Here is a 72,089-nt window from a genome sequence, read left to right on the forward strand (position 1 = left end):
TCACATTGTAGACCTCAATGGGCCTGGCTTCATGTGACCTTTTGGCCACTCTTTGGGAAGCTTTGCCTGTGAGAGTTCTCCAGAGCTTTCATTGAAATGAGCTTCCTCAACATTTAATGGTTCCTGAATGAATTGAAACACACAGTGCCTTCAAATTCATCCTTGAAAAATGGCTAGATGAATACCATGAAACTATTGAAATTCCTATGACCAGGTGGCACTGGAGAACCTTTGGTTGTCCTATTGCTGATCATGAGTATACCAGACAGTGCCTTGATTGACTGGGTTTCATAAAAATGGTGTAGAACAGTGATGCCAGTACGTTGGCGCCTGCTGAGTAGTGGGCCTAGAGCAGTGGTGTGCAAGTGTGTGATAAAACATCAGTGGTAGGGCCTTTAGTATCTACTATTGGATTCCAAATGGCTTGTGACTGACATGGTGCAGCCAGCAGACCCTTATATGTAAAGGCATCTTGTTATATGGAGACGTTTAAGGGCAATGTTCAGAATCAGGTTGATATGGACAAGGGGGCAATGGGGCAAGCTATGAGCGATAGAAGCCTGGTTGGTGCATACTCCTGCAGACCTTGACCCATCATACATGACAGAACTCCCTCCAGCACTGTGTCTCAGTTGAGCTCCTTGTATTTATTGAAGCAAATACCAAACTCCCAGTGCAGCAGCAAAAAAACCACAAAAAGTGGAGGAGGACCAAATGGCTTCACAGTGCACACGGGGAGACACTTAGTCACTAGTGGTCACGATTTACCTACAAAGAGAGGATTAGGCCCTGCTGCCTCATGTTCATTGGAAAATAAGCAACCATGTCCTTCAGGTCACATAGATGCAGACCCAGGTTTGATGGTCTCACTACAAAGGAAGCCAAATCTCCTGACAACGACATATATTTCAAGTGCCCAACATCAGAGGCAGTTTCTCAAAAAGTTTTTAGGCTCTCAGAGCTCCATGTTTGTGGAGTGTTTACCCTGTCCCTTACTTTTGGAAATTCCTCTACCACCTCCAAGGTTGTGAAATCCTGAGGATTTTCCATTCCAGATATGTATTTACTGATTTTCTAACTCTTCTCCTCTAATAGTGTCTTACTCAGGGCGAAGGTAATGTCAAGGCATTGTTCTGGATAAGAGTGGGAGGATATTTGTGCAGCACACACTTGCATACACATTGGATTCATTTTCCAATTTTCATTTTGAAATACTTAGTCCCTGACACTAACCCATACCAACTAGACTCAGAATACTAATCCTAATATAATGGAGAAATATAACCCAAACAGAATAGAAATACAAGCAGTTCAGAAGAGGCATGTTGTATAGTTGGACTTGCCTTTTGCAATATATAAGGTAGGAGTTATAAATCTATCCAATTTTTAATTGAAATAGTTCTCCATGTGTTTTTAAAGTTAATATATATGTGAATTCTTGTTTCCCTTTCTCTGTAGCCTATTCACACATGTATATTTATATGCACATATAGAATCCTACCAGGTATCACATGTACATTTTTGAGAGGTGGCTGACTTGGCAGATACAAATTGTGAGAAGAGATCACACCTCCTAAACACTGTTTGAAATGAAAATTCAACCTATAGGGGAGCTTCCTAGTAGAACAACATTATACATAAACTCATGTTCATTAAAATAAATATTTTTGCATCAGTAGATCATATATTTTTCATGATGAATTTCGATTGGCATATATATTGCTACTATTTAATGTCTGTGTGTGTGTTTGTGTATATATATATATATATATATATATATATATATATATATATATATACCTTCCACATTTTTCAAAATATGAAATATATATGTTTTAGATGCACTGCCTAAATTCATTCATGTTCATGTATGTGGATTTATAATCAACTTTTCACAAGATTATTTTCAAAAATATTCATCCACCTGAAATACAAATTAGTTTCCTAGTACTGAAAACTAACTTCAGTTAATGGTGCTTACAAATCCTAATATTTCTACAGTAACTGACCCAGTTTAACACCAATGCAAGTTAATTCCTATAGGACATGATGTGTATTTTGACGTTCATTTTTTCAACACTGGTACATTACTATTTCTTCATATTATACACATAATAGTGTATATATTTCATGCACAAGTTCACAAATTTATAGGCATTTGTTTCAACTTTACTCACTTCCTGCTTCAGAAAAGGTGTATTGTCAGGTTTCTTGACTGGTCTTTTCATGAGGCTTCTTTCCAAACACATTATTTTCAATTTCCATAATCACTGATGAAGCAAATCTCACACACTCTTCATGATAAACCAAAACACTAATATTACAATTATAAGTAAAACTGGTTGGAATGAATGATTGTGTATCAATATCAGATTTCCTGTAATTTTTCAGATATCAGTTCAATCCATTATTTAAAGTTGTAACAAGTTATATTATTTATTCACAGTAGGGTCTATTCATGAATTATCTCTATATTCATAGACACAGGGTACACCTCTTTGTACCCCCAATACTAATTTTACATCTTCAAAATATTGCTCTCAGAAATGGTGGTAGAAATACTCATGTCACCTGATCTACATATAAATTTTATCACAGTAGTATTCTGGACAAAAAATGTAAAGGTCACACTTATGATTGTACCAAAGTCTAAGTGAAAAGTGAACATGGATTACTAAAAACAACCATGTCCAGATTGCCTAATGCTCTCAAATGTCAATCCTATTGGGGGCAACATATTTGTTTCTTCCTAAGATTATATATTCAAACTCAACCCTGTTGAAAATGTCTAATCCTATCACACACTATATACATTGCCTGATTTCGTAATGTCTCTATTGATATCTGCTTTTCTACATATTTTCCCCAGTTCATCATAGTGACTGACTCTTCATATGTGCTGACATTTACATTCACTGTCTAAGCGAAACCCTATTGCTAAAGAACTTTTGGCCCAAATCCTATACTCACTCTTCTTCCTAAACTTACCAACAATCTTCCTAATCGTACCAACTAGATGGTTTTGACTGGATGTTCTTTTCTACATTCAATCATCCCAGGTACAAGGACCTATGCCATTGTATATCGAATTATCTGAGACATCTTCAGAGAACATAATTCAAAGCTAAGTATCCAAATCAAGGGCCCAATGCCCTTCTGGGCTTCAAATCGTACCTAGATTTCTGTTTTCAAACTTATATTTCAACTCTATATTCTTGTAAATATCGCAGGTTCCCAATACCATTATTCATCACACAGAATGATTCCTAACCCAAATCGAACCTATTATTAACCCTAATCATACACTGTTCCCTCAATCTCATTTTACACAAGAGCAGGGACAGAGTTGTTCTTACAATACAGGAAAGTAGGGGACCTTCTACCTGCTGAGAACCTCAAAGGTCCATACAGAAATGATACCCAGAGAAGTTGTAGGCAGTTATGAAGGACCTGAGAGAGCAAAACTCATCTTTCATTGCAAACAACCTGGTCAGGATGAAGGGATATGTCTGAATCAGCCTCTCTCTTCTTATTGTAGAGAAGATGGACCAAACCCGGCCTGTGTGGAGAGCTGTCCCCGAGTACCTATGGATGATATACCATTCAAACTTGTGAAAGTTTCACAGGAAGTAGGGGCAGCCTCCATCTCATTGGACCTTTGGAAGCAACTGTTAGGACAAAGTGGTTGCCAAGGCAGTGGCCTCTTCACTTCCAAAGAAAGTGACATACCTCATTTCCTTGGTGATGGAACTCTCTGAACATGGTATCCAAGAAGCCAGGCACTGAGTGGCAGTCCCAATCCCAGTCCCAGTGGGCTCACTTGCTAGGATTTACCAATTACTGAGTCATTCTTTTTCGGTGCCTACTGATGTGAGGATGGCCAAATGCCAGGAGAGCTCTAAAGAGGGACTTATCCTGTGAAAGCAGGTAGTGGCTCACCACTTTTTCCTGACAACTTCACAGAGTTGGTCAAGGAAACCAGATCAGAGATAAGACAAGCTATTTTGGGAGAACATAGTACAGCCCAGCATTCAGAGGAAACTCTGGAGAGTCACAAACCTACTTGGGGGAAGGAGGTGCCTTTGTGAGTGTGGGTTGGTGGTTTTGTCTCGTGTTCTGAGAATAGGTAGGAATGGCAGTTCACTCCAATGGTTTGGAGTGAACTGTTTCTAGTAAGTCGTTTGACAATTTGAGTGTTTCTATGTCTGTGTATCCCACTGTTTCCGTGGTTGTAGACATGAGGAAAGAGAATGCAACAATGGATGTGTCCTATCTAGTAGAAAGCTTTCCAGCATTCTTCCTGCCAAATTTATGAATGGAGTGCGGCTTGCCTTATGGATGGGCAAAACCTACTACCTTCCTAAGTCCATGTTTTCTTCCTGAATTCTGGCCACTCTCCAGAATAGGCTCAGGGTATTGTGTCCAATATATGTTCCAACTCCAAGGTCTGTGACATGGCCATGTACAGGATAGCTGAAGGGAATGGCCAGCATCTCAAAAAACTATACCCTGCTTTGGGCCTTTTGCTTACCTATTGTTCTGTTGCCCTGAATGTCAGGATGGTCTTTGCCTCAGGCCACCCCTTTGTGGACCCTGAAGAAAACAGTTCTCAAATGGAAATGAATGGGCATCACCTGTGGCTCTTTGCTTAATTGCTTTGGAAAGGAATGTGTCTGAATGAGCCTCTTGGACGTGTGTGAGACTGTGGCTTAGAAACTCAGAACCTGATGAATCTAAAGAAAGATCCCATGTTTGCATCCATAACCAAAATGGCAAAAAGTTAAGTCATTGTGAATGAATTCTATTGCCTTCCTCTGTTAGGTTCCTGAAATCCATCAAGTGAGAATAGGGATCCTTTGGGTCAAATGAGTTATTCAAATCTCTGCAGAGGTAGTTGGTTTTCTCATGACTCCAATTCACATAAAGAATCTAAACCCCATAGTCAGAAGGCCTCAAATTGGAGAAGCAGAACAGTATTAATGGCAGGTTTATTTGATCACTCTTGGTTCTCACGATGTGTGTCCAGGCCTCCCTGAAGTTAGGCAATTGAGGTGCAAGGGAGCTCATTTTGGACACTGTCTTGGGCTGTGCCCCTCATGGAATACTCTAGCCAGAGGTTATAATGAGTGCCTATATGGAAGAAGATGAGGGTCATGTGGGAATGTTTTGGTTTTAATTGTTTTCATTTAAGTGGCGGTTGGAAGAGTTGACTTGGTCCACCTGGGCTTGAACTCTGGTGTGATTCCCCTTAGAGACTGAATTCTGGAACTGTCCTCAGAGAAGTATTGCCTTGAATTGTGTTCAGATTTTAGGTGGCCAGGCATGAGTGTTACCAGTGGAACCTGAGATCTAGGCCCAGGGTGGCTTTGCATAGAGCACTGGGTATCTCAGCCAGGATATCACATGTTATTTTTCTTTAAGACTTGGCAGCCATAATTGAGATTCAAAACACACATGGACCTCACATTGTAGACCTCAATGGGCCTGGCTTCATGTGAACTTTTGGCCACTCTTTGGGAAGCCTTGCCTGTGAAAATGTTCCAAATCTTTCTTTCAAATTATTTTCCTCACCATTTAATGGTTCCTGAATGAATTGAAACTCACAGTTCCTCCAACTTCATCCATGAAAAATTGCTAGATAATTACATTGAAATTTTTGAAACTCCCATGATCAGCTGGCACTGGAGAACCTTTGGATGTCCTGTTGCTTATCATGAGTATACCATACAGTATATTGACTGGGTTTCATGAAAATGGTGTAGAACGGAGATGCCAGTAAGTTGGAGCCTGGTGAGTAGTGGGCCTAGAGCAGTGTTATGAAAGTGTGTGAAAAACAACTGTGGTGGGGACATGTGGATCTTCCATTGGCTTCCAAATGGCTTGGGACTGACATGGTGCAGCCAGGAGACCCATATATGTAAAGGCATATTTTTATATGGAGCGCTTTCAGGGCAATGTTCAGAATCATGTTGCTATTGTCAAGGCGGCAAGCTATGTGGGATAGAACCCTGATTGGTGCATTCTCCTAAAGACTCTGCCCAACACACTTGACAAAAATCCCTCCAGCAGTGTGTCCCATTTGAACTTGTTGTAGTTGGTGAAGAAAATACCAAACTCCCAGTGCAGCAGCAAGAAACACCATGAAAACTGGAGGATGACCAAATCGCTTCACAGTCCACACGGGAAGACACTTAGGCCTCAGTAGTCACAGTTTACCTACAAAGAGAGAATTCAGCACTGCTGCCTCATTTTCATTGGAAAATAAGTAACCATGTCCACCCGGTCACATAGATGCAGACCCAGCTTTGATGGTCTCACTACTAAGGAAGTTAAAGCTCCTGATAACAACATATATTTCAAGTGCCCAACCTCAGAGAAGGATTCTCAAAAAGTCTTTAGGCCAGCAGAGGTCCATGTTTGTGGAGTGTTTATTCTGTCCCTTAGTTTTAGAAACTCCTCTACCACTTCCAAAGATGTGAAATCTGGAAGATTTTCCATTCCAGATAGGTATTCACAGATTTTATAACTCTTCTCCTCTAATTGTGTCTTACTTGAGGCGAAGGTAATGTTGAAGCATTGTTCTGGAAGAGAGTGGGAAGATTTTTGTGTAGCATATATTTGCATACACATTGGATTCCATTTCCTATTTTTCATTCGAAATACTGAATTACTGACAATAACCCATAACCTACCAGACTCTGACTACTAATCCTAATATGATGGAGAAAAATAACCAAAACAGAATAGAAATACAAGCAGTTCAGAGGAGGCATGGTGTATAGTTGGACTTGCCTTTTGCATGATACAGAGTAGGAGATAAATCTAGTCAATTATTTTTTGAAATAGTTCTCCATGTGTTTTTAAAGTTAACAAATATGTGAATCCTGTCTTCCTTTCTCTGTAGCCTATTCAGCACATGTATTTTTAGTTGCATAAATAGAATTCTACCTCGTACCACACGTACATTCTTGTGAGGTGGCTGACATGGCAGATACAAATTGTGAGAAGAGATCACTCCTACTAAACCATGTTGGAACTGAATATTCAACCTATGGGTGAGCTTCCTAGTTGAACAACATTACACATAAATCCATGTTTAGTAAAATGAATATGTTTGGATCTGTGGATGATATATATTTTATGAAGAATTTTGATTGACATGTTTATTGCTACTTTTTTTGTCTCTGTGTTTGTGTGTTTTGTGTCCCTCGACTGTTCTGTAAAACAACTTAAGAAAGAGAGGTTAAAGATTCATGCAAAACTCTGATGGAGGTTTATGAAATCTCAGTTTTGGTCTATTGCTGCTTCTAATTGGGTCACTTGTTGTGTCCCATGGAACAGTGCAGTGGTTCCTGTGCCCACCCCTGCAGCAACTCCTATTCCTAATAGGTTGTCTAAAGTGAGGGATATATGTTCCCAGTAGAAACGTGTTGTATGCCCCCTGTTTGATATTCATATGAGCCTTTATCATGATAGAGCACTCTGGAAAACATATGCACCAATACACAATTAATCCTATCTGTTGACTATTCCTTTAAAACATAAAAAATGTTTAATTATATGGAATTATGCTGTTGTAGGGACGGACAAGTCAAGGCACCTAAGATAGCACCGAAGACTGGGAAACCATCCTATTTGGTTGCAACCAGATTCAGAGGGCATTGCTTCTGTTGTAATCAATTAATCCCCTGAAACTCAAGTTTAGGTAGTTTCAGAATTTTGTACCCAACATGTAAGAAAAGTGGCTCAGAAGTTCACAGTCTGTAGAAGTTAAAAAAAAAAGCAGTTTTTGTTTCTGTTTTTTCTCTGTTGTGGGCAAGTTAATTTTTCAAGGACACCTTTGAGGGGGAGAGCTTTTTCTTCCATTTCTTATTTTCCCCCCACCAGCTGTTACCACGGAGCCCAGTTGGTAACTTCTTTATCTTAGAAATGTAACCAACTCTGTGAAGCCCCAGCTCATGGCCAGAGGCGTTGTTCACATATTTTGTGAAAAACAAGTAAGGGGGTGTATAGCTTAGGAGTGCTGATTTTTTTAGCCAGTGGCCAAGTAGAACAAGGCAACACGAAAAGAGGAAGTTTATCTACATTGAACTTTTATAGGGACTCTTTGGCTGAAAGTCCTAAAGTCAGCCATGGTGAAGACATCTGTAGAAAGTCAGTTAAGACTTTTCTGTGGGTCTGGTACAGAGAGGAAAGACGGGGAAGGTGGAGCTGAGAGCAGCAAAGAGGATCTGAGAATGAGGAAGGAGAGATGTAAAAGAATAATGGAAAAGGGGTTTGGGATTTTCCTAGCAGCAAAAACTTGAGCAGTAGAACAGGTAGCGCAGAGGGGAAGATGGGAGTGAGTATTCAAAATGCATGTGAGGGACTTTAAATTCATAGTCACCTGAATTTAGTGATGACAAAGCGACTTTAAAGGCCATTTTCATTATATCTTGGATAGGGGTGTGAGGGCTCTTCTCAGCTGGTTTGAGCTTTGGGTTAGCTGGTAAGAGGACCTGGTGGGACCCAGTGCGGGCACGGACAGGAGAAGAGAGGAGTGAGTGGGTAGAGGGGTACCACAGTATGCGCTAAAAGCAAGGGGGCAATGGTCTGAGAACCGGCGAAGTTTTGGATATTTGATCTAATAATTGGAGGAAAGAAATCAGATTGCTGAAGTCGGAGTGACAGCAGAGACTCTAGAACAGAAGGCTGAAGGTGAGGATCTATTGGATAAGCATAGTTCATGATGTGTGCGAAGGAGGGAAAAGGCCTCCACATAGGGGAATCTCCTTTCACCCTTTTGAGTACTTGCAGAAGTTAAAAAGATCATTCAGAATTGAGGATCTAGAGACCCCTCTGGGGGCCATCGGTTTTGGTTATCTAATTGGTAATATGGCCAATGCTGTGTACTGAATTTGATGTGGAGTTTGAGTTCCTTCAGGCAGCCCCTGTATGCTCACATCCCCATGACTTACAGAAGAAGTCAGCATTTTCTTCACACATCTGTGACTGTTTGTGGCTTTGATAGTCTGCCGGGAAAACATAGTAATCTAGGCTAGCCAACCTGCATCTGGCTCGCGTGTCCCTACATCCATAATGTTTGTTTCCATTATCTATGATACGGAAGGGATTTAATGGAATTTTAGTGGGAACCTTTTCATCAGGGATATCCCAATATGAAAGACATATAGCCAGCTAACAAATGTCTGGGTGGAGAGATTGCCACCAGGTCCCTAAGGGGGCTGTATGCGATATAGATTATACTTTTTTTCAAGTAGGATTTGTGATCAGCCATCGCTGCTGAACGGGATGATGAGGGTTAGGACTACTTGTGGCCAAGGGGCGAGTCTATAGACTTCTCCACGCAGCGAATACACAATTTGAAAGTGTTACCAGTATTTTACAGTTTCCAGCCAGAGTCTGGACAGGGTGCAGGCATGAGATGAGAGGCATGGATTCAGGAAGTGATTCCGTCTACCTTTACCACTGTAGGTGTTATAAGTAGCACCTGGTATGGTCCTTTCCAGCGGGGTTCCAGGGATGACACATGATGTCATCTTACGTAGATGAAGTCTCTTCCTTGATATCAATGTGGAGTCCCCTCGTCACCAGTTTGGTAGGCAGTGGCCAGCTGTTTTCATATTTATTGCTGAGTTCTTTCAAGGACTTTATGTCTGTTAAGAAGGGGGTGTGGAAGGGATCCTTAGGTCTTAGAGTTGGGGTTCAGTCCCTTACTCAAGGAGGTGCACCATAGAGAATTACACAGGGGGTATGGTTACTCAAAGAAACAGAGAGAGTATTTCTTGCATGAAACATTGCATAAGGCAGGAGCATAGTCCAATCTTTTATGCTGGTCTCTAAGCTTAATTTTGTTAAGGTCTCTTTAATGGTTCTATTCATTCTTTCTACCTCTCCTGAACTCTGGGGTCTGTAAGCACAATATAACTTCCAATTAATCCCCAGGTTCCTGTCTAACCCTTGACTTACCTGGGCCAAGAACGCCGGTGCAATATCAGACCCTATTACCTTAGGCAGGCCGTATCTTGGAAAAATATCTTCCAGGATCTTCTTAACCACGATTTGCACTGTATCTTTTCTCTTTTTTTGTGGGGAATGCTTCAATCCATCCAGAAAATATATCTACAAAGACAAGGAGATATTTATGTCCACACCTTTCTGGCTTAATTTCATTAAAGTCCACTTCCCAGAATTGTCCTTGTCTGGTTCCTCGTAGGTGCTTTCCTGCAGGAAGCTTGGAAGGGTAAGCATTAACCAATTGATTGACCCGGCAGGCTTTTTATACCCATTCAGTTATTTCCTTTTGCTATGAGTCTGTTAGTGGAAAACTCTGTTCTTGATACTTCAGAAGTACCTGCAGTTTCTTTGAACCAAGGTGAGTGAGTTGTTGTGCATTTTCTACTGACACAGTTAGAGCCGTGACTATCGGAGGTTTTACTAAAGGATTTAGAAATTCCACATGGGGGCCTTTAGGGTTAAAACTTATTTTTGCCCAGAGCTTGGTGAGCAGATCTTAGCCCATAAATGGGGCCAGGCATTCTGGGATTACTAGGAAGAAATGATGGATTTTTTCTTTCCCCAGGTCCATGGTACTCTTAGTTGTCCAAGCCCGATATTTACTGCCATTAGCCCCTTGAACAAGAGACCTTTTATTTGATAGAGGGCCTAATGTGGCCTTAAGGGCTGAGTATATTGCTCCTGTATCCAATTCAAAGTTTACTGGCGTCCAATCCACTTCAAAAGTTACCCTGAGCTCGGGGAGGGGATCTGAGCCCCGACTTTCTTAGTCATCCTCCAGAGTCAGAATGGCTGGCTGGCGTGGCTGTCTCTTTCTAGGGCACGCTTTGACCCAGTGTCCTTTTTCTTTACAGTTGGCACAATGATCTAAGGCCAGGGGTGGCCTCTGGCGTGGGCCCAGGTATCCCTTCCTGTCTCCATGTTTCTTAATTTCTGGCCCTTTTTTTGTTGTGACCAGGACCATTTTCAACCCCTTAGTCTGTCTTTTGTTTCGTTTATCCTCCCTTTGCTCCCTTCTCTTCTTCAGTTTCTCTCTTATAGTATACTTTCTCAGCTTCTCTGACTAAATCTCTTAAACTCGTATCTTGTAATCCATCTAAGCATTGTAACTTTCTTTAAATATCCAGGCCAGCTCGCCCAAAAAAGGCCATTTTGACTGATGCCTTTCGATCCTCTGCCTGAGGATTGAAAGGAGTATATCTCCTATATGCCTCCATAATTCTTTCTAGAATCATAGAGGGAGATTCATCAGGCCCTTTAATAATCTCTCTTACCTTGGCCAAATTAGTTGGTCACCTAGCGGCTGCTCGGATACCCACTATTAGAACCCCGTGATAAGTGGACAGATGCTTTTTACCTTCAAAAGTGTTGGGGTCCCAGTTGGGTTGGTTCAAGTGATAGCCGGCTTTGATTATGTTGGGAAGATGTGTCCGTCTCCCTTCTGGTCTGAGGATATTTATTTCTAGCTTCCAGGAGGATTCTCTTTTGTTCCTCTGTTATAAAGAGAGTCCCTAGGAGTTGTTGACAGTCATCCAAAGTAGGCGGGTGTGAAAACAGCAATGACTCAACCAGACCTGTAAGCTGGGTGGAATCCTCCGAAAAATGGGGATTGTTATTTTTCCATTTATATAGGTATGAATAGCAGAAAGGCCAATATTGGTAGGCTTGCATTTTCCCCCCATGGCCTTTGTCAATCATTGGCCCATAGGGAGATAGGGGGAGCATTACGGGAGTTCAAGGCTTTTCAATCATTCGCCGCCAGCGAGTTCCCTTAGCTGGGCCAGCTTCCTCCTGGGGAGGAGGGGCTGTGTGTGCTGCGGGGGAGTTATCTGGAGCGCGCTGGGCCAGCTTAGCTTCCTCCAAAGGCGGAGAGGCTGAGTCAGCTGTAGGGGAATCACTTGGAGGGTGTTGGGGGTTGGGGGATGAGGGCAGGGAATAAGGAGGGGAAGGAGAGTCCAGTAGTGTCAAACCTTGTGACTCAGGGAGAACAGAGGGTGGAGGAGGAGAAGGAGCAGAGGGTTTGAGAGATCGTGGGGGAAGAAGTAGGAGCAGGGGCAGGGGCAAGGAAAAACTTCAACCATGGAGGAGGAGATTTGCAGAGGTCCTGCAAAGTTAAGATATATGGCTGTTCATCCAGATGGCTATGTGTGCCTGGCTGAAAGACAATATCTCTCACTTTTTTAATTAGTGGGAAGTAGAAAATTCCTTCTAGGGGACATCCGACTCCAAAGGTGGGCCATTCTGAGGCACAGAGCGTCTGACAGGTCCGGCGTTTTACTGAAAAAGAAAGATTCTGAGCCTTTAAGCAAAATTTGGTCCAGTGATCAAGGATCAGGGACAGGGGCATTGAAGTGTTGTGTCCCATAATGAAAGATACACAAACAGTGAATGCAATGACACACGACAGAGACAAGAGAAGTCAATAAAGACAGGCAATGGACATCCAAAACTGAGACCAGGACTGAGTAGCCAACAAAACCCGTTGGGCTGGCAATACTGAATCCGAAACAAAATATCCTAAGTCGAGGAGACTATTGTTCCTCGATTTCCCGCGTCCTTTTGGGCGTACCCCAGGGACGTGGCCTGTGGCTCTGTGACACGTCTGTCAGCCACCGTCGAAGAGAGCTCACGCTCTTCATCGACAGCCATTTTGCCAAGCCCTAACCTTAAAACTGAAACTAGAAAGAGGCGCCTTACTTACCCAGAGAGAAGCCCCTTAGGGTCTCTTGTCCGCCGCTGCCGGAACTCGGTGAAACCTTCATATGTAAATGTCGGGCGAGCATCAAAGGAAGAGACCACCAAGAGACTGTCTCATGCAACAGCAAAGGGTTTATTGGGGGTCCAGAATGCTGGGGCTCGGAGCTCAATTGAATAGATCAGAGAGCCCTGAGAACAGTTTAAGCAGAGCTTGTATACTTTCCTTGGAGAGGGCAGGGAGGGAAGTTTACTGATGGGTAAGCGCGAGTGGGTGGTTTGCGTGCAACCGGGTGAGGGAGTACATTCTACACTTTGGCAGTTGGGGACAGCACATTCTGGGAACAAGATTAGCAAACAGTTCTCAAGATTTCAACAGTGATTTGTTAAGCATACCGAAAAACAAGAAGTGACAAGTACCTATTTTATTAACCTTTCATTACCGACTATCCTTTTTAACGGGATGTTCTCTTCTACATTCAATTATCCAAGGTACAAGGTCCTATGCCATTGTAAATCGATTTATTCAAAGTAAGTATCCCAATCAAGGACCCAATGTCCTTCTGGGCTTCAAATGTTACTTAGATTTCTGTTTTTATACATATATTTCACCAATATATTCTCATACATATCGCAGGTTCCCAATACCATAATTCATTCAGCAGAATGATCCCTAACCCAAATCAAACATGTTATTAACCCTAACCATACACTGTTACCTCAATCTAACTTTACAGAAGAGCAGGGACAGAGTTGGTCTTACAATACAGGAATGTAGGGAATTTTCCACCTGCTGAGAACCTCAAGGGTCCATGCAGAAATAATCCCTGGAGAAGATGTAGGCACCTCTGAAGAACCTGAGAGAGCAAAAGTCAGATTCCTTGGAAAACAACCTGGTCATGGTGAAGGGTTGTGTCTGAATCAGCCTCTCTATTCTTAATGTAGAGAAGATGGGCGAAATGAGACCTGTGTGGAGAGCTGTTCCCGGGTGCCTATGGTTGATATACCATTCTAACTTGTGAAAGTGTCACAGGATGCAGGGGCAGCCTCCATCTCATTGGAAACTTGGAAGCAACTCTTAGGACAAAGTGGTTGCCAAGGCAGTGAACTCATTCAGTTTCTGAAGGAAGTGACCTCACCTCACTTCTTTGGTGATGAAACTCTCTGAACTTGGGATCCAGGAAGCCAGTCAAACAGTGCCAGTGCCAGTCCCAGTCCCAGTCCCAGTGGTCTCACTTTTTGGATTTCCCTAGGACAGAGTCAGTGTTTCATGGTACCTACTGATTTTAGGATGGTAAAATGGCAGGAAAGCTCTGAAGATGGCCCTTTCCTGAGAAAGGAGGTAGTGGCTCACCACTGGCTCCTGACAACTTCAGTGAGTTGGCCAAGGACACAAGATCTTAGACAGGACAGGCCATTTCAGGGGAATCTAGAACTAGAATGGCCCACAGTTAGAGGACACTCCAGAGTGTCACAAACCTACTTGGTTAAAGGAGGTGCCTTTGTGGGTGTGAGTGTGGGTTTGTGCATTTGTCTCATGTTCTGAGAATAGGTAGAAAATGAGTTTTGTTTGGTTTGGAGTGAAATGTTTCTGGTAAGTCGTTTGACAATGCGAATGTTTCTGTGTCTGTGTATCCCATTGTGTCCGTCGTTGTAGATATTAGAAAAGAGAATGCATTGGAACTGAAAATTCAACCTATGGGTGAGCTTCCTAGCTGAACAACATTATACATAAATCCATGTTCAGTAAAATGAATATTTTTGATCTGTGAATGATATATATTTCCTAGTGAATTTCAATTGGCATATAGTGCTACTTTTTAATATCTGTGTGTGTTTGTGTATATATATATATATATATATATATATATATATATATATATATATATATACTCTGCAGATTGTTCAAAATATGAAATATATTTGTCTTATTACACATTTCCTATATTTATTCATATTCATATATGTGGATTTATAATCTTCTTTTCACAAGATTATTCTCAGAAATATTCATCCACCTGGAATACATATTTGTTTCCTACTACTGAAAACGAACTTCAGTGAATGGTGTATAAAATTCTAATATTTCTACAGTAACTGAAGCAGTTTAACATCAATGCAAGCTGACTCAAATGGGACATGATGTGTATTTTGAAGTTCATTTATTTCAACACTGGTACATTACTATTTTTTTGGTTTATGCACATCATTGGATATATATTTCATCCACAAGTTCACAAATTTATATTCATTTGTTTCACTTTCAATCAATTTCTACTTCAGAACACATATATTCCTCCATGTTTCTTGACTGGTCTTTTCATGAGAATTCTTTCCAAACACATTTTTTTTTTGATTTCCATAATTACTTTTGAAGAAAATCTCACACACCCTACATGATGAACCATAACCCTAATATTACCATTAGATATATAACTGGTTGGAATGAATGATTGTATATCAATATATGATTTCTTATATATTTTCAGATATCAATTCAATCCATTATTTAAAGTGGAAGCAATTATATTATTTATACACAGTATTTTCTATTAATGCATTATCTCTATATTCATAGACACAGGGTACACCTCTTTATACCCCCAATACTAATTTATACGTCTTCAAAATTTTTCTCCCAGAAATGGTGGAAAAAATAATCATGTTACCTGACCTACATATACATTTTATCCCAGTAATATTCTGGACACAAAAAGCAAAGTTCACACTTATGATTGTACCAATGTAAAGGTCAGGTAAGCGTTGGAGGAAGAGACCCCCAAAAGACTGTCTCATACAAGAGCAAAGTGTTTATTGGAGGTCCAGCATGCTGCGGCTCAGAGCTCACTTGAATTTAGCAGAGAGCCCTGAGAACAGCTTAAGCAGTGCTTAAAAAATTTTCTTTGGAGAGGGCAGGGAGGGAAGTTTATTGATGGGTCAGTGCGAGTGGGCGGTTTGCGTGCAAATGTGTGAGGTAGTACATTCTGCAGTTTGGCAGTTGGGGACATGACATTCTGGGAACAAGATTAACAAATAGTTCCCAAGATTTCAACAGTGTTTTGTTAAGCATACAGAAATCAGGAAGTGACAAGTACCTATTTTATTAACCTTTCATTCCCCACTTCTTGTTCTGGTTACTTTTAATCATAAAAGTGATCATTGGGGGGTGTCACATTTTATGTCTGCTAGTGGAGTATATTGTTGTCTGATTACCATAAGTTTAACTTGTCCAATTTGAGCTTGGAGAAAGGAAACTACACGGTTGAGCAAACAGGGCCCTACAGTTAGCAATGATATGAGGATTATTAATGGACCGGTCAAGGCTGATAAAAGTGTAGTTAACCACGGGGACTGTGTGAACCAGGACTCAAACCACCCTTTTTGGGCCTTTGTCTCTCGTTGACAATCTTCAAGGCATTTTCTTAATTTACTCATAGATTCTTTTACAACTCCAATATTGTTGGCATAAAAACAACATTCTTCTCTCAATGCAGCACAAAGGCCCCTTGTCTCATGAATAGGAGGTCCAACTGTCACCTGTTCTGTAAAACTACTTCAGAGAGAGAGGTTAAAGATTCCTGTAAAGCTATGATGGAGGTTTTCAATATCTTTAAGTTTTGTTCTATTGATGCTTCTCATTGAGTCATTTGTTGTGTCCCATGGACTAGGGCAGTGGTTCCTGTGCCCACCCCAGCAGTAACTCCTTTTTCCGAATAGGATGGCTAAAGTGAAAGATACAGGTTCCCGGCGGAACCGGGTTTTATGCCCCCCTATTTGATTTTTAAATGAGCCTGCGTCATGCTAGAGCACTCTGGGAAACATCTGCAGCATTACGTAATTAATCACATCTGTTGACCATTTTATGAACACATAAACAATGTTTAAGTATATAGAATTATACTGTTGTAGGGACAGAAAGGGCAAGGCACCAAAGATAGCAATGAAGCTAGGGCAACAGTTCTATTTTGTTGCAAACGGAATTAGAGGGCATTGCTTCTGTTGTAATCAATTAATCCCCTGCACCCCAAGTTTTGATAGTTTCAGAATTTTGTACCCAACATGTAAGAAAATGGGCTCAGAAGTTCACAGTCTGCAGAAGTTAACAAAAAGCTGTTTTTGTTTCTGTTTTATTTCCTCTGTTCTGGGCAAGTTAACTTTTTAAGAACACCTGGGAGGGGGAGAGCTTATGTCTTCTCTTTTTTTTCTCCCTGCCAGCTGTTACCATGGAGCCCAGTTGGTAACTTCTTTATTTTAGAAATGTAGCCATCTCAGTGGAGCTCCAGCTCAAGGCCAGAGTTCTTGTTTAAATATTTTGTGAAAAACTAGTAAGGGGGTGTCTAGCTTTGGGGTGTTGATTTTCCCAGCCAGTGGCAAGTAGAACAGGGCAACAAGAAAAGAGGAAGTTTATCTACATTGAACTCTTTCATAGGGACTCTTTTGCTGAAAGTCCTAAAGTCAGCCATGGTGACAACTTCTGGAGAAGGTCAGTTAAGACTTTTCTTTGGTCCTGGAACAGAGGGGGAAGATGTGGAAGGCGGGGGGTGAGAGCAGCTCAGTGGATCTGAGAATAAGGAAGGAGATATGTAAAAGAATAACGGGAAAGGGGTTTGGGATTTTCCTAGCAACAAAAACTTGAGCAGTAGAACAGGCAGAGCAGAGGGGATGATGGGACTGGGTATCTCAAAAAGCCTGTGAGGGACTTTAAATTCTTAGTGACCTGTTTTCAGTGTTGACAAAGAAACTTTATAGGCCATTTTTATTACATCTTGCATAGGGGTCTGAGGGCTCTCCTCAGCCTGTTTGAGCTTTGGGTTAGCTGGTAAGAGGACCTGTTGGAACCCGCTGTGGACACTGACAGGAGAAGAGAGGAGTGAGTGGGTACAGGGGTACCTCAGTACCTGCTACAAGCAAGGGGGCAATGGTCTGAGAACTGGCAGGGGTTTGGGTATTTGATCTATTAATTGGAGTGGAGAAGTCAGGGTGCTGAGTTGAGATTGACAGCAGAGCGTCTGGAGCAGATGGCAGAGGGTGAGGATGTATTAGAGAAGCATAGTTCAGAATTTTAGCGAAGGAGGGAAAAAGCCTCCAAATAGGGGAATTTTCTTTCACCCTTTTGAGCACTTTCAGAAGTTAAAAAGGTCACTCAGAATTTGAGGACCTAGAGACCCCTCTGGGGGCCCTAGGTTTTGGTTGTCTAATTGGTAATATGGCCAATGCTGTGTACTGAATTTGATGAGGAGTTTGGGTTCCACTACGCAGCCCCTATATGCTCACATCCCCATGACTTACAGAAGAAGTCGGCTTTTCCCTCAAACAGCCATGGCTGTTTGTAGCTTTGATAAATCCTGGGTAAACATAATAATCCAGGCTAGCCAACCTGTATCTCGCATGTCCCTTCAACCATAATAGCAAAACTCACACACTCTTCCTGATAAAACATAACCCTAATATTACCATTTGATGTATAAATCGTTGGAATGAATGTATGTATATGAATATAAGATTCCCTGTATATTTTCTGATATTGATTCAATCCATTATTTAAAGTTGGAACCAGTTATATTATTTATTCACATTATGGTCTATTCATGCATTATCTCTATATTCATAGACACAGGGTAAACCCATTTGTACCCCCAATACTAATTTATACATCTTCAAAATATTGCTCCCAGAAATGGTGGAAGAAATACTCATGTCACCTTATCTACATATATATTTTATTACAGTGATATTCTTGACACAAAAACCAAAGGTCACACTTATGCTTCTATCAAAACCTAAATGTTAAGTGAGCATGCATTACTAAAAATATCCACGTTCAGGTTGCCTAATGCTCTCAAATGTCAATCCTATTGGTGACTATATATTTGTTTCTTCCTAAGATTATATATTTAATCAAGCCTGTTGAAAATGTCTTATTCAATCACTCATTTTATACTTTGCCTGATTAATGTCCCTACTGATATCTGCTTTCCTACATATTTTCACCAGTTCATCATTGTGACTGACTCTTCATGTGTGCTGATATTTACACTCATTCTCTACCCAAAACCCTATTGCTAAAGAACTTTTGGTCCAAATCCTATACTCACTCTTCTTGCAAATTCTACCAACTACCTTCCTAATCTTACCGACTATCCCTCTTTGACTGGATGTTCTCTGCTACATTCAATCATCCAAGGTAAATGGTCCTATGCAATTTTATGTCAATTTATCTGAGACATCTGTGCAGAATGTAATTCAAAGCTAAGCATCCCCATCAAGGGCCCAATGCCCTTCTGGGCTTCTAATCTTACCCAGATTTCTGTTTTCATACTTATATTTCACCTTTATATTCTTATAAACATTGCAGGTTCCCTATGCCATTATTCATCCAGCAGAATGATTCCTAACCCAAATCTAACATGTTATTAATTCTAACCATACACTGTTTCCTCAATCTAACATTACAGAAGAGCAGGGTCAGAGTTGTTCTTACAATACAGGAATGTAGGGGATCATCCACCTGCTGAGAACCTCAAAGTCCATGCAGAAAAGATCCCTGGAGAAGATGTAGGCAGCTATGAAGGACCTGAGAGAGCAAAAGTCATCATCCTAGATAAACAACTTGATCTGGATGGTCTGAATGAGCCACTCTCTTCTCAATGTAGAGAATGTGAACCAATAAAGGTCTGTGTGGAGAGCTGTTCCAGGATGCCTATGGTTGATATACCATTCTAACTTGTGAAAGTGTCACAGGAAATAGGGGGAGCCTCCAACTCATGGGACTCTTGGAAGCAACTGTTAGGACATATGGTTACCAAAGCAGTGACCTCATTCAGTTCCTGAAGGAAGTGACCTCACCTCACTTCCTTGTTGATGCAACTCTCTGAACTTGGGATCCAGGAAGCCAGGCATCCAGAGCCAGTCCCAGTCCCAGTTTCAGTGTGCTCACTTGATTGGAATTACCAAGGAGAGGATCAGTCATTCTTAATACCTACTGATGTGAGGATGGGCAAATGCCAGCAAAGCTCTGAAGAGGGGCCTGTCCTGAAAAAGCAGGTAGTGGCTCACCCCTGGCTACTGACAACCTCAGAGATTTGGCCAAGCGACCAGATCTGAGACAGGACAGGCCATTTCGGAGAAAGATAGTATGGTCGACCAGTCAGAGGACACTCCGGATAGTCACAAACCTACTTGGTGGAAGGAGGTGCCTTTGTGGGTGTGGGTGTGATTTTGGGGTTATTTCTCATGTTCTGAGAATAGGAAGGAATAGCGGTTTGTTTGGTTTGAACTGGACTGTTTCTAGAATTTCGTTTTACAAGGCGAGTGGTTCTATCTATGAGTATCCCACAGTGTCTGTGGATGTAGACATTAGAAAAGAGAATGCATCTAGTAGACAGCTTTCCAGAATTCATCCTGCCCAATTTATGAATAGAGTGTGGCTAGCCTTATTGATGTGCAACACATGCTATCTTCCTAAGTTCCTGTTTTCTCACCGAATTCTGGCCACTCTCCAGAATAGGCTCATGGTTTTGTGTCCAAGATATGTACCCCCTCCAAGCTCTGTCACATGGCCAGGTACTGGATAGCTGAAGGGAATGGGAGCATTTCAGAAAACTCAGATATCAATGTGACCAGGAAAGTCTCAGTGAAGTATCCCTACTTTGCGCCATTTGATTACCTGATGTTCTGTTGCCCTGAATGTCAGGAAGGTCTTTGCCTAATGACACCCTTTTGTGAAGCCTGAAGAAAACAGTTTTCAAATGGAAATGAATGGGCATCGCCTGTGTCTATTTGCTTAAATGCTTTGGAAAAGGATGTGTCTGAATCAGCCTCTTTGCCCTGAGTGAGGCTGTGGTTTTTATTCTCAGCACCTGATGGATCTAAATAAAGATCCGATATGTGCATCCAAAACCAAAATGGCAAAAAAGATTAGTCATTGTGTATGAAGTCTCTTGCCTTCCTCTGTTAGATTCCTGACCACCATCAAGTGAGAATAGGGATCCTTTGGGTCAAATGAGTTCTACAAAGCCCTGCAGAGGTGCTTGGGTTTTCTCATGACTCCAAATCACATAAAAAATCTATACCTGACAGTCAGTAGGCCTCACATTGGAGAAGCAGAGCAGTATTAACGGCAGGCCTATTTGATCACTCCTGTTTCACAGGAAGGGTGTCCAGGCCACTCTGACTTTATGCAAATGAATGGCAAGGGAGCTTATTTTTGACACTGTATTTGGCTGCGCCCCTCATGGAAATGACCAGCGGTGTTTATGATGAGTATCTATATGGAAGAATATGAGGGCCATGTGGAAGTGTTTTGGTTTTAATTGTGGTAATTTGTGTGGCTGTGGGAAGAGATGACTAGGTCCACCTGGGCTTGATCTCTGGTGTAATTCTTCTTAGAGACTGCGTGGTGGAAATGCCCTCAGAGAAGTATTGCCATGAATTGTGTTGGGATTTTAGGAGGCCACGCATGAGAGTTGCCCTTGCAAACTGATCTAGGGCCAGGGATGCTTTCCACAGAGCACTCGGAATCTCAGCCAGGATATCACATGATTTTATTCTGAAAAACTTGGCAGCCAGATTTGAGAGGCAAAACACACATGGACCTCACATTGTAGACCTCAATGGGCCTGGCTTCATGTGACCTTTTGGCCACTCTTTTGGAAGACTTGCCTGTGATAGTTCTCCAGAGCTTTCTTTGAAATAAGCTTTCTCACCTTTTAATGGTTCCTGAATAAATTGAAACCCACAGTGCCTCCAATTCATCCTTGAAAAATGGCTAGACAAATAAAATAAAATTTTTGAGATTCTCATGAACAGGTGGCACTGGAGAACTTTTGGGTCTTCTGTTGCTGATCATGAGTGTACCAGACAGTGCCTTGATTGACTGGGTTTCATGAAAATGGTGTAGAACAGAGATGCCAATAAGTTAGAGCCCCCTGGGTAGTAGACCTAAAGCAGTGGTGGGCAGGAGTGTGATAATATATCTGTTGTGGGGCCATGTGGATCTGCCATTGGCTTCCAAATGGCTTGTGACTGACATGGTGCAGTCAGAAGACCCTTATAAGTAAAGGCATCATTTTATATAGAGAGGTTTCAGGGCAATGTTCAGAATCAGGTTGCTATTGTCAAGGGGGCAAGCTATATAGGATAGAAGTCTGGTTGGTGCATTCATGTCTTCAAAATATTGCTCCCAGAAATGGTGGAAGAAATACTCATGTCACCTGATCTACATATACGTTTTATCACAGTTATATTCAGGACACAAAAAGCAAAGGTCACTCTTATGATTGTAGTAAACCTAAATGGAATGTGAACATGGATTACTAAAAACATCCATGTCCAGGTTGCCTAATACTCTCAAATGAAAATCCTAATTGTGAGTACATATTTGTTTCTTCCAAAGATTACATATTCAAACTCAACCCTGTTGAAAAAGTCTAATCCTGTCACTCACTTTATACTTTACCTGATTTTGTGAAGTCTCCATTGATATCTTCTTTCCTACAAAATATTTCCCCTGTTCATTATTGTGACTAAATCTTCACATGTGGTGACACATACATTCACTCTCTAACCGAAACCCTAATGCTAAAGAACATTTGTTCCAAATCCTATTTTTCCTCTTTTTCCTAAACCTACCAACTATCTTCCTAATCATAACTTCTATCACTTTTTGACTGGATGTTCTCTTCTACATTTAATCATCCCAGGTAAAAGTTCCTATGCCATTGTACATCAATTTATCTGAGACACCAGTTCACAATGTAATTTAGTGCTAAGTATACCAATCAAGAGCCCAATGTACTTCTGGGCTTCAAATCTTACTTAGATTTCTGTTTTCATAATTATATTTCACCTATATATTGTTGTAAATATTGCAGGTTCCCAATACCTTTATTTATCCTGCAGAATGATTCCTAACTGAAATCGAATCTTTATTAACCCTAACCATACACTGTTCCCTCAGTCTTACATTACAGAAGAGCAGGGTCAGAGGTGGTCTTAAAATACTGGAATATAGGAGATCTTACACCTGCTAAGAAGCTCAAAGGTCCATGCAGATATGATCCCTGGAGAAGATGTAGGCAGCTATGAAGGACCTGAGAGAGCAAATGTCGTCTTCCATGGAACGCAACCTGGTCAGGATGAAGGGTTGAGTCTGAATCAGTCTGTCTCTTATTAATGTAGAGAAGATGGATAAAACCAAGCCTGTGTGGAGAGCTGTTCCGGGGTGCCTATGTTTGATATACCATTCTAACTTGTGAAAATGTCACGTGAAGTAGGAGCATCCTCCATCTCATGGAAGCCATGGAAGCAAATGTTACGACAAAGTGGTTGTCAAGGCAGTGACCTCATTTAGTTCAGGAAGGACATGACCTCACCTCACTTCCTTGTTGATGGAACTCTCTGAACTAGGCATCCAGGAAGCCAGGCACCAAGACCCAGTTCGAGTCCCATTCCCAGTGGTCTCACTTGTTTGGATTTTCCAAGGACAGAGTCAGTCTTTCTTGGTACCTACTGATGTGAGGATGGCCAAATGCCAGGAAAGCTCTGAAGAGGAGCCTTTCCTGAGAAAGCAGGTAGTGGCTCAACACTCGCTTCTGACAACTTCACAGAGTTATCCAAAGAGACCAAATCTGAGATATGACAGGCCATTTCTGGTAAACATAGTATGGCCCACCAGTCAGAGGACACTCCAGAGAGTCACAGACCTACTTGGGGGAAGGAGGTGCCTTTGCGGGTGTGGGTGTGGTTTTGTGGTTTTGTCTCATGTTCTGAGAATAGGTAGAAAAGGCGATTTATTTGGTTTGGATTAAACTGTTTTAGTAAGTCATTTGGCAAGGCGAGTGTTTCTATGTCTGTGTATCCCACTGTGTCCGTGGTTGTAGACATTACAAAAGAGAATGCATTAGTGGATGTGTCCTGTCTAGTAGAAAGCTTCCCAGCATTCATCCTTCCCAATTTATGAATGGACTGCTGCTTGCCTTATCGATGGGCAACACGTACTATCGTCCAAATTTCCTGTTTTCTTCCTGAATTCTGGCCACTCTCCAGAATAGGCTCAAGCTTTTGTGTCCAAGATATGTACCACCTCCAGTCTCTGTGACATGGTCATGTACTGGATAGCTGAAGGGAATGACGACCATGTCAGAAAAGTCAGATATCAGTGTTACCATGAAAGTCTCAGTGGAGAAACCCTGCTTTGGGCCATTTGATTACCTACTTTAATGCTGCCCTGAAAGTTTTTGTTTCACTATGAGAGAAAAAAAAACTATGATTACTGAATAAATGTTGAAGCAGTTGGAACATATCGCTGTATAGAAGTTCCCTCACCAGGCTTTAGTATCCCCAGTTATCAGGACTGTCAACTTAACCTTTTAATTTTAGTGTTACAGTTATCCCTCCCCATAAGATACAGTGTAATAATTTAATGTCATCTGATCTTGCAAAATCCTTTTACTAGTATGACCTCTGTGTCTAATAGAGAAACCTTTATTTCTGTTACTCAGGGCTGGATGATCGTACTAGCAAACACCAAGACTACCTGTGTAGGTTAGGAATATCGGTAAGTCTTATACTAAAAGCTTCTGCCTCTGGCACCTCCTCTTGATAGTCTCTTTATATAATTATCAGGCATTCCTGTCTGAGAATCTTTCTTTGTAGCCTCCAGTCTTACTTATTTTGGGAGGCTAACTGAAGTGTATATCTTAAAATATTATTATTATAATAATAATTATTATTAATAATTTAAATGCCTGTATTTTCGTTTTAACTGTCTTTGCTAAGTGATTAAGATGAAGCAGTCAAACTGACTTTTGTTTCTATCTATTGAGCTTTTATGGGAGTCATTCCTTGGGAAACTTGAGAGCAGCTTCTCAGTTCTGATAGTGCCATTTTCACTAGGTGGGTACAGGTCTTGCTTGACAATGTGGCTTCCCTCAGAAGCATCAGTGATGTCTCCCTTCTCTGATGACTTTCATCTTCATAACAAATGCACTGATTGTCTTTATGTTCTCCAGTGGTCTCTTTAATCTCCCTGATAGGGAGGTTATGTAGCCCAGAGTTGCTAAGCTCTTTAGAGAAGTCCCCTGTTCCCTGAATTCAGACTGACTCAGAGGGCAAGAGCCAAATATTGGGATTTTTGGCCCTTTTCATTTAACTTTAACTTTAAATCCTAATGTTAAACATCCAGCAAATAAATTTTAACAACCTTATAATACAAGTACTGGGCTTTAGTGTCTATAACTTTATACTTATTTATCTTTTTATGAATTGGGATCTGTATCATTCTATCAGTATTGTAGGTGATGACTTATTATCTTAAATGCACCCATGTTATGTTTTAAAGCCACACTTCTGTAAAACACTAACAGGGAATCTTTAGATCACTTATAAGGAAATTACAAAATAAAAATCTTTCACAAGAGTAAAAATACTTAGTTCGTGTAATAGCTACCCTTAATTTTTTAGCTGAGTTATACATTTTATCCCCTGTTTGAGATCCTAGTAATCTTGGCAGAAAAAAAAAGAAACTTTTGAACATAACTTTAAATGAAATAAAATCTGACCTACTGCTTTCGTAGTCCTTCTCATATGTAGTAAGATGGGAGACAGAGCCTAATCTCAGGGAAGGCAGGGCTCTTTATGAATCTTAAGTGTTTTAGTTCTAAAGCTGATCTTTATTTTTTTAATATTATTTTACAAAGTTTACATAAATTGTTTGAGGTCACATGAACATTAGCTAACATCATATGATATCACATTTAAAACATGAATTAAAGAAAGGCTGAAAATTTTTAACCTTTACATAGATTATGCTCTCAATAACTTAAAAATACATTTAAATTTTTCCCCAGTATAAAAAGTAACATGAAACTTTACATATCTTATTGATAACAGGTAAATAAATCCCTGGTATATTTTTTTACCATATAACTTCAGAACACCAGCTTGATATAATGCTCTCTTCAATTTTCTACCTTACAAACTTCTATACCTTAAAGATATGAGAACATTGATAGCATCACAATTACATTGATGTTTCTACATTAACCAAGTTTAGCTTTTAAAGAATTGGCAGTACAGTGCTCTAAAATAACAGTTCTTATTTAATCAGTTGTTTAATTTTTATGGTTGCTAGCTCTAGAAAAAATAAAACTTAATAAACACAATGTTACGGGTAAACTTATGTTTTCAGAAATTGTTGTCTCTTTAACACATGACTGATTTTTACAATCTTATACACACTTTAGTACAAACTTATACAGACCTTAGTAAATCAATCAGATATCAAACAAAAGTACTCATGAATGAGTAATGCAATATGAAATTTACTTTACTTATTTATTAAAATATTAGACAAATGTATTGAACACTGTAAACCATTTTTTGTTGTTTAAGGAAAAGTCCTAGAACAAAGGCATATTAGAACTTTTGTAGACATTAATATTTTATTAGATTTTTGAACACCTAGAAAAACTTGTAAGCTTAAATTTAAAGACATTTATATTTATCTGTTTATCCAATTTAAATTGAAACATTTAAATCACGTGAATTAAAGAACTTTGAATACACTTTTTAAAATTTTTTTTGAGCGCATTTTTTATGAACGCTTCTTATATATGTTAATTTGTGTATCATATATATGATATAAGTACATATGTATATATATATATATATATATATATATATATATACACACACATACAACACATAAAAAAGTGTGCACACATAATAATAGTAAAGGCATTGTAGCTTTTCACAGGTGAAATCTCCATTGCAATGTTTCAAAATCTCCACAGTTGGTCAAAGAGAGAACTGCTCAGAAAAACATTAACCTAGGTCTGTAGGATTAAAATCATGAGCTCAAAAAATATATAGAATCTAAGACAAAAAATATGAGTCCTAGAAAAAATGACTGGCCAGTAATTAGTAGATACCATACAATTTACATTTTTTTCCTCCTTAGGCTTCAGATCAGTCTCCTACTGAGCTTGCAGGCTTCTTTCATTTGCATTTCAACATAAGTCCTGGCTGAGGTCTGGAAAGAGCTGGAAAAAACTGCTATTCTGAGCAGACACCTCAGGCTTAGGCATTTTAACCATAACTTTCAATTTAAGATGTTGAAAATAATGATACAAGTTTAAGATACAATTCACAAAATGTTATATCTTTACATCTTGTTTTTTCAACAGATATCATACTATGATTTACTATCCTTGTCCAAATTAATGCACTGGTAAACACAGTGACATTTTCCCAGGCTACCCAATACAAAATTGGTGAAAAAAAGACTGAATGATTGGGAAGTTACTTGCCATCTTGGAAGTAGAGTTCTTTAGTTTTCCATCCTAAGTATTTAATTTCTCTGGCATGAATTATCTCAAATCATAAACTAAACAATTACCTAAACCCGACTTTTAACTGCAAGATTGTTCAATGATTCAAAAACCATTCAGATAACAGATTGTTACAGTAAAACATCATCCTTTAGACACACATTCAGCTAAGATCATTCCCAAGAAAGAATTTATAATATCAAAACATTATTGCATATGTCTTAAAGGGCCAGAAACCAAGACACAAGACAGACAGAAAGGAGATCCAGACTATGTTTGACAGACAGAAACCTTTAAAACAGAGCAGATAAGAGAACAATCTCCTACACCAGTGGCACCATAGATGTCCCCACAAGGGAAACAGATGTTTTCACAGAGGGGCAACCTGTAATGTAAAATCAAGGATCTACATGGTGAATTTACTGCATTTAGTGTCCCCTTTTTATTTTTCTCTTTTTAAAGAAGACAGGGGTGGCATAATCCTTACAGTGCAGGGAAAGAAGGAGGGAATTCCCTGAAGCAATAGGACTTTGGCAGCTGCTGGGAGTCCCTCAGTCCCTCCTTTTACTTACAGAATTAACTCCTATGGTTCGGTACCATCCCATGCACACTCCATCTCCTAACATTTCAGTAGTCAGCTCTAAAAAAGTTCTGGGGAGGGGGGTTATCAAAATTTGTAACTTAAAGATCAGTTACTGACCTTGAAGCCAATTAATGCCAATATAATAATGAGGACAGGGTTTTGAGAAAAAGAAAAAGGGAGGTTTATTTCTCTGCTTCCAAAGGAGAAACACAGGGGACTTTGCCAAAGGTTGTGACTCTCTTGATATGGAGGGACTAGGGGTTTTAAAGTAGTTTCACCTGTTACCCTGGGAGATACTCAGTTCTTAGGTCCCCAGTAGTCATTGCCCTCGGCAGTGTGTTTGCTCCAGGCAGCCAGCTAGGGGCTTCTCTCATTCTGCTTAACAAAGGGGGGTAAAGTACATCGTACTTTCTTAAAACAGAGTACAAAGGGTGTCAGGCTTACTTGCTTTATTACCCATTTTCACATTCAATATCCTTTGGTTTTTACCACAGAAATCACACAACAAAACGCACAATAACAAACAAGCAAAAAACATATAGAACACAGAACAAAACACACATAAAAAAAGAAACCCGGCGTCGAAACAGAAAAACAGAGGAACAATGCAACATCTTGCTAAAGGTCTAGGGTAGGAGCGAGTGCATGCCCGTCGGCACCTCTCTACCCTTCCAGAGCAATTCCCTACAGAACAGAACAGAGGACAGAACGATTCTCTTTACTGTCCCGGAGAGGAGTATAAGTGAGCCTTCCCAGGCCACCTCTCTGTCATCAGAAGAGATCTCCCTTAACCGGATATCAGATGTTATATAGTCGCCACTTACCTATGGAGGCCTCCTTCACCAGGTGATTGCTAATAGTTTTAGTGCAGTGGTTCAATGCAGTGCTCCCGGGACGGAAGGCTCAATCCAAGTCCTTGGAACGTCTCAAGTTGTGCACCCCCTCGAGTATCTCTCAAGCCTAGAGCCTTGGAGGGAAGGCCAGCTTCAGAATTTCCAGCAGTCTGGTCTTGTGATCTGGTAGGGCAGGGTCATCTCCCTGGGGAACTCCAAAATGTTAGACCAGGGTGCAAGAAAAGACCACTGACTCCAATTAAAATCAAATTAAGGGAAGCTTATTATTTCAACCAGCCAGGCTGCCTCTCCCTCCCAAAACAGCGGGAACAAGACAGAAATATCATCTTTCCTACAGCCCAGCAATGTAGCCCAGAAAGATACACATAAGGGATAAGGGGGGTTACAGATAACAGAACTTTGACAAGCATCACACTAATGGTAGTTTACATTTTTTTATTTTTTTGCTGGCCCCAGCATCAGAAATTATGAGGACAATTAGAGCCTCAGAAACTCGTTGTCTGGCTAGGGAAAGAAAATGTTAATGAGGTGTCACTAAAGTTTCAGATCATGCTGCTATCTGGTAAGAGAGCCACACATGGGTGAATTCAAGGCACTGGTAGACATTCCAAGCAGGTTCAGAATTTGCAGTAATTTATTGTAAAGCCAAAATTATCGTTTCATGGCTTTGTGGCAAGATGGCTCCCAATTTTAATAAAAGATCAGGTTGGATCTATCAACACTGTCCCTTACTTTCGGAAACTACCCTAGCAACTCCAAGTTTGTGAACTCCTGAGGATTTTGCATTCCTGATATATATTCACAGATTTTCTAACTCTTCTCCTCTAATTGTGTCTTACTTGGGGCCAAAGTAATGTGAAGGCATTGTTCTGGATGAGACTGGGAAGAATTTTGTGTAGCACATATTTGCATACACATTGGATTCATTATCTAATTTTCCATTCGAAAAACTGATTCCCTGACACTAACCAAAAGCCGACTAGACTATCACTACTAAACCATTATGAAGGAGAAAAATAACCCAAACAGAATAGAAATACAAACATTTCAGAGGAGGCATGGCGTATAGCTGGACTTATCTTTTGCAAGATAAAGGGTTGGAGTTATAAATCTAGTAAATTTTCTGTTGAAATAGTTCTCCATGTGTTTTTAATGTTAACAAATGTGTGAATTCCTATCTCCTTTTCTCTGTAGCCAATTCAGCACATGTAATTTTATATGCATATATAGAATACTACCTGGTATCACACATACATACTTTTGAGATGGCTGACTTGGAAGATACAAATTGTGAGAAGAGATCACTCCTCCAAAACGCTGTTGGAACTGAAAATTCAAACTATGGGTGAGCTTGCCAGTTGAAAATCATTATACATAAATCTTGTTTACTAAAATAAATATGTTTGCAACTGGTGATGATATATATTTAATGATGAATTTCGATTGGCATATATATTGTTACTTTTTAATGTCTGTGTGTGTTTTTTTTCTGTATATGAATATATATATATATATATATATATATATATATATATATATATATATACTCTCCAGATTTTTCAAAATATAAAATATATGTGTCTTATATTCACTCCCTGAATTCATTCATGTTCATGTATGTGGATTTATAATCAACATTTCACAAGATTATTTTCAGAAATATTCATCCACCTGAAATACATATTCTTTTCCTAGTAAGAAAAACTAGCTTCAGTTAATGTTGCATACAAATCCTAATATTTCTACAGTAACTGACCTAGTTTAAAATCAATGCATGTGGATTCCTATGGGACATGATGTGTATTTTGACGTTAATTTTTTACAACACTGGTACATTATAATTTCTTCTGTTTATGCACATCATACAATATATATTTCATCCACAAGTTCACAAATTTATAGGCTTTTGTTTCACATTCAAAAGCTTCCTGCTTCAAAACGTATGTATTCCACCAGTTTTCTTGTCTGGTATTTTCATGAGACTTCTTTCCAAACACATTATTTTTGATTTCCAAAATCAATATTGAAACAAAACTCACACACTCTTCATGATAAACCATAAACCTAATATTAAAATTAGATGTATAACTGGTTTGAATGGATGATTGTTTATCAGTATAAGATTTCCTGTATATTTTCATATATCAATTCAATCCATTATTTAGATTTGAAAAAAGTTATATTCTTCAATCATAGTATGGTCAATTTATGCATTATCTCTATATTCCTAGACACAGGGTACACCTATTTGTAACCCCAATACTAATTTATTCATCTTCATAATATTGCTCCCAGAAATGGTGGAATAAATACTCATGTCATCTGATCTACATATACATTTTATCACAGTAATATTCTGGACACAAAAAGCAAGGTCACACTTATGATTGTACCAAAGCCTTAATGGAAAGTGAGCATGCATTACTAAAAACATCCATTTCTAGGATGCCTAATGCTCTCAAATGTCAATCCTATTGGTTACTACATATTTGTTTCCTCCTAAGATTATATATTCAACCTCAAGCCTGCTGAAAATGTCTAATCCTATCAATCACTTTATCATTTGCCTGATTTCCTAATGTCTCTATTGATATCTGTTTCCTACATATTTTCCTCAGTTCATTATTGTGACTGACTCTTCATATGTGCTCACATTTACATTAACTCTATACCTGAAACCCTATTGCTAAAGAAGTTTTGGTCCCAATCCTATACTCACTCTTCTTTCAAAACCTACCGAATATCTTTCTAATAATACCGACTATCGTTTTTTCACTAGAAGTTCTCATCGGCATTCCATCATCCAGGTACAAGGCCCTTGCCATTGTACATCAATTTATCTGAGACATCTCTGAAGAACATAATTCAAAGCTAAGTATCCCAATCAAGGACCCAATGCTCTTCTGGGCTTCAAATCTTACCTAGATTTCTGTTTTCATTCTTATATTTCACTTATACATTCTTGTAAATATCCCAGGTTCCCAATACCATTATTAATCCCGCAGAATGATTCCTAACCCAAATCGAACCTTTTATTAGCCCTAACCATACACTGTCCCCTTCCTAGTTAAAAAACATTATACATTTATCCATATTCAGTAAAATGAATATTTTTGATCTGTAGATAATATATATTTCATGATGAATTTCGATTGACATATTTATTGCTACTTTTAAATGTCTATGTGTCTGTGTGTGTGTGTGGGTGTGTGTATGTATATACACTCTCCAGATTTTTCAAAATATGAAATATATGTGTCTTATTATACACTCCCTAAATGCATTCATATTCATAGATGTGGATTTATAATCAACTTTTCACAGGATTACTCTCAGAAATACTCATCCACCTGAAATACATATTTGTTTCCTAGTACTGAAAACTATCTTCAGTAAATGGTGCATACAAATCTAAATATTTCTACAGTAACTGACCCAGTTTCACATCAATGCAAGTAGATTCCTATGGGACATGATGTGTATTTTGACATTCATTTTTATTCCACACTGGTACATTATTATTTCTTCAGTTAATGCCCATCATAAGATATTTATTTCATCCACAAATTATCAAATTGATAGGCATTTGTTTCACGTTCAATCACTTCCTGATTAAGAACACATGTATTCCTCCATGTTTCTTGACTGGTCTTTTCATGAGACTTGTTTCCAAACGCATTATTTTCGTTTTTCATAATCACTTTTGAATCAAAACTCTCACACCCTTCATGATAAACCATCACCTCATTGTTACAATTAGATGTATAACTGGTTGGAATGAATGATTGTATATCAATATAAGATTTCTTATATATTTTCAGATATCAATTCAATCTATCATTTAAAATGGAACCAGTTATATTATTAATTCAAAGTATAGTCTATTCATGCAATATCTCTTTATTCATAGAAACAGGGTACACCTATTTGTACCCCCGATACTATTATATACGTCTTCAAAATATTGCTCCCAGAAATGGTGAAATAAATACTCATGTCACCTGATCTACATATACATTTTATCACAGTTATATTCTGGAAACAATATGCAAAGTTCACACTTATGGTTGTACCAAAGCCAAAATGGAATGTGAGCATGGGTTACTAAAAATATCCATGTCCAATTTGCCTAATGATCTCAAATGTCAATCCTATTGGTGAATTCATATTTATTTCTTCCTAAGATTATATATTCAAATTCAACCCTGTTGAAAATGTCTAATCCTATCACTCACTTTATACTTTGTGTCATTTTGTAATGTCTCTATTGATATCTGCTTTCTACATATTTTCCCCAGTTCATCATTGTGACTCATTCTTCACATGTGCTGACATTGACATTCACTCTCTAACCGAAATCCTATTGCTATAAAAATTTGGTCCAAATCCTATACTCACTCTTTTTTCCATACCTACTGACTATCTTCTTAATCCTAACTACTTTCCCTTTTTGACTGGATGTTCTCTTCGGTATTCAATCATCCAAGGTACAAGGTCCTATGACATTTTATATCGATTTATCTGAGGTATGTGTGCAGAACATAATTCAAAACTAACTATCCCAATCAAGGGCCCAATTCCCTTCTGGGCTTCAAATCTTACCTAGATTTCTGTTTTCATACTTCTATTTCACCTATGTATTCTTGTAAATATCACAGGTTCCCAATACCATAATTCATCCAGCAGAATGATTCCTAACCCAAATCGAACCTGTTATTAACACTAACCATACACTGTTCCCTCAATGTAACTTTGCAGAAGAGCAGGGACATTGTTGGTCTTACAATCCGGGAATGTAGGGGATCTTCCACCTGCTGAGAAACTCAATGGTTCATGCAGAAATAATCCCTGGAGAAGATGTATCCAGCTATGAAGGACTTGAGAGAGCAAAATTATTATTCCATGGCAAACAACCTGGTAAGGATAAATGTTTGTCTGAATCAGCCTCTCTCTTCTTAATGTAGAGAAGATGGACCAAACCAGGCCTGTGTGGAGAGCTTTTTTCAGGTGCCTATGGTTTATATACCATTCTAACTTGTGAAAGTGTCACAGGAAGTAGGGGCAGCCTCCATCTCAAGGGACCATAGGAAGCAACTGTTAGGACAAAGTGGTTTCCAAGGCAGTGACTTCATTCAGTTCCTGAAAGAAGTGACCTCACCTCACTTCCTTGGTTTTGGAACTCTCTGAGCTTGGGATCCAGCAAGGCAGGCACCCAGAGCCAGTCCCAGTCCCAGTCCCAGTGTTCTCACTTGTTTGGATTTTCCAAGGACAGAGTCAGTCTTTCTTGGTACCTACTGATGTGAGGATGGCCAAATGCCAGGAAAGCTCTGAAGAGGGGACTTTCCTGAGGAAGCAAGTAGTGGCTCACCGCTCGCTTCTGACAACTTCACAGCGTTGGCCAAGGAGACCACATGTGAGATAGGACAGGCCATTTCCAGTGAACATAGTATGCCCCACCAGTCAGAGGAAACTCCGGAGAGTCACAGACCTACTTGGGGGAAGAAGGTGCCTTTGTGGGTGTGGGTGTGGGTTTGTGGTTTTGTCTCATGTTTTGAGAATAGGTAGGAAACACAATTTATTTGGTTTGGTGTGAACTGTTTTTGGTTAGTCGTTTGACAAGGCCAGTGTTTTCATGTCTGTGTATCCCACTGTGTTCGTGGTTGTAGACATTATAAAAGAGAGTGCATCAATGGATGTTTCCTGTCTAGGAGAAAGCTTCCCTGGATTCATTTTGCCCAATTGATGAATGGACTGTGTCTTGACTAATGGATGGGCAACACCTACTATCTTCCAAATTTCCTGTTTTCTTCCTGAATTCTGGTCACTCTCCAGAATAGGCTCATGGTTTTGTGTCCAAGATATGTACCACCTCCAAGCTCTGAGAAATGGCCATGTACTGGACAGCTGAAGGGAATGGGAGATATCATTGTGACCAGGAAAGTCTCAGTGGAGAAACCTTGCTTTGGTCCATTTGCTTTCCTATTGTTCTATTGCTCTGAATGTCAGGAAGGTCTTTGACTGAGGCCATCCCTTTATGAAGCCTGAAGAAAACAGTTTTCAAATGAAAATGAGTGGACATCACCTGTGGCTCTTATATTAATTGCTTTGGAAAGGGATGTGTCTGAATCAGCATTTTAGCGCTGTGTGAGGCAGTGGCTTAGATTCTCAGCACCTGATGGATCTAGAGAAAGATCCCTTGTGTGCATCCAAAACCAAAATGGCCAAAAGAGCACTCATTGTGGATGAAGTCTAACCAACTCCACTAACCAACTCACAGTGAAAGTAAATATCTTTTGAAGTGGAGGGGACCCCAGTAAACTTTGAATTAGATACAGGGGCAATATACTCAGCCCTTCAGGCCTCATTGGGTTTTCTAAGAAATCAAAGGTCCCTAGTTCAAGGGGCTAATGGCAGTAAATATTGGACTTGGACAACTAAGAGGACCATGCACCTGAGGAAAGGAAAAATCCATCAATCCTTCCTAGTAATCCCAGAAGGCCTGGCTCCATTGATGGGTAGAGATGTGCTCACCAAGCTCTGGGTCAAAATAACTTTTAACCCTGAAGGCCCCCAAGTGGAATTTCTGAATCCTTCAGTAAAAACTTCTATAGTCACAGCTCTAACAATGTCAGTAGAAAATGTACATCAACTCACTCAACTTGGTTCAAAGAAACTTCAGGCATTCCTGAAAGATCAAGAACAGAGTTTTCCACTAACCAACTCACAGCGATAAGAAATAACTGAATGGGTATCAATAGCCTGTCGGGTCCATCAATTGGTTAATGCTTACCCTTCCAAGCTTCCTGTAGGAAAGCACCTTCAAGGAACCAGACCAAGACAATTCTCGGAAGTGGTCTTTACTGAAGTTAAGCCAGCAAGGTATGGTCTTAAATATCTCCTAGTCTTTGTAGATACATTTTCGGGATGGATTAAAGCCTTCCCAACAACAACAAAAAAAAAATTATGGCTCAAATTGTGGTCAAGATGATCCTGAAAGATATTTTTCCAAGATATGGCCTGCCTAAGGTAATAGGGTCTGATAATGGACCAGCGTTCATGGCACAGGTAAGTCATGGGTTAACCAGTACCCTGGTGATTATTTGATAGTTACATTATGCTTATAGACCTCAGAGCTCAGGACAGGTAGAAAAAATCAATAGAACCATTAAAGAGACGTTAACAAAATTAAGCTTAGAGACCGGCATAAAAGATTGGACTATGCTCCTGCCTTATGCACTGTTTCATGCAAGAAATAAACCCTCTGTTTCTTTGTGTAACCTCTCCACCTGTGAAATTCTCTATGGTGTCCCTCCTCCAGTAAGGGACCTAACCCCAACTCTAAGACCTAATGATCCCTTCCACACCCTCTTGCTTTATAGACTTAAAGCTCTTGAAAGAACTCAGCAATACCTGTTAAAACAGCTGGCCATGGCCTACCAACCTGGGGACGAGGGGACTCCATATCGATATTGAGTAAGAGACTTCATCTACATAAGAAAACGTCAGGTGTCATCCCTGGAACCCCCCTGGAAAGGAACATACCAGGTGCTACTTATAACACTTACAGCAGTAAAAGTAGACCGAAACACTTCCTGGATCCATGCCTCAAGTCTCTAGCCTGCGCCCTGTCCAGACTCTTTCTGGAAACTGGAAATGACTGGTAACCCTTTCAACTTGCGTATTCGACATGTGGATAAGGCTATAGACTCTCCTCTTGGTCACCAGTAGTCCTAACCCTCATCAGCTCATTCAGCAGCGATGGCTGATCACAAATCCTCATTGAATAATCTATCTCGCATACAGCCCCCTTAGGGACCTGTTGGCAATCTCAACAACCAGACATTTGTCAGGTGGATATAGGTTTTTCCTACTGGGATATCCCTGAAAAAGTGGATCCCACTAAAATTCCATTAAATCCCTTCTGTATCATAGATAATGGAAACAAACATTATGGATGTAGGGACAGGCGAGACAGATGCTGGTTGGCTAGCCTAAATAACTATGTTTGCCCGGCAGACTATCAAAGCCACAAACAGTCACGGCTGTGTGGGGGAAAACCCGACTTCTTCTGTTAGTCATGGGGATGTTAGCATACAGGGAGTGCCTGGTAGAACCCAAACTCCTCATCAAATTCAATACACAGCATTGGCCATATTACCAATTAGACAACCAAAACCAAAGGACCCCTTTGCTGAGGTAGCAGGTACTGAGGTACCCCTCCACCCACACACTCTTCTCTTCTCCTGTCAGTGCCCACAATGGGTCCCACCAGGTCCTCTTACCAGCTAAGCCAAAGCTCAAAACAGCTGAGAAGAGCCCTCAGACCCCTATCCAAGATGTAATTAAAATGGCCTTTAAAGTTGCTTTGTCATCACTTAAAACAGGTGACTAAGAATTCAAAGTCCCTCACAGGCTTTTTGGGATACACACTCCCACCATCCCCTCTGCTCTACCTGTTCTACTTCTCACGTTTTTGTTGCTAGGAAAATCCCAAACCCCTTTCCCAATATTCTTTTACATCTCTCCTTCTTCATTCTCAGATCCACGGAGCTGCTCTCAGCCTTGCCTTCCACGTCTTCCCCCTCTGTACCATGCCCACAGAAAAGTCTTAAATGACCTTCTCCAGAAGTCTTCACCATGGCTGACTTTAGGATTTTCACCAAGAGTCCCTATAAAAGAGTTCATTGTAGATAAACTTCCTCTTTTCGTGTTGCCCTGGTCTACTTGGCAACTGGCTAAAAAAGTCAGCACTCCTGAGCTATTCACACCCTTACTAGTTTTTCACAAAATATGTGAACAAGGCCTCTGGCCTTGATTAGGGGCTTCACAGAGATGGCTACAATTTTAAGATAAAGAAGTTGCCAACTAGGCTCCATGGTAACAACTGGCAGGGAGAAAAAAAAAAGAGAAAAAAAACTCTCCCCCTTTCAGGTGTCCTTGAAAAGTTAACTTGTCCAGAACCGAGGAAAAAATAACAGAAACAAAAACTGCTTTTTGTGAACTTCTGCAGACTGTGAACTTCTGAGCCCCTTCCCTTACATGTTGGGTATAAATTCTGAAACTGCCTAAACTTGGGGTTCAGGGGATTAATTGATTACAACAGAAGCAATGCCCTCTACATCCGCTTGCAACCAAATAAGACTTTTCCCTGTCTTTGGTGCTATCTTAGGTGCCTTGCCTTGTCCGTCCCTACAACAGAAAGATTCTATATACTTAAACATTGTTTATGTTTTCATGAAATGGTCAATAGATGTGATTAATTATGTAATGGTACAGATGTTTCCCAGAGTGCTCTATGAAGACGAAGTTTCATTTAAAGATCAAATAGGAGGGCATACAACCCAGTTCCACTGGGAACCTGTATCTCTCACTTTAGCCATCCTATTAGGAATAGGAGTTGCTGCAGGAGTGGGCAAAGGAACCACTGCCCTTGTCCATGGTAAACAACAAATGACCCAATTAGAAGCAGTAATAGACCAAAACTTAAAGATAATGAAACGTCCATCACAGCTTTACAGGAATCTTTAACCTCTCTCTCTGAAGTTGTTTTACAGAACAGGCGAGGGTTAAAACCTCCTCTTCATGAGAGAAGGGGGACTTTGTGCTGCCTTGAGGGAAGAATGTTGTTTTTATGCCGACCATACTGGAGTGGTAAAAGAATCTATGAGAAAATTAAGAAAACACCTTGAAGAGCGTCAACGAAAGAGAGAGGCCCAAAAAAGGGTGGTTTAAGTCTTGGTTCACACAGTCCCTCTGGTTAATTATGCTTTCATCAGCCCTGGCCGGTCCATTAATAATCTTCATATTATTGCGAACTGTAGGACCCTGTTGGCTCAACTATGTAGTCTCCTTTCTCCAAGCTCAAATTGGACAAGTTAAACTTATGGTAATCCGACAACAATATACCCCACTAGCAGACATAAAATGTAACACCCCTCAATGATCACTTTTATGATTAAAAGTAACCAGAAGAAGAAGTGGGGAATGTAAGGTTGATAAAATAGGTACTTGTCACTTTCTGTTTTTCTGTATGCTTAACATAACACTGTTGAAATCATGAGAACGGTTTGCTAATCTTGTTCCCAGAATGTGCTGTCTCCAACTGTCAAACTGCAGAATGTACTCAGTCACCCGGTTGAAAGCAAACCACCCACTAGCCCTGACCCATCAATAAACTTCTAAACCCTGCCTTCTCCAAGGAAAGTATATAAGCTCTGCTTCAGTTGTTCTCGGAGCTCTCTGCTGTATTCAAGTGAGCTCTGAGCCCCAACATGCTGGGCCTACAATAAACCCTTTGTTGTTACATGAGACAGTCTCTTGGTGGTCTCTTTGTCCTATGCGCACCCGACCCTTACAATATTTGACCTCTATATTCTTATAAATATCGCATGGTCCCAATACTCATCCAGCAGAGTAATTCCTAACACAAATCAAACATGTTATTAATCCGAACCATACCCTCTTCCCTCAATCTAACTTTACAGAAGAGCAGGCACAGAGTTGGTCTTACAATACAGGAATGTAGGGGATCTTTCACCTGCTGAGAACCTCAAAGTTCCATGCAGAAATGAACCTGGAGATGATTCAGGCATCTATGAAGAACCTGAGAGAGCAAAATTTATCTTCCATGGCAAAAAACCTGGACAGGATGAAGGGTTGAGTCTGAATCTTCCTCTCTCCTCTTAATGTAGAGAAGATGGACCAAATGAGGCCTGTGTGAAGAGTTGTTCCCTGGTGCCTATGGTTGATATACCATTTTAACTTGTGAAACTGTCACAGGTAGTAGGTGCAGCATGCATCTCATGGGACCCTTGGAAGCAACTGTTAGGACAAAGAGGTTGCCAAGGTAGTGACCTCATTCAGTTTCTGAAGGCAGTGACCTCACCTCACTTCCTTGTTGATGGAACTCTCTGAACTTTGGATCCAGAAAGGCAGGCACCCAGAGCCAGTCCCAATCCCAGTCCCAGTGTTCTCACTTGTTTGGATTTACCAAGGACAAAATCAGTGTTTCTTGGTACCTACTGATGTGAGGATGGCAAAATGCCAAGAGAGTTCTGAAGAGGGGCCTTTCCTGGAAAAAAAGGTAGTTGCTCACAGCTGGCCCCTGACAACTTCACAGAGTTGGCTAAGGAGAACAGATCTGAGAGAGGACATGTCATTTTGAGGGAACATACTATGGCCCACCAGTCAGAGGACACTCCAGATAGTCTCAGAATTACTTGGGGTAAGAAGGTGCCTTTGTGGGTGTTGGTGTAGGTTTGTGGTTTTCCCTTGTTCTGAGAATAGGTAGGAAAGCCGGTTTTTTTTTTTTTATTATTATTATTTAGTGAACCTTTTCTAGTAAGTCCTTTGACAAGGCAAGTGTTTCTATATCTGTGAATTCCACTGTGTCCGGGGTTGAAGACATTAGAAAAGAGAATGCATCAATGGATGTGTCCTGTCTAGTAGAAAGCTTCCCAGCATTCATCCTGCCCAATTTATGAATGCACCTCTGCTTGCCTTATCGATGGGCTACACCTGCTATCTTCCTAAGTTCCTGTTTTCTTCCTGAATTCTGGCTACTCTCCAGAATAGGCTCATGGTTTTGTGTCCAAGTTATGTACCACCTCCAAACTCTGTGACATAGCCATGTACTGGATAGCTGAAGGGAATGGCGAGCATCTCAGAAAACTCAGAAATCACTGGGACCAGGAAAGTCTCAGTGGAGAAACTCTGCTTTGGGCCTTCTGATTACCTATTGTTCTGTTGCCCTGAATGTCAGGAAGGTCTTTGCCTCAGGCCACCCCTTTTTGAAGCCTGAAAAAAACAGTTTTCAAATGGAAATGAATGGGCATCCTCTGTGGCTCTTTGTTTAATTGCTTTGAAAAGGATGTGTCTTATTCATACTCTTGGCCCTGTGTGAGGCTGATGCTTAGAGTCTCAGCACCTGATGTACCTAAAGAAAGATTCCATGAGTACATCCAAAACGAAAATGGCCAGGAGAGCAGTCCTTGTGAATGAAATCTCTCGCCTTCCTCTGTAAGTTTCCTGACCTCCATCAAGTGAGAATAGGGATCCTTTGGGTCAAATGAGTTCCTCAAATTCCTGCAGAGGGTAGCCCATAGGTGCTTGTGTTTTCTCATGACTCCAATTCACATAAAGAATCAAAAACCCACAGTCAGTAGGACTCAAATTGGAGAAGCGGAGCAGTATTAATGTCCGGCCTATTTGATCACTCCTGGTTCACGAGAAGGGTGTCCCGGCCACCCTGAATTTAGGCAAATGAGGGACAAGGGAGATTATTTTGGACACTGTCTTCTGCTGAGCCCCTCATGGAAACCTCCAGCCAGAAGTTATGATGAGTGTTTAAATGGAAAAAGATGAGGGTCACGTGGGAGTGTTTTGGTTTTAATTGTGGTCATTTGTGTGGCAATTGGAATAGATGACTACTTCCAGCTTGGCTTGAACTCAGGTGTGATTCCCCTTAGAGACTGAGTTCTGGACCTGACCTCAGCGAAGTATTGCCATGAATTGTGTTGGGATTTTAGGAGGCCACGCATGAGATTGGCCCTTGGAAACTGAGATCTAGGACTAGGGTTGCTTTCCACACAGCACTGGGAATCTCAGCCAGGATATCACATGATTTTATTCTGAACGACTTGGCAGCCATAGTTGAGAGTCAAAACACACATGGTCCTCACATTGTAGACCTCAATGTTCCTTGCTTCATGTGACCTTTTGGCTATGCTTTGGGAAGACTTGCCTCTGAGAGTTCTTCAGAGCTTTCATTGAAATGAGCATCCTCGCCATTTAAGTTTTCTTGAATGCATTGAAACTCACATTGCCACCAACATCATCCTTGAAAAATGGCTCATTAAATACCATGACATTTTTTTAAATTTTCATGAACATGTGGCACTGGAGAACCTTTGAATATCCTGTTGCTGATTACCAGTATACCAGACAGTGCCTTGATTGACTGGGTTTAAAGAAAATGGTGTAGAACAGAAATGCCAGTAAGTTGGAGCCTGCTGAATAGTGGCCCCCCCCCCATGTGGCTCTGCCATTGGCTTCCAAATATCTTATGGCTGACATGATGCAGCCAACAGACCCTTATATGTAATGGCATCTTGTTATATACAGAGGTTTCAGGGCAATGTTCAGAACTAGATTGCTATGGTCAAGGGGCAAGCTATGAGGGGTAGAACCTTGGTTGGTGCATTCTCCTGCAGACCCTGACACATTACACGTCACAGAACTCCCTCCAGCACTGTGTTTCAGTTGAACTCCTTCTATTTAATGAAGCAAATACCAAACTACCAGTGAACCAGCAAGAAACACCATAAAATGTGGAGGATGACCAAATGGCTTCACAGTACACACGGGGAGAGACTTAGCCCCTAGTTGCCACAGTTTACCTAAAAAGATTGAATTCAGCACTGCCGCCTCATGTTCATTGGAAAATATTAAACCATGTCCTCCAGGTCACATAGATGCAGACCCAGCTTTGATGGTCTCATTACAAAAGAAGCTAAAGCTCCAGACAAATACATATATTTCAAGTGCCCAAACTCAGAGGCAGTTTCTCAAGAAGTCTTCAGGCCAGCAAAGCTCCATGTTTGTGGAGTGTTTACCATGTCACTTACTTTTGGAAACTACTCTACCACCTCCAAGGTTGTGAATTTTTGAGCATATTCCATTCCAGATATTTATTCCCATATTTTCTAACTCTTCTCCTCTAATGATGTATTACTTGGGGCGAGGGTAATGTCAAGGCATTGTTCTGGATGAGAGTGGGAAAATTTTAGTGTAGCGCATATTTGCATACATATTGGGTTTATTTTCCAATTTTTCATTTGAAATACTGAATCCCTGACACTAACCAATACCCTACTAGATTCTGACTACTAATCCTCATATGATCGAGAAAAACAACCCAAACAGAATAGAATTACAAGCATTTCAGAGGAGGTATGGTATATAGTTGGACTTGCATTTTGCATTATATAAGGCAGGAGTTATAAATCTAGTCAATTTGTGTTGAAATAGTTCTCCATGTGTTTATTTCAATTATTTTATTTTATTTTATTTTATTTTTTAGTTGGTTGTTCAAAACATTACAAAGCTCTTGACATATCATATTTCATACATTAGATTCAAGTGGGTTATGTACTCCCATATTTACCCCAAATACGGATTGCAGAATCACATCGGTTACACATCCACATTTTACATAATGCCCTCTTAGTAACTTTTGTATTCTGCTACGTTTCTTATTCTCTACTATCCGCCCTCCCCTCCTCTTCCATCTTTTCTCTCTACCCCATCTACTGTAATTCATTTCTCTCCTTGTTTATTTTCTCATTCCCTTCACAACCTCTTATATGTAATTTTGTGTAACAATGAGGGTCTCCCTCCATTAGGATGCAATTTTCCTTTTCTCTCCCTTCCCCCCCCAACTCATGTCTCTGTTTAATGTTAATCTTTTTTTCCTGCTCTTCCTCCCTGCTCTGTTCTTACTTACTCTTATTATATCAAATAAGGCAATTGGTATTTGTTTTTTTAGGGATTGCCTAGCTTCACTAAGCATTATCTGCACTAGTGCCATCCATTTCCCTGCAAATTCCCTGACTTTCTCATTTTTCAGTTCTGCGTAATACTCAATGGTGTATAAATGCCACATTTTTTTTTATCCATTCATCTATTGTAGGGCATCTGGGTTGGTTCCTCAGTCTAGCAATTGTGAATTCTATTGCTATGAACATCGATGTGGCAGTTTCCCTGAAATACGCTCTTTTAAGGTCTTCAGGGAATAGTCCGAGGGATGAATCCTACCTGATCATAGTGCACAATTGTTTTGATGTGCCTTTGTATTGGATTTGGCAGAATTTTATTGAGGATTTTTGCATCTATGTTCATCAGAGATATTGGTCTGTAGTTTTCTTTCTTTGAGGTGTGTTTGTCTGGTTTCCGAATCAGGGTGATGTTGGCCTCATAGAATGAATTTGGCAGTGCTCCCTGTTTTTCAATTTCCTGAAATAACTTGAAAAGTATTGGTATTATTTCTTCTTTAAAGGCATTGTAAAACTCCGCTGTATACCCATCCGGTCCTGGGCTTTTCTTGGTTGGTACTCTTTTGATTGCTTCTTCTATTTCATCCATTGATATTGGTATGCTTAAATTGTGTGTATCCTCCTGACTCAGTCTGGGCAAATCATATGACTTAAGAAATTTATTGATGTCTTCACTATTTTCTATTTTATTGGAATATAGGTTTTCCAAATAATTTCTAATTGTCCTCTGTATTTCTGTAGCATCTGTTGTGATATTGCCTTTTTCATCCATATGTTAGTAATTTGAGTTCTGTCTCTTCTTTTATTCGTTACCTAGGCTAAGGATCTGTCGATCTTATTTATTTTTTCGAAGAACCAACTTTTAGTTTTGTGAATTTTTTCAATAGTTTCTTTTGTTTCACTTTCATTGATTTCTGCCCTGATTTTAATTATTTCTTGCCTTCTACTACATTTTCTGTTGTTTTGCTCTTCCTTTTCTAGGGCTTTGAGATGAAATGTGACCTCATTTATTTGTTGGGTTTTCCTTTTTTTGAGGAATTACCTCCAGGCAATGAATTTCCCTCTTAAAACTGCTTTCATTGTGTCCCATAGATTCCCATATGTTGTGTCTGTATTTCCTTTATCTCTAAGAATTTTTTATTTCCTCCTTTATGTCTTCTGTAACCCATTGATCATTCAGTAACATATTGTTCATTTTCCATGTGATGTAGGATTTTTCCTTCCTTCTTTTATCATTGGTTTCCAATTTCATTCCATTATGGTCAGATAAAATGCATGGTATTATCTCTACCCCTGTATATTTACTGAGGGTTGCCCTATGGCATAATATATGTTCTGTTTTTGAGAAGGATCCATGTGCTGCTGAGAGAAAAGTATATCCACTTGATGAAGGTTGATATATTCTATATATGTCAGTTAAGTCTAAGTTGTTGATTGTGATATTGAGTTCTATAGTTTCTTTATTCAACTTTTGTTTGGAGGATCTTTCCAATGGTGAGAGAGGTGTGATGAAATATGTTGTGGTCTATTTGATTCTTGAACTTGAGGAGAATTTGTTTTATGAACATTGCAGCACCATTATTTGGTGCATAAATATTGATAATTGTAATGTGTTGTTAGTGAATGGTTCCTTTCAACAGTATATAATGTCCTTCTTATCCCTTTTGATTAACTTAGTCTTGAAGTCGATTTTATTCGATATTAGGATGGCCACCCCTGCTTGCTTAAAAGGCACGTGTGCATGGTATATTTTTTCCCAACCTTTCACCTTCAGCCTGTGTATGTCTTTTCCATTCAGATGTGTCTCCTGGAGACAACATATTGTTGGATTTGTTTTTTTAATCCAAATTACCAGCCTATGTCGCTTTATTGAAGAGCTCAAGCCATTAACATTTAGAGTTTCCATTAATGTATGGTTTGTACTGCCAGCCATGTTTGATTATTTATTTTTTTTAATTTAGTTTGTTTCTCCATGATTAGCTTTCCCCCCGCCCTCTGTCATTACCGAGGTACTTCCCACTGATGGTTTTGGTGGTTGTTTTTCATTTCCTCTTCATGTAGTGTTTTGCTCAAGACGGTTTGCAATGCTGGTTTTCTGGCTGCAAATTCTTTTTACTTTTGTTTATCATGAAAGATTTTTATTTCATTGTCATACCTGAAGCTTAATTTTTCTGGATACAGAATTCTTAGTTGGCCTCCATTGTCTTTCAGTGTTTGAAATACATTGTTCCAGGATCTTCTCGCTTTCATCATCTGTGATAAAATATCTGTTGTTAACCTTATTGGCTCACCCCTGAATGTAATCTCCCTCCTTTCTCTTGTAGCTTTTAATATTTTCTCTTTGTTCTGCATATTAGATATCTTCATAACAATGTGTCTTGGCGTTGGTCTACTGTGATTTTGTTTGCTGGGTGTCCTCTATGCATCTACAATTTTTATATCCGTTTCCTTTTTTATTTCTGGAAAGTTTTCTGTAATTATTTCATTCAGCTGGTTACTCATCCCCTTGGTTTAAATCTCTGTACACTCCTCTATCCCTATGACTCGTAAGTCTTTTTTTTTTTTTTTAATGTTATCGCATATCTCTTGGATGTTTTTCTCGTGATTTTTTACCAGCTTTCTCTGTTGGCTAGACTCTTTTCAAGATGATATATTTTGTCTTCATTATCTGACATTCTGGCTTCGACTTGTTCCACTCTGTTAGTGATACTCTCAATTGAGTTTTTAATTTGGTTTATCATTTCCTTCATTTCTAGAATTATTGTTTGATTTTTTTATAATCTTTATCTCTGGATAAAGATGCTTAACTTCTTATTTTATCTGTTTATGAAATTCATATTCAATGTGTTCTTTCACTGTTTGGATTTGCTGTCTCATATCCTCTTTAAAGTTCCATTCCATCTGTCTAAGGTATTCCTTGAGTTCTTTATATGACCATTTTTCTGATGACTCTAGATCCTCCTGAATATTTAGGCTGTCCTTCTTTGATTGTACTGCTTTTCTTCCTTGCTTTATTATGCTGCTCATTTTACTTCTTGTTCAGTTTGACTGCTGAGTTACTGTTTACTCTTATAAATTTATTTGATGCTTGGGATGAAAGATATAAGAAAAAAAAGGAGGAAGTCACTAAAGAGAATGTGACGCTCACCACAATACTGGCTACACGCCAGGTCTGCTGCTCCTGGGAGCCCTGTTTCCTTGAACGCCTGGGCATACTCTCCCTGTTTGCCTCCCTCAGACCCTAAGTTTGTAGAGCTTGGGGCTGAGAACCCCCAGCAAATTTGCTTGCCCTCCGGGAGTCACGCCCCCAGTAGCTGGAGCAAGAGACCTCAGTTGTCAGCACTGGAGGGAGCCGTAGCCTGGATTTCTGCACCGTGAGTCCTGCGCCACTTCTGATTCCCTCGGGTCTGGCTATCGTGCTCATGGGAGAGCTGAGAGGGGCCCTGACCGGAGAGCTGAGAAGGGCCCTTAAGGTTTTCCTGCTGTGTCGAGAGAGATGTCTAGGGGATTATTAACCTGTCGCGCTGGTTTCAATGAAGTTATCTCCTGCGCCCGTGACGTCAGTTCTATGCTATGGTGGTATCCCATGCAAATGGTGACCGTTCTTTCCCTTTGCCAGGTGACCAATGCAATGGGTGGGTCCTGACTGTCTCTCCCAAGCCCCGTTTCAATCCTGTGGCCACTGCCTTTGAAGGCTTGGTTGGCATTTACCTCTGTAAGCTCAGAAGGGCCTACCAGTTATTTCAGCGGGATCTTAGTGCTGAGTCATGAGAACCAGGCAAACCGGAGGTTGAATGTAGCTGATCCAGGATCGGTGTGTGTTCTGAGGGGCCCAGACTATTCGCCCCAGATTTACGTCACCTCAGCATTATCTAGTGATCTTGAGCAAACAGCATTTAGACAGTTTATGACTCCCTATTCCCACGCAGCTGAAGAGGTCAGAGACTTGATTTCTCCACACCCGCCGCCATTTTGGATCTCTCTCCATGTGTTTTAAAGTTAACAAATATGTGAATTTCTGTCTCCCTTTCTCTGAAGCCTATTTAGCACATGTGTTTTTATATGCACATATAGAATCCTAACTTGTATCACACGTACTTTCTTGTTAGGTGTCTGACATGGCAGATACAAATTGTAAGAAGAGATCACTCCTCTTAAACACTGTTGGAACTGAAAATTCAAACTATGGGTGAGCTTCCTAGTAGAACAATGTTATACATAAATCCATGTACAGTAAAATGAATATTTTTGGATCTGTGGATTATATATATTTCTTGATGAATTTTGATTGGTATATATATTGCTAGTTTTAATGTCTGTGTGTGTGTTTTGTTATATAAATGACAAATTTTTCAAAATATGAAATATATGAGTCTTATTATACACTCCCTAAATTCATTCATGTTCATTTATGTGGATTTCTAATCAACTTTTCAAAAGATTATTCTCAGAAATATTCATCCACCTGAAATACATATTTGTTTCCTAATACTGAAAACTAACTTCAGTGAATGGTGCATTCAAATCCTAATATTTCTACAGTAACTCACCCAGTTTAATATCAATGCAATTAGATTCCAATGGGACATGATGTGTATTTTGACGTTCATTTGTATTCAACATTGGTACATTACTATTTCTTCAGTTTATCCATATCATAGGATATATATTTTATCCACAAGTTCACAAATTTATAGGCATTTGTTTAAATTTCAATCAAATCCTGCTTCAGAACACATGTATTCCTCGAGGTTTCTTGACAGGTCTTTTCATGAGACTTCTTTCCAAACACATTATTTTTAATTTCCATAATCATTTTTAAAGCAAAACTCACACACCCTTCATGATAAATGATAACCATAATAATACCATTAGACATATAACTGGTTGAAATGAATGACAGTATATCAAAATATGATTTCTTATATATTTTCAGATATCAATTCAATCCATTATTTTAAGTGGAACCAGTTATATAATTTATTACAAGTATGGTCTCTTAATGCATTATCTGTATATTCATAGACACAGGGTACACTCCTTTGTACACCCAATAATAATTAATAAGTCTTCAAAATATTGCTCCCAGAAATGTTGGAAGAAATACTCATGTCACCTGATCTACATATATATTTTATCACAGTAATACTCTGAACACAAAATGCAAAGTTATGATTGTACCGAAGCCTAAATGGAAAGTAAACATGGATTACTAAAAATATCCATGTCCAGGTTGCCTAATGCTCTCAAATGTCAATCCTATATGTGATTACATATTTGTTTCTTCCTAAGATCATATATTCAACCTCAACTGTGTTGAAAATGTCTAATCCTATCACTCACTTTATACTTTTTGTCATTTCCTAATGTCTCTATTGATATCTGCTTTTCTACATATATACCCCAGTTCATAATTGTGACTGCCCCTTCACATGTGCTGACATTGACATTCACTCTCTAATCGAGACCCTATTGCTAAAGAGCTTTTGGTCCAAATCCTGTACTCATTCTTCTTCTGTAGCCTACAGACTGTGTTCTTAATCCAAACGACTATCCCTTTTTGACTGGATGTTCTCTTCGACATTCAATCATCCAAGTTACAAGGTCCTATGCCATTCTATATAGATTTATCTGAGACATCTGTGCAGAATATATTTCAAAGCTAAGTATCCCAATCAAGGACCCAATGCCCTTCTGGACTTCAAATCTTACCTAGATTTTTGTTTTCATACTTATATTTCAACTGTATATTCTTGTAAATATCGCAGGTTCCCAATACCATTATTCATTCCACAAAATGTTTCCTACCCCAAAATTAACATGTTATTAACCCTAACCATACACTTTCCCTCAACCTAACTTTACAGAAGAGCAGGGACAGAGTTGGTCATACAATACAAGAATGTGGGGAATCTTCCACCTGCTGAGAACCTCAAAGGTCCATGCAGAATGATCCCTTGAGAAGATGTAGGCAGTTATGAAAGACCTGAGAGAGCAAAAGTCATCTTTCATGACAAACATCTTATAGAGAATGAAGGGATGTGTCTGAACCAGCCTCTGTCTTCTTAATGAAGAGAAGATGGACCAAACCACGCCAGTTTGGAGAGCTGTGTTCGGGTTCCTATGGTTGATATACAATTCTAACTTGAAAAAATGTCACAGAAATTAGGGGCAGCCTCCATCTCATGGGACCGGTGGAAGCAACTGTTAGGACAAAGTGGTTGCCAAGGCAGTGACCTCATTCAGTTCCTGAAGGACGTGACCTACCTCACTTCCTTCTTGATGGAACTCTCTAAACTTGGGATCCAGGAATCCAGGCACCCAGAGCCAGTCCCAGCCCCAGTTCCAATGGACTCACTTGTTTGGTTCTACCAAGCACAGAGTCAGTCCTTCTTGGTACCTACTGCTGTGAGGATTGCAAAATGCCAAGAGAGCTCTGAAGAGGGGACTTTCCTGAGAAAACAGGTAGGGGTTTATCGCTGGCTCCTGGTAACTTCACAGGGTGGCCAAGAGGACCAGATCTGAAACATGACAAGCCATTTCGGGGGAACATAATATTACTCACCAGTAAGAGGACACTCCGGATACTCACAGACCTGCTTTAGGGAAAGAGGTGCCTTTGTGTGTGTGGGTGTGAGTTTGTGGTTTTGTCTCATGTTCTGAGAATAGGTAGGAAAGGCTTTTTTTTTTTGGTTTAAAGTGGACTGTTTTTTGTAAGTCGTTTGACAAGGCGAGTGTTTCTATGTCTAGAATGCTACTGTGTCCATGGTAGTAGATATTAAAAAATAGAATGCATCAATGGATGTATCCTTTCTAGAAGAAAGCTTCCCAACATTCATCCTGCCCAATTGAAGAATGGACTGCAACTTGCCTTATGAATGGGCAACACCTACTATCTCCCTAAGCTCCTGTTTTCTTCCTGAATTCTGTCCACTCTCCAGAATTGGCTCATGGTTTTTTGTCCAAGATATGTACCACCTCCAAGCTCTGTCACATGTCCATGTACTGGATTGCTGAGGGGAATGGGAGCATCTCAGAAGACTCAGATATCAGTGTGACCAGGAAAGTCTCAGTGGAGAAACCCTGCTTTGGGCCTTTTGCTTACCTATTGTTCTGTTGCCATGAATGTCAGGAAGGTCGTTGACTCAGGCCACCCCTTCGTGAAGCCTGAAGAAAACAGTTTTCAAATGGAAATTAATGGGCATCACCTGTGGCTCTTTGCTTAATTTCTTGGAAAGGGATGTGTCTAAATCAGACCCTTGGCCCTGTGTGAGTCTGTGGCTTAGATGCTCAGCAACTGATGGATCTACAGGAAGATTCCATGAGTGAATCCAAAATCAAAATTGCCAAAAGAAGAGTCAATGTGGATGAAGTCTCTTGCCTTCCTCTGTAAGGTCCTGAACTCTACCAAGTGACAATAGATATTCTTTGGTTCAAATGAGTTCTTCAAAGCCCTGCAGATGCTAGGGCATAAGTGCTTGGATTTTCTCTTGACTCCAATTCACACATAGAATCTATTCCCAACAGTCAGTAAGCCTCAAAATGGAGAAGCAGAGCAGTTTTAAAGGCAGGCCTATTTGATCACTCTTGGTTCTCAGGGAAGGTTTCCAGGCCACCCTGACCTTGGGAAAATGAGGCATAAGGGAGCTTATTTTGGACACTGTCTTGTGCTTCGCCCCTCATGGAAACCTCCAGCGAGAGGTTATTATGAGTGTTGATATGGCAGCAGATGATGGTCATGTGGGAATATTTTAGTTTCTCTTGTGGTCATTTGTGTGGTGGTTGGAAGAGATGACTGGGTCTACCTGGGCTCGAACTTTGGTGTGATTTCCCTTAGAGATTGAGTTCTGGAACTGATCTCACAAAAGTTTTGGCATGAATTGTGTTGGGATTTGAGGACGCCACGCATGAGAGTCACCCTTGGAACCTGAGAACTAGGCCCAGCGTGCCTTTCCACAGAGCCCTGGGAATCTCAGCCAGGATATCACATGATTTGATTTTGTCAGCCCTCAAGGAGTCCTTCAAGACATGGGGGGCACGTGTCAAGAAAAAGACTTAAAATTATTCTTTTCATACATAGGAGAATTGTGTCCATGGTTTCCCCTTGAAGGGACCATTGATGATAAAAAATGGCTTAGACTAGAAGACTGTTTAAAAGATTATTATGAATCCTTTGGCACAGAAAAAGTGCCTGTTTCCACCTTTTCCTACTGGAACTTAATTAATGAAATTCTTAAAAGTTCACCCTTTGATAATGGTACCTTAAAATTTGTCAGGATTGTGGAAGATGCTATGCAAAGACCTCTCGTCCCCCCACCACATGCCCATCAGTTAGAATAGATATAGGCCCATCTCAGTCTCCCCAGGACCCTGGGAACCTTTCTGGTCACCCTCAAAATCCCACCCTAATAAATAAGTCTCCAATGGTTACCAACTGCCTTTATCCAGTTTGAAATCCCTGAGACACATTGACCCCTGGGGTGGAGGCTACCCTGGAGAAGGAAGCAGCTTGCTACCCGCCACCTCTCAGGACCCTGCCACAGCCTATAGGACATACACATCCACCTCCCTCCTATATCCCTCCTGCCTTTTGTGGTCTGGCCCTTCAGGGGCCAACTGCCCCCCCCCCCAGATATTTTTCCCCACTTCCCTTGCCTAACCTGGCTCCCTTGCGAGCGTCCTTCCAAAATACATGGGAACAGATCCAACTTCTAAAAGAATTAAGATCCCTTGACTGTGAGCTCTGCTCATTAGTCTTAGGCAAGGAGTCAATGCAAGCTGGCCTAAGGTGGTCTAATACAAAGGCTAAGCCACTCCATCGGCATGTTCTCACCTTCCCAGTCACAACCAGTCAGATAGATAATCCTACCCAAGCTGAGGACAAAGACTTGGACGAGGATCAAGAGGAGGACGCGGGGTAAAATTGATCAAGGGGGACAAGTGGGGGAAGGGCAAGAGGAAGATCAGGACTCAGAGGATGAGGAGTTCACTGCTAGGCAGGAAGGATCCCAGAGTGTCTACAAAATATTAAGCCTGTGTTTTCTTGAAATACTTAAAAATGCTTGTGCTCACTATGGCCCCACTGGGCCCAACACGTTGGCTTTATTAGAAAGCCACAGCGCACATTGACTGACTCCCAATGATGGGAAAATTTTAGCCCGAGCTATTCTCAGTGCCTGAGACTTCCTATTATGGAATGCAGATTTCAAAGAGCACTGTTGGGAAACTGCTCAAAAAAATTTTTACTCAGGCCTTCTCTAAATCCTGGACTTATGTTAAGCTAATGATCAATGCGCCTTTTGACACTAACACTAAACAGGCGCGTTTCCCTGCTGGACTTTTGGCGCAGATTCGGACGGCTGGCTTACATGCTTGGAGATGCCTCCCTCATAAAAGCTACCACTTCCCTGAGCCTTATAGCCACTTTTTTTGCCCGGCTTAACCTAGCCACAGAATGCTTGCTTGGACCAAGCAAAAGCGAAAGCACCTTTGTAAAACATCTTGCCTTTGAAAACGCCAACCCGGCATGTCAGGATGTTTTTTGATCACATAAGGATAAAGGGGAACTTTCTGATTTTATTAGACTCTGTGCAGTGGTGGGTGCAGCCCATGCCATTGGTCTCGCCCTAGGTGCCGCCTTTACCAAGGCCTTTAACAATTCTGGCACACGTACTTGCTTTACTTGTAAACAACCTGGCCATTTTGCAAGTGAGTGTATGACAGGCAAACAAAGCCTAGGAATAGCATCTCCGCAAACCCGGGCTAAACCGCCCCCAGCTACCCTTTGCCCTAGATGTGGTAAAGGGCGTCACTGGGACAGTGAGTGTAGATCTAAGAAAAATGCCCTCAGACAGCCTATTTCTCGCCGCTTCTCAGGAAACTCCCTGCGGGGCCAACCCCTGGCCCCGACCTCCCCCAGGACAAACCCAGGGGCAATAAGGTTTTTTCCCTCCCAAACTCCCAACCTACCTCAAAATCCTACTCCACAATTGCCTCCCTCCAAGGAGCCACCCCAGGCAGCACAGGATTGCACCTCTGTGCCACCACCGATACAATATTAGACTCAATGCAAGGGCGCCAGATACTACCTACTGGAATTATGGGTCCCCCTCCATCTCGTACGTGTTCCTTTATTCTTGGAAGAGCCTCTCCTACCTTACAAGGTGTTCATGTCTTCCCTGACATTATTGATAATGATTTCACTGAAGAAATAAAAATACTGGTCACAGCTATTAATGGAGTTGCGGCCATCCCAGCAGGAACAAGACTTACACAATTAATACTGCTTCCCTTAGATAAGGAAGCACTTCCACCGCCCAAACCCTACCCTGGGGGACTGACTCCTTGGGCTCCTCTGATGTGTATTGGGTTCAGCCCATTTCTCATAATAGACCAACCTTTACCTTACTTATTGAAGAAAAGGAATTCCAAGTAATTCTTGATACTGTAGCTGATGCCACAATTATTTCTCAAAAATACTGGCCATCAGGTTGGCCCCTCACCCCATTCTTGACTGACCTTAAAGGGATTGGACAGTCAAGAAATCCTCTGGTCACCTTTAGGGCTCTTAGCTGGACTGATAAAGAGGGTAATAAGGGAACTGTCACTCCTTTCGTTGTTCCTGACCTCCCTGTTAACCTATGGGGCCGAGATATTATGAGTCAAATGGAAGTTATTTTTGGCAGTCCAAATTCCATGGTGACTCATCAAATGCTTCGTATGAATTTTGTCCCTGGTACAGGGCTAGGGAGACTGAGACAATGACTGGTTGAGCCTATACAACCCATACAAAAACAAATACATATGGATTTGGGTATTTGGATTTTTAGTGTCAGTCCCTGATCCTCCTGTACCCCATGCAGATAAAATTATTTGGGAGACTCAGACTCCTGTGTGGGTGGATCAGTGGCCCCTTACCCAAGAAAAATTGTAGGCTCCCTCCATGTTAGTGCAGGAAGAGCTGGCATCCGGCCATGTAGAGCTCTCAAACTCACCATGGAATACTCTTATTTTGTTAGCAAGGAAAAATCAGTCAAGTGTTGCCTTTTACAGGATTTGCGTGCCATTAATAAAGTTATGCACCCTATGGGAGCGCTACAGCCATGCATTCCCACACCAGTGGCTATTCCCAAAAACTATTATAAAATGGTTATTGACTTAAAAGATTGCTTTTTTACCATTCCTTTACATCATAAGGATAGACCCTGTTTTGCCTTTAGTCTCCCTCACATTAATTTCCAGGGCCCTATGCAGAGATTTCAATGGTAGGTTCTTCCACAAGGTATGGCCAACAGCCCCGGTCTTTGCCGAAAATACATTGCTCAAGCAGTAGATTCTGTGAGAGAGCAATGGCCACAAATTTATATTTTACATTATATGGATGATTTGTTAATTGCTGCACATAATACCCATGACCTTAATAGTTGTTACTTGGACCTTTGCAAAACCCTCACTACCTTGGTACTACAGATAGCTCCTGATAAGTTTCAAACACAGGACCCTTATACCTATTTGCGCCGTAAACTTCAAGATAATCAGATCCAGATTCTTAAAATACAACTACGTGTGGACCATCTTCACACCCTTAATGATTTTCAAAAATTACTGGGGGATATTCAATGGCTAAGAACATATTTAAAATTATCCACTTGTGTACTTTTGCCTCTTAATGATATTTTCAGAGATGATTCCCACTCCTCCTCCCCTCGAAAGCTTACTCCCAAGGTATGACAGGCATTAAACCAAGTCATAGAAACCATTGTCCAACAGTTTGTTACACAAATTTCCTATAACCTTCCTCTGGTTCTGGTTATTTTACACACTCCTCATACACACACAGGAATATTTTGGCAGTGAGATCCACTGTTTGAAAATAAAGGCTGCCCCTTGCTTTGGGTCTATTTACCCACCACATCCTCCAAGGTTATTATGGTTTATCCTGCTCAGGTAGCTTCTATTATTATAAAAAGTCACTTGCTTTCTCGACAACATTTTGGCAAAGACCCTGATAATATTTTAATTCCACATACTAAGGAACAAACCCATTTTTTTCTACACACAGGGGATGAATGGTGTATTGCCCTATCAGGCTTTGTGGGCACAATTGATAACCACCTCCCCAGTGGCCCCTTTTACATTTTTCCCTATTACATCCATTTATTTTCCCCAAAATTACTCAAAAGGCTTCCATTCCTCAAGCCCTTACTGTCTTTACAGATGGTTCCAGTAATAGCGGTGCGGTCTTTGTTGTCAATAACCAGCCTACCACCTTTGATACTGTCTATAGGTCAGCACAGCTTGTAAAATTGTTTGCCATAACACAAGTTTTTATAACATTTTTTGATAAGCCTGTTAATATTTATACAGACAGTGCCTACATTGCTCATTCTGTGCCCCTGCTGGAGATTCCACCCGCCATTAAGGCTTCTTCCAATGCGGCCTTTCTGTTTCACCAGCTTCAGCAGCTAATTCAGGCCAGAACACACCCATTTTTCTTAGGACACATGAGGGCACACTTTGATATTCCCGGCCCTCTAACAAAAGTTATGCCCAAGCTGATGCATCAACTCGTTCCATCTTTTCAATTTTTGTTGGCTCCATTCAAAAGGCCACGGAGTTACACAATCTTCACCATCTAAATTCCCAGAGCCTTTGATTACTTTGTAAAATTACCAGGCAACAGGCATGAGAAATAGTAAAAGCATACCTTGGTTGTGCTGTCTCCCTCCCCATTCAACAATTGGGAGTTAATCCCCCAGGATTACTGCCCAATCAGGTTTGGCAAATGGATGTTACTCATTTTCCTGAATTTGAAAAAAACCAAATATATACACGTTTCTATACATACCTTCAGCGGCTTTATTTTCGCATTTCCACATTCCGGAGAGGCTACCAAAGATGTCCTTTCTCATCTAGTTTCACCCTTTTCTGTAATGAGTAAACCAAAACATATTAAAACGGAAAACGGTCCTGCACATACCAGTGCCAAGTTTAAACAGTTCTGTGCTACCTTGCATATATGTCATACTACTGCAATTCCATACAACCGTCAGGGCCAAGGCATTGTGGAACGTGCCCACCTTACCTTAAAGACTTGGCTAATCCGCCTTAAGGTTTACGCCCTTGTATTTACCACTCCCAGGGATCGCCTTAACCATGAATTATTTGCCCTTAATTTTCTTACCCTAGAGATTGAAGGCTAGTAATATTCTGGACACAAAAAGCAAAGGTCACACTTATGATTCTACCAGTGTAAATGTTGGGCGAGCGTCGGAGGAAGAGACAACCAAGAGACTGTCTCATGCAACAACAAAGAGTTTATTGGGGGTCCAGCAGGCTGGGGCTCAGAGCTCACTTGAATATAGCAGAGAGTCCTGAGAATAGCTTAAACAGAGCTTATATACTTTCCTTGGACAGGGCAGGGAAGGAAGTTATTTGATGGGTCAGGGTGAGTGGGTGGTTTGCGTGCAAATGGGTGTAGGAGTACATTCTGCAGTTTGGCAGTTGGGGACAGCACAATCTGGGAACAAGACTAGCAAACAGTTCTCAAGATTTCAACAGTGTTTTGTTAAGCAAACAGAAAAACAGGAAGTGACAAGTACATATTTTATTAACCTTTCATTCCCCACTTCTTCGTCTGGTTGTGTTTAATCATAAAATTGATCATTGGGGGTGTCACATTATATGTCTGCTAGTGGGGTATATTGTTATCTGATTACCATAAGTTTAACATGTCAAACTTGTGCTTAAAGAAAGGAAAGTACACGGTTGAGCAAACAGGGTCTTACAGTTAGCAATAATAGGAGGATTATTAATGGACCAGCCATTGCTGATAAAAAGCATAGTTAACCAGGTGGAATGTGTGAACCAAGACTCAAACCACCCTTTTTGGGCCTCTGTCTCTCGTTGATGCTCTTCAAGGTGTTTTCTTAATTTACTCATATATTCTTTTACAACTCCAGTATTGTTGGCATAAAAACAACATTATTCCCTCAATGCAGCACAAAGGCCCACTTCTCTCATGAAGAGGAGGTCCAACCCTCGTCTGTTTTGTAAAACAACTTCAGAGAGAGATGTTAAAGACTCCTGTAAAGCCATGATGGAGTTTTTAATATCTTAAGTTTTGGTCTATTGCTGCTTCCAATTGGGTCATTTGTATGTCCCATCGACTAGGGCAGTGGTTTCTGTGCCCACCCCTACAGGTACTATTATTCCTAATAGGATGGCTAAAATGAGGGATACAGGTTCCTGGCAGAACCGGGTTGTATGCCCCTCTTTTTGATCTTTAAATGAAACTGCATCATGATAGAGCACTCTGGGAAACATCTGCACCATTACATAATTAATCACATCTGTTGACCATTTAATGAAAACATAAACAATGTTTAAGTATATAGAATCTTTCTGTTCTAGGGACGGACAAGGGAAGGCACCTACAAGAGCACCAAAGCTATGAAAACAGTCCTATTTGGTTGCAAACAGATTTAGAGGGCATTGCTTTGTTGTAATCATTAATCCCCTGAACCACAAGTTTATGTAGTTTCAGAATTTTGTACTCAACATGTAAGGGAAGAGGCTCAGAAGTTCATAGTCTGCAGACGTTCACAAAAAGCAGTTTTTGTTTCTGTTATTTTTCCTCCATTCTGGGCAAGTTAAATTTTTAAGGACACCTGGGAGGAAGAGAGCTTTTTTCTTCTCTTTTTTTTTCTCCCTGCCAACTCTTAACATGGAACCCAGTTGGTAATCTTTATCTAAGAAATGTAGCCATCTCTGTGAAGCCCCAGCTCAAGGCCAGAGGCCTTGTTCACATATTTTGTGAAAAACTAGTAAGGGGGTGTCTAGCTTAGGAGTACTGATTTTCCCAGCCAGTGGCCAAGTAGAACAGAGCAACACAAAAAGAATAAGTTTATCTACAATGAACTCTTCTATAGGGACTCTTTTGCTGAAAGTCCTAAAGTCCACCATGGTAAAGACTTCTGGAGAAGGTCATTTAAGACTTTTCTGTGGACCTGATACAGATGGGGAAGACGGAGAAGGTGCGGCTGAGAGCAGCTCCTTGGGTCTGCGAATGAGGAAGGAGAGATGTAAAAGAGTAATGGGAAAGGGGTTTGGGATTTTCTGAGATAAAAAAACGTGAGCAGTAGAACAGGTAATGCAGAGGGGAATATGGGAGTGAGAATCCCAAAAAGGCTGTGAGGGACTTTAAATTCTTAGTAACCTGTTTTCAGTGTTGACAAAGCAACTTTAAAGGCCATTTTTATTACATCTTGGATAGGGGTCTGAGGGATCTCCTCAGCTGGTTTGAGTTTTGGGTTAGCTGGTAAGAGGACCTGGTGTGACCCGTTGTGGGCACTGACAGGAGAAGAGAGAGGTGTCTGGGTGGAGGGGTACCTCAGTACCTGATACCTCAGCAAGGGGGAAATGGTCTGAGAACCGGTGGAGGATTGGGGTTTTGACCTTGTAATTGCAGGGGAGAAATCAGGTTGCTGAGGTTGGAGTGACAGCAGAGAGTCTGGAGCAAAAGACTGAGGGTGAGGATCTGTTAGAGAAGCATAGTACAGGATGTGAGCGAAGGAGGGAAAAGGCCTCCACATAGGCCTCCTTCAACCCTTTTGAGCACTTGCCGAAGTTGAAAAAGTCATGCAGAATTTGAGGATCTAGAGACCCCTCTGGGGGCCATGGTTTTGGTTGTCTAATTGGTAATATGTCCAATGCTGTTTACTGAATTTGATGAGGAGTTTGGGTTCCAGCAGGCAGCCCCTGTATGCTCACATCCCCATGACTTACAGAAGAAGTCGGCTTTTCCCCCACACGGCCATGGCTGTTTGTGGCTTTGGTAGTCAGCCGGGCAAACATACTAATCTAGGCTAGCCCACCTGCATCTGGCTCGCGTGTCCCTACATCCATAATGTTTGTTTCCATTATCTATGGTACGGAAGAGATTTAATGGAATTTTAGTGGGATCCTCTTTATCAGAGCTATCCCAATAGGAAAGACCAATACCCAGCTGACAAATGTCTGGGTGGAGGGATGGCCACAAGGTCCCTAAGGGGGCTGTATGTGAGATAGATTATACTTCTTTTCAAGTAGGATTTGTGATCAGCCATCGCTGCTGAACGGGATAATGAGGGTTAGGACTACTGGTGGTCAAGGGGAGAGTCTATAGCCTTATCCACATGGCAAACACACAATTTTAAAAGGTTACCAGTCTTTTCCAGTTTCCAGCCAGAGTGTGGACAGGGCGCATCCTTGAGATGAGAGGCATGGATGCAGAAGTGACTCCATCTGCCTTTACCACTGTAGGTGTTATAATTAGTACCTGATTTGGTCCTTTTCAGCGGGGTTCCAGGGATGACACCTGATTTTGTCTTTAGTAGATGAAGTGTCTTACTTGATATCGATGTGGAGTCCCATCGTCCCAAAGTTGGTAGGCAGTGGCCAGCTGTTTCAACAAGTATCAATGAGTTCTTTCAAGAGCTTTAAATCTGTCAAGCAAGGGGGTGTGGAAGGGATCGTTAGGTCTTAGAGTTGGGGTTAGGTCCCTTACTGGAGGAGGGGCACCATAGAGAATTTCATAGGGGGTGAAGTTAGACATGGAAACAGAGGGAGTATTTCTTGCATGAAACAGTGCATAAGGCAGGAGCATAGTCCAATCTTTTATGCTCGTCTCTAAGCTTAAATTTTTTAAGGTCTCTTTAATGGTTCTATTTATTTTTTTACCCGGCCTGAGCTCTGTGGTCCATAAGCACAATGTAACTTCCAATAAATACCCAGGGTCCTGGAAAACCCCTTACTTACCTGGGCCATGAACCCCGGTCCATTTTCAGACCCTATTACCTTCGAAAAATATCTTTCAGGATCATTTTGACCACCATTTGCGCCTTTTTTTTCTTTTTTCTTTTTTCTTTTCTTTTTCTTTTTGTGGGGAAGGCTTCAATCCATCCTGAAAATGTACCTACAAAGACTAGGAGATATTTAAGTCCATACCTTGCTGGCTTAATTTCAGTAAAGTCCAGTTCCCAATTCCCAGAATTGTCCTGGTCTGGTTCCTCGTAGGTGCTTTCCTGCAAGAAGCTTGGAAGGGTAAGCATTAACCAGTTGAGAGACCCGACGGGCTTTTGTTACCCGTTCAGTTATTTCCTTTATCTGTGAGTCGGTTAGTGGAAAACTCTGTTCTTGATTATTCAGGAATGCCTGCAATTTATTTGAACCAAGGTGAGTGAGTTGATATACATTTTTAATGTAGTGTAGTTCTTTCTGAAATTGCAGGCTGGGCTCAGTGAAGTTGAGGCATTCAGTGTCAGTGTCCTTAGATCTTATCAAAAGCTTCCAGGTGCTCAGGGGTCCATTGGAAATGGGCATCTCTCTTTAGCACAGGGTATAAAGGAGCAGCTAGTGACACAAACCCAGGTATCTATAACCTGCAAAAGCCAGCAGCCCCAAGAAACTCTGAGTTGTCTGCTGTTAGATGCAGGTGGTATCTGCACAACGGTTTGTTTTCTGGGCTCAGTGAGCCATCCTCTACCACCCCTAAGAGAATAGCCCAGGAAGATTACTTCATGATGCCAAATTTGGGCCTTTTGGGCAGAAGCTCTATACCTGAGTTGAGCAAGCTCGGATAATAGTGCTTGGGTCCCAGACTCACAGTTTTCCTTGGTGTTGGCTGCCAGTAGCAGGTCATCCACATATTGAATCAGGTTGACTTTGTGGTGCGTAGTTCTGAAGTTGTTTAGATCTCTGTTTGGGGGCTTCATCAAAGAGAGTGGGGGAGTTTTTGAACCCCTGTGGGAGTCTAGTCCAAGTTAGTTGACTAGACGTTCCGGTTTCTGGGTCTACCCACTCGAAAGCAAACAGCAACTGACTATCTTTATGCAGAGGCAAGCAAAAGAAAGCATCTTTTAAGTCCAGAACAGTAGACCATTTCCGCTCAGGGTTCAGAGTGCTAAGTAAATTGTACGGATTATGTACCGTAGGATGAATGTCCTACACTCTGTTGTTGATCTCTCTTAGGTCTTGAACGGGGCGATAGTCCCTGGTTCCTACCTTTTTTTACTGATAGCACGGGATAGTTACAGGCCAATTAACAGGGCCTTAGGACCCCTAAGGCCATATATTTCTGAATATGGGTCTTTATCCCATCTTTAGCTTTTTTGCTCAGAGGGTATTTTTTGATATTGATTGGAGAAGTTGAGGTTTTTAACTCCACTGTTATTGGAGGTTTTTTCATGGCCAGGCCTAACCCAGCAGTTTTTGTCCAGGCATCTGGGTAATCTGTTATCCAATTCTGGGGTAGTTTGCCTGTTTGATCAGTCTTGGGGGGTCTGAAGAGTTTATGTTCATCTTCTAATGACAGTTAAATCCGTGACTATAGAAGTTTTTACTGAAGGATTTATAAATTTCACTTGGGGGAATTCAGGGTTAAAAGTTATTCTGGCCTGGAGCTTGGAGAGCAGATCTCAGCCCATCAATGGGGCCAGGCGTCCTGGGATTACTAGGAAGGAGTGATAGATTTTTCCTTTTACCAGGTGCATGGTCCTCTTAGTTTTCTATGCCCGATATTCACTGCCGTTAGCCCCTTGAACTAGAGACCTTTTATTTGATGGAGGGCCCAAAGGGACCTTAAGGGCTGAGTATACTGCCCCAGTATCCACTTCAAAGTTTACTGGGGTCCCCTCCACTTCAAAAGCTACCCTGAGCTCCGGGAAGGGTTCTGAGCCCCGACTTTCTTAGTCATCCTCCAGAGTCAGAATGTCTGACTGGTGTGGCTGTCTCTTTCTAGGGCACTCTTTGGCCAGTGTCCTTTTTCTTTAGAATAGGCACATTGATCTGAGTCCAGGGGTGGCTTTTGGCTTGGGCCCAGGTATCGCTTCCTGTCTCCCTGTTTCTTAATTTCTGTCCCATTTTTTGTTGTGACCAGGACCTTAGTCAATGCCTTAGTCTATTTTTGCTTCTCGCATCCTCTCTTTGCTCCCTTTCTTTCTTCCTCCTTTGTTCCTTCTCTCCCTCAGTTTATCTCTTATAGTATACTTTTTAGGCTTCGATGACTAAATCTCTCAAAGTCATATCTTGTAATACATCTATGCATTGCAACTTTCTTTTAATATCCAGGGCAGCTTGCCCAATGAAAGCCGTCATGACAGATGCCTTTTGATCCTCTGCCTGAGGATCAAAATTAGTACATCTCCTATATGCCTCCATAATTCTCTCTTGAAACATAGAAGGAGATTCATCAGGCCCTTGAATAATCTCTCTAACCTTGGCCAAATTAGTTGGTCACCTAAGCTTCCGCTTGGAGACCCGCTATTAGAGCCCAGCAATAAGTGGACAGATGCTCCCTACCTTCAAATGTATTGGTGTCCCAGTTGGGTTGACTCAATGAGAAGCCGGCTTTGATTATGTTGGGAAGTTGTGTCGGTCGCCCATCTGGTCCGAGGATTTTTTTTTTAGCTTCCAGGAGGTTTTTCTCTCCTTCCTCTGTCATGAAGAGAGTCCCTAGTAGTTGTTGACAGTTATCCCAAGTAGGCAGGTGTGAAAACGCCGGCGAGTTCTTTGAGTTATTTTAGTCGGGCAGCTTCCTCCAGGGAAGGAGGGGCTTCGTGTGCCACAGGGGTGTCATCTATACGGCGCTGGGCCGGCCAGGATTCCTCCAATGGAGGAGAGGCTGATTCAGCCACAGGGGAATCATTTAGAGTGTATTGGGTGTTTGGGGACGAGGGCAGAGGATAAGGAGTGGGAGGAGAGTCCAGTTGAGTCTTGAGACTCAGGGTAAAACAGAGGGTGGAGGAGGAGGAGCAGAGGGTTTGAGAGATAGAATCATGGGGGAAGGAGTAGGAGTGGGGGAAGGGACAAGGAAAGGCTTCACAAATGGAGGAGGATATTTGCAGAGGTCCTGCCAAGTTAAGATATATGGCTGTTGATCTGGATTGCTATGTGGCCCCGGCTGAAAGACAACATCTCTGACGTTTTGAATTATTGGGGAGTAGAAAGATCCTTCTGGGGGCCATCCGACTCCAAAGGTGGGTCATTCTGAGGCACAGAGAGTCTGCCAGGTCTGTCGTTTTACTGAAAAAGAAAGATTCTGAGCCCTTAAGCGGACTTTGGTCCACTGAATAAGAGTCAGGGACAGAGGCATTGAAATGCTCCTTCCCATAATGAAAGATATACAAACAGTGAAAGCAACGACACACGACACAGACAAGACAAGTCAATGAAAAAGACAGGCAATGGATGTGAAATACTGAGACCAGGACTGAGTAGCTGGCAAAACCTGATGGGCTGGCAATACCGAATCCGAAACAAAATATCACTGAATAGAGAAGAATATTGTTCCTCAATTTGCCGAGTCCTCTGGGGCATCCCCCAGGAACGTGGCCTGTGGCTCTGTGACACATCTGCCAGCCTCTATCAGCGAGAGCTCACGCTCATCACCGATAGCCATTTTGCAAAGCCCTAAGCTGAAACCTGAAACATGAAAGAGGTAACTTACATATCCTGAGAGGAGCTCGTTGGGGGTCTTTCATCCGCCACTGCTGGATCTTGCTGGGGGTTCCGAATGTAAAGTTTGGGTGAGCATCGGAGGAAGAGACCACCAAGAGGCTATCTCATGCAACAGTAAAGGGTTTATTGGGAGTCCAGCATGCTGGGGTTCAGACCTCACTTGAACAGAGCAGAGAGCCCTGAGAACAGCTTAAGCAGAACTTATATTCTTTCCGTGGAGAGGACATGGAGGGAAGTTTTTTGATGGGTCAGGGTGAGTGGGCGGTTTGCGTGCAAATGAGTGAGAGAGTACATTTTGCAGTTTGGCAGTTGGGGACAACACATTCTGGGAACAGGATTAGCAAACAGTTCTCAAGATTTCAAAAGTGTTTTGTTAAGCATACAGAAAAACAGGAAGTGACAAGTACCTATTTAATGAACCTTTCTCCAAAGCCTAAAAGAAAAGTGAGCATGGATTACTAAAAACATCCATGTGCAGGTTGCCTAATGCTCTCAAATATCAATCATATTGGTGAATACATATTTGTTTCTTCTTAAAATTATATATTCAACCTCAACTCTGTTGAAAATGTCTAATCCTATCCCTCACTTTATACTTTGGCTGATTTCCTAATGTCTCTATTGATATCTGCTTTCCTACATATTTATCCCAGTTCATCATTGTGATTGACTCTTCACATGGGCTGACATTTACATTCACTCTCTACCCGAAACGCTATTGCTAAAGAACTTTTGGTACCAATTCTATACTAACTCTTTCTTCTAAACCTACCAATTATCTTCCTAATCCTACTGACTATCCCTTTTTGACTGGATGTTCTCTTCGACATTCAATCATCCAAGATAGAAGGTCCTATGACATTGTATATTGAATTATCTGAGACACCTGTGCAGAACATAATTCGAAGCTAAGAATCCCAATCAATGGCCCAATACCCTTCTGTACTCCAAATTTTACCTAGATTTCTGTTTTCTTACTTACATTTCTTCTCTATATTCTTACAAGTATGTCAGGTTCCCAATACCATTATTCATCCTGCAGAATGATTACTAACCCAAATCAAACATGTTATTAACCCTAACCATACACTGTTCATTAAATATAACTTTACAGTAGAGCAGTGACAGAGTTGGTCTTACAATACAGAAATGTAGGGGATCTCCCACCTGCTAAGAACCTGAAAAGTCCATGCAGAAATGATCCCTGGAGAAGATGTAGGCAGCTATGAAGGACCTGAGAGAGCAAAAGTCATCTTCCATGGCAAACAACCTGGTCAGGATGAAGGGTTGTGTCTGAATCAGCCTCTCTGTTCTTAATGTAGAGAAGATGGAACAAACCAGGCCAGTGTGGAGAGGTGTTCCCAAGTGAGTAGGGTGGATATACCATTTGAACTTGTTAAAGTGTCACAGGAAGTAGGGGCAGCCTCCATCTCATGGGACTTATGTAAGAAACTGTTAGGACAAAGTGCTTGCCAAGGCAGTGACCTCATTCAGTTCCCGAAGGAAGTGACTTACCTCACTTTCTTGGGGAAAGAACTCTCTGAACTTAGGATCCAGGATGCCAAGTACTCAGAGCCACTCCCAGTCCCAGTCCCAGTGGGCACACTTGTTTGGATTTACCAAGGACAGAGTCAGTCTTTCTTGGTACGTACTGATGTGAGGATGGCCAAATGCCAGAAGAGCTCTGAAGAGGGCCCTTTCCTGAGAAAGCAGGTAGTGGCTCACCACTGGCACCTGACAACTTCACAGAGTTGGCCAAGGAGACCAGATCTGAGACAGAACAGGCCATTTCTGAGAAACATAGGAAGGCCCATCAGTCAGAAAACACTCTGGATAGTCACAGACCTTTTTTGGGGAAAGACATGACTTTTTTGGTGTTGGTGTGAGTTTGTGGTTTTGTCTCATGTTCCGAGAATAGGGAGGAAAGGCAGTTTGTTTGGTATGGAGTGGACTGTTTCTAGTAAGGTGAAGTTTGACAAGGTGAGTGTTTCTATGTCTGTGTGTCCCACTCTGTCCGTGGTTGTAGACATTAGAAAAGAGAATGCATCAGTGGATGTGTTCTGTCTAGTAGAAAACTTCACAGCATTCATCTTGCCATATTAACGAATGGACTGTGGCTTGCCTTATGGATGGGCAACACCTACTATCTTCCTAAGTTCCTATTTTCTTCCACTCACCAGAATAGGCTTATGGTTTTGTGTCCAATATATGTACCACCTCCAAGCTCTATAACATGGCCATGTACTGGATAGCTTAAGGAATTGGGAGCATCTCAGAAAACTCAGGTATCAGTGTGACCAGGAAAGTCCAAGTGGAGAAACCCTGCTTTGGGCCATTTGCTTACCTATTGTTCTGTTGCCCTGAATGTCAGAAAGGTCTTTGGCTCAGGTCACCCTTTTGTGACGCCTGAAGAAAACAGTTTTCAAATGGAAATTAATGGGCATCACCTGTAGCTCTTTGCTTAATTTCTTTGGAAAGGGATGTATCTGAATCAGCCTCTTGGACATGTATGAGGCTGTGGCTTAGATTCTTAGATTCTAATCTATCTTAGCACCTGATAGATCTAAAGAAAGATTCCAAAACCAAAATGGCCAAAAAAGTAGTCATTGTGGATGAAGTCTTTCGCCTTTCTCTGTAAGTTTCCAGACTACCATTAAGTGAGAATAGGGATCCTTTGTGTCAAATGAGTTATTCAAAACCCTGCAGTGGCTAGCCCATAGGTATTTTTTTTTTCATGACTCCATTTCACATAAAGAATCTATACCTGACAGTCAGTAGCCCTCAAATTGGAGAAGCAGAGCAGTATTTACGTGAGGCCTATGATCACTCCTGGTTCTCAGGAAGGGTGTCCATTCAACCCTGACTTTAGGCAAATGAGGGGCAAGGGAGGTTATTTTGTACACTATCTTGGGCTGAGCCCCTCAGGGAAACCTCCAGCCACAGGTTATGATGAGTGTCTATATAGAAAAAGATGAGGGCCTTGTGGGAGTGTTTTGGTTTTAATTGTGGTCATTTGTGTGGCGGTTGGAAGCAATGACTGGGTCTACCTGGGCTTGAACTCTGGTGTGATTCCCCTTAGAGTCTGAGTTCTGGAACTGATCTCAGAGAAATATTGCCATGAATTGTGTTCGCATTTTAGGAGGGCATGCATGGGATTCGCCCTTGGAAACTGAGATCAAGGACCAGGGTGGCTTTCCACAGAGCCTGGGAATCTCAGCCAGGATATCACATAATTTTATTTTGGAAGATTTGGGATCCATAGTTGAGAGTGAAAACAACAATGGACGTCACATTGTAGACCTCAATGGGCCTGGATGAATGTGACCTTTTGGCCACTCTATGGGAATAATTGCCTGTGAGAGTTCTCAAGAGCTTGCATTGAAATGAGCTTCCTCACCATTTAATGGTTCCTGAATAAACTGAAACCCACAGTGCCTCCATCTTCATCCATGAAAAATGGCTAGAAAAATACCATGAAAATTTTGAAATTCCCATCACCAGGTGGCACTGAAGAACCTTTGGATGTCTTGTTGCTGATCATGAGTGTACCAGAGAATGCCTTATTTGACTGGGTTTCATGAAAATGGTGTAGAACAAAGATGCCAGTAAGTTGGAGCCTGCTGAGTTGTGGGCATATTGCAGTAGTGGGCAGGTGTGTGATAATACATCTGTGGTGTGGCCCTGAAGATTTCCTATTGCCTTCCAAATGGCTTGTGACTGAAATGGTGCAGCCAGCAGACCCATCTATGTAAAGGCATCTTGTTATATGGAGAGGTTTCAGGGCAAAGTTCAGAGTCAGATTGCTATGGACAAGGGGGCAAGTGTGTGGAATAGAAGCCTGGTTGGTGCATTCTTTTGCAGACCCTGACACACCACACGTGACAGATTAATGCTCTCGAACACACAGTGACATTTTCCCAGGCTACCCAATTCAAAATTAGTGAAAAAAGAGTGAATGCTTGGGAAGTTTCTTGCCAACTTGGAAGTAGCTTCTTTAGTTTTCCATCCTACGTATTTAAGTTCTCTGACATGAATTATCTGAAATCATAAACTAAACAATTACTTAAACCCGACTTTTAACTGGAAGATTGTGCAATGCTTCAAAAACAATCTCAGATACCAGATTGTTACAATAAAACCTCATCATTTAGACACACGTTCAGCTAAGATCATTTCCAAGAAACAATTTATAATATCAGCACATTATTGCACATGTCTTAAAGGGCCAGAAACAAAGTCACAAGGCAGACAGACAGGAACTCCAGACTATGGCGGACAGACAGAAGCCTTTAAAACAGAGCAGATAAGAGAAAAATCTCCTACACCAGTGGCACCACAGATGTCCCCACAAGGGGACCAGATGTTTTTACAGAGGAGCAACCTGAAATGTAAAATCAAGGATCTCCATGGTGACTTTACTGCATTTAGTGTCCCCTTTTTATTTTTCTCTTTTTAAAGAAGACAGAGGTGGCATAATCCTTTCAGTGCAGGGAAGGAAGGAGAAAATTTTCTGAAGCAACAGGGCTTTGGAAGCTCCTGGGAGTCCCTCAGTCCCTCCTTTTACTTACAGAATTAGCTCTTCTGTTTCGGTTCCACCCCAAGCATGCTCCAACTCCTAACATTTCAGTACTCAGCTCTCAAAAAGTTCTGGGACAGGGGGGCGGGGTATCAAAATTTGTAACTTAAAGTTCGGTTATTGACCTTGAAGCCTATTAAAGCCAATTTAATTATGAGGACAGGGTTTTGAAAAAAAGAAAATGGGAGGTTTATTGCTTTGCTAACAAAGGAAAAACAACGGGACTCTGCCCAACGGTTGTGACTCTCTTTATCTGGAGGGACAAGGGGTTTTAAAGGAGTTTCACTTGTTAACCTGGGAGATACTCAGTTATTCATTCCCCAGCAGGCATTGCCATCTGCAGTGGGTGTGTGCGAGGCAACCAGCTAGGGGCTTCTCTCACCCTGCATAACAAAGGGGGGTAAAGTTCATCGCAGTTTCTTAAAGCACAGTCCAAAGGGGTGTCAGGCTTACTTGCTTTGTTACCCATTTTCACGTTCAATATCCTTAAGATTTTACCACAGAAATCACACAACAAAACGCACAAAAATAAACAAACAAAAAACATATAGAACACAGAATAAAACACACACACACACACAAAAAAAAACAGAATCCCTTTGCCAAGACAGAAAAACAGAGGAGCAATGCAACGTTTTGCTAAAGCTCCGGGGTAGGAGTGTGTGCGTGCCCGTCGGCACCTTTCTACCCTTCCAGAGGAATTCCCTACAGAACACAACAGAGGACAGGACGACTCTCATTACTTTCCTGTACAGGAGTGTATGTGAGCCTCCCAAGGCCACCTCTCTTTCATCAGAAGGGATTTCCCTTAACCAGATATCAGATGTTATAAAGGCGCCACTTACCTATGGAGGCCTCCTCCACCAGGTACTTGCTAATAGTTTTAGTGAGGTGGTTCACTGCAATGCTCCCCAGACCAAAGGCTCACTCCAAGGCCTTGGAACATCTCAAGTTGCGCACCCCCTAAAGTGGCTCTCCAGCCTTGTGCCCTGGAGGGAAGGCCAGCTTCAGAATTTTCAGCCGTCTGGTCTTATGATCTGGTCGGGCAGGGTCATCTCGCTGGGGAACTCCAAAATGTTGGACTAGGATGCAAGAAAAGACCACTGACTCCAATTAAAATCAAATTAAGGCAAGCTTATTATTTCCACCGGCCGGGCTGCCTCTCCCTGTCAAAATGGTGGGAACAAGACAGCAACCCAACCTTTCCTACAGCCCAGCTATATAGCCCAGAAAGTTACACAAAAGGTGGGATACAGATTACAGAACTTTGAAAGCATCACACTCATGGTACTTTACATTTTTTTTTGCTGGCCCCAACATCAGAAATTATGAGGACCATTAGAGCCTCAGAGAGGGTAGTTGTCTGGCAAGGGAAGACCAATATTTATGAGGTGTCACTAAAATTTTAGAGAGCGCTGTTATGTGGTCAGAGAGCCAGGCATGGATGACTTCAAGGCACGTGCAGGCATTCCAAGCAGGTTCAGAATTTGCAGTAATTTATAGTAAAGCCAAAATTATCTTTTCAAGGCTTTGTGGCAATATGGCTCCCAATTTTAATAAAATATCAGGTTGGGTCTATCAAGCCAGTCCCTTACTTTTGGAAACTCCTCTACAACCTCCAAGGTTGTGAAAGCCTGAGCCTTTTACATTCCAGATATGTATTCACAGATTTTCTAACTCTTCTCCTCCAATTGTGTCTTACTTGGGGTGAAGGTAATATCAAGGCATTGTTCTGGATGAGAGTGGGAAGATTTTTGTGTAGCACATATTTGCATACACATTTCGGAGATCACTCCTCCTAAACACCATTGGAACAGAAAATTCAATCTATTTGGGGAGCTTCCAAGTTGAACAACATTATACATAAATCCAAGTTCATTAAATAAATAGTTTTGGATCAGTGGATGATATATGTTTCAATATGAATTTCAATTGGCATGTATATTGCTACATTTTAATGTCCATGTGTGTTTTGTGTTTATAATGTTTTGTGATTTATGGGGATTAATAATCATCTTTTCACAAGATTATTTTCAGAAATATTCATCCATCTGAAATACATGTTTGTTTCCTAGTACTGAAAACTAACTTCAGTGAATTGTTCATAAAAATCCTAATATTTCTACAGTAACTGACCCCAATTAACATCAATGCAAGTAGATTCCTATGGGACTTTATGTGTATTTTGATGTTAATTTTTATTCAACACTGGTACATTACTATTTCTGCAGTTAATGCACATCATACTATATATATTTCATCGAAAAGATAGCAAATTTATACGCATGTGTTTCACGTTCAATCACTTCCTTTTTCAAAACGCATGTATTCCTCCAGGTTTCTTGACTATTCTTTTCATGAGACTTCTTTCCAAACACATTATTTTTGGTTTCCATAATCACTTTTGAAGCAAAACTCACACACCTTTCAGGATAAACCATAACCATAATATTACCATTAGATGTATAACTGATTAGAATGAATGATTGTATATCAATATAAGATTTCTTTTATATTTTCAGATATCAATTAAATCCATTATTTAAAGTGGAACCAGTTATATTATTTACAAACAGTATGGTCTATTCATGCATTATCTGCATATTCATAGACACAGGATACGCCTATTTGTACCCCAAATACTAATTTATATATCTTCAAAATATTGCTCCACAAATGGTGGAAGAAATACTCTTGTCACCTAATCTACATACTCATTTTATCACAATAGTATTCTGGACACAAAATGCAAAGTTCACACTTATGATCTTACCAAAGCCTAAATGGAAAGTGAGCATGGATTACTAAAAACATCCATGTCCTGGTTACCTAATGCTCCCAAATGTCAATAATCTTGGTGACTACATATTTGTTTCTTTCTAAGATTATATATTCAAACTCAACCATGTTGAAAATGTCTAAACCAATTACACACTTTATACTTTTGCTGATTTCCTAATGTCTCTATTTATATCTGCTTTCCTACATATTTTCCCCAGTTCATCATTGTGACTGACTCTTTGGCATGTGCTGACATTTACATTCACTCTCTAACCGAAACCCTAAATGTAAAGAACTTTTGGTCCAAATCCTATACTCACTCTTCTTTCTAAACCTACTGACTATCTTGCTAATCCTACGGACTATCCCTTTTTGACTGGATGTTCTGTTTGTTATTCAATCATCCAAGATACAACATCCTATTTCATTGTATATCGATTTATCTGAGACATCTGTGCAGAATATAATTCAAAGCTAAGTATCCCAATCAAGGGCCCAATCCCCTACTAGGCTTCAAATCTTTCATAGATTTCTGTTTCCATTCTTATATTTCACCTATATATTCTTGTAAATATTGCAGGTTCCCAATACCATTATTCATCCAGGAGAATGATTCCTAACCCAAATAGAACATGTTATTAACCCTAACCATACACTATTTCCTCAGTCTAACTTTACAGCAGTGCAGGGAAGAAGTTGGTCCTATAATACAGGAATGTAGGGGATCTTCCACCTGCTGAGAATCTCAAAGATCCATGCAGAAATGATCCCTGAAGAATATGTAGACTGCTATGAAAGACCTTAGAGAGCAAAAGTCATCTTCCATGGCAAAGAACCTGGTCAGGATGAAGGGATGTGTCTGAATCATCCTCTCTATTTTTAATGTAGAGAAAATGGACCAAACCAGGCCTGTGTGGAGATCTTTCCCTCGGTACCTATGGTTGATAAACCTTTCTAACTTGTGAAAGTGTCACAGGAAGTAGGTGCAGCCTCCATCTTATGAGACCCTAGGAAGAAACTGTTAGGACAAAGTGGTTTCCAAGGCTGTGAGCTCATTCAGTTCATGAAGGAAGTGAGATACCCCACTTCCATGGTGATGTAATTCTCTGAACTTGGGATCCCAGAAACCAGGCACCCTGATCCAGGCTCAGTAACGGTCACAGAGGTCTCACTTGTTTGGATTTATCAAGGAGAGAGTCAGTCTTT

Source organism: Callospermophilus lateralis, chromosome 9 (assembly GCF_048772815.1).
Source record: "Callospermophilus lateralis isolate mCalLat2 chromosome 9, mCalLat2.hap1, whole genome shotgun sequence".
NCBI lineage: Eukaryota > Metazoa > Chordata > Mammalia > Rodentia > Sciuridae > Callospermophilus > Callospermophilus lateralis.